At 35.8% G+C, this 72089-nt stretch overlaps 5 protein-coding genes and 3 pseudogenes across 6 annotated transcripts; 7 read left to right on the top strand and 1 right to left on the bottom strand.

The window, feature by feature from the left end:
* Window positions 1–1725: 1725 nt before the first annotated feature.
* Window positions 1726–2832, top strand: LOC103322605 (agamous-like MADS-box protein AGL81). Its single transcript, XM_008224535.1, has one exon. The coding sequence runs from the start codon at window positions 1726–1728 to the stop codon at window positions 2830–2832; it is 1107 nt and encodes a 368-aa protein (XP_008222757.1).
* Window positions 2833–11667: 8835 nt separating this feature from the next.
* Window positions 11668–13214, top strand: LOC148920319 (MADS-box transcription factor PHERES 1-like; annotated as a pseudogene).
* Window positions 13215–25915: 12701 nt separating this feature from the next.
* On the top strand, window positions 25916–26622 carry LOC148920318 (agamous-like MADS-box protein AGL80; annotated as a pseudogene).
* Window positions 26623–29833: 3211 nt separating this feature from the next.
* Window positions 29834–31039, top strand: LOC103322608 (uncharacterized). The gene has a single exon (XM_008224538.3). The coding sequence runs from the start codon at window positions 29834–29836 to the stop codon at window positions 31037–31039; it is 1206 nt and encodes a 401-aa protein (XP_008222760.3).
* Window positions 31040–36631: 5592 nt separating this feature from the next.
* LOC103322588 (Leucine-rich repeat protein kinase family protein) lies at window positions 36632–40209 on the top strand. Its single transcript, XM_008224515.2, has 2 exons — window positions 36632–39098; window positions 39345–40209. The coding sequence occupies exons 1-2, from the start codon at window positions 36839–36841 to the stop codon at window positions 39857–39859; spliced, it is 2775 nt and encodes a 924-aa protein (XP_008222737.2). The 5' UTR covers window positions 36632–36838; the 3' UTR covers window positions 39860–40209.
* A 4414-nt stretch (window positions 40210–44623) lies between these two features.
* LOC103322598 (receptor-like kinase TMK4) lies at window positions 44624–47860 on the bottom strand (annotated as a pseudogene). Its single transcript, XR_016124690.1, has 2 exons — window positions 45588–47860; window positions 44624–45201 (listed from the first exon to the last, which is right to left on the bottom strand). The product of XR_016124690.1 is annotated as a receptor-like kinase TMK4 (transcript).
* Window positions 47861–48856: 996 nt separating this feature from the next.
* On the top strand, window positions 48857–51234 carry LOC103322609 (putative glucan endo-1,3-beta-glucosidase A6). The gene is made up of 4 exons (XM_089047331.1): window positions 48857–48984; window positions 49093–50103; window positions 50384–50695; window positions 50852–51234. The coding sequence occupies exons 1-4, from the start codon at window positions 48939–48941 to the stop codon at window positions 50887–50889; spliced, it is 1407 nt and encodes a 468-aa protein (XP_088903457.1). The 5' UTR covers window positions 48857–48938; the 3' UTR covers window positions 50890–51234.
* A 2925-nt stretch (window positions 51235–54159) lies between these two features.
* Window positions 54160–69554, top strand: LOC103322589 (putative acyl-activating enzyme 16, chloroplastic). The gene is made up of 18 exons (XM_008224516.3): window positions 54160–54687; window positions 55128–55319; window positions 57395–57509; window positions 58487–58574; window positions 59029–59234; window positions 60341–60459; window positions 60885–61034; window positions 61360–61427; window positions 62088–62193; window positions 64646–64804; window positions 65107–65160; window positions 65241–65321; window positions 66253–66390; window positions 67059–67218; window positions 68237–68316; window positions 68453–68598; window positions 68995–69052; window positions 69132–69554. Exons 1-18 carry the CDS (start codon window positions 54445–54447, stop codon window positions 69222–69224), a joined length of 2256 nt encoding a protein of 751 aa, XP_008222738.2. The 5' UTR covers window positions 54160–54444; the 3' UTR covers window positions 69225–69554.
* The last annotated feature ends 2535 nt before the right edge of the window (window positions 69555–72089 follow it).

Here is a 72089-nt window from a genome sequence, read left to right as displayed (position 1 = left end):
CATCAAACGGTTTTAGCCATTTCAAAAGTACACCTAAACATGACCTAATTATGTATCTAGAATTCAGAAAATTCAAGGAAGAGAGCCTGCTTGTAATTTTTTAGGAATGTTTAGTTAGTATGAGGCATATTAATAAAATAAGGGACAAAAAATACGACTAAAATATGTGCGTTTATTTCTTAGGAAATTTTTAAAATATATATATATATATATATATATATATGGTGAACAATTTGGCCATTATATAATACTTACTATTTTTTATTGAAATTTATTAATGCATATTCCTTTTATTCAATAATATGTGAAAAAATATGTATATAATATGTGAATTTCACATGCATTAGTGAAAAATGTGTATAAAAAAAAGTACGCGTATTAAACTTGAAACTGGGTTTGACTTGCAAACCAGTGGTCTCAGGTTCGAACCCATGAGACTTTTTAAAAAAGCTTCTTCAGTTGTGCTTTGAAAATAATGAGTTGTAAAGTAAAGCAGTTACATGTCTGATAAACAATATTTTTAAAGTGTTGTTAGTATAAAAAAGCAATGTCAAAAACGTTTGGTAAATTTTAATACAAAATTGTTGTAACTGTGAATAATGACTAAAATGGACATAATGTTGTTGATAAATTTTAATACAAAACTATTGTAGCTATTGTTAATGACTAAAACGAACATGATCTTAAAAGTGTTATGTGCTAACTATGTGGTGGTGGTGGTGGTGGTATAGGTGGAGGTGGAGTTGGTCGTTGTGGTGGTGGTGGTGGTCGAGGTGGTGAAGGTGGAGGTATTGGGTGGTGGGTGGTGAAGGTGGTGATGGTAGTAGTGTAGAGGTGGAGGTGCTGGTGGTGGTGGTGATGGAGGTGGAGGTAAGGTGGTGGTGGTGAAGGCGGTGTTGGTGGTGGTGGTAGTGATGGTGGTGGTGATGATGGAGTGGTAGAGGTGGGTGGTGGTGGTGGACGAGGTGAGGCTGGTGATGGACGTGGAGGTGGCGGCGAAGGTGGTGGTGGTGGTGGTGAAGGAGGTGGTCGAGGAGGATGTGGTGGTGGTGATGGAGGTGGAGGTGACGATGTAGTGGTAGACGATGTGATTTTTAAAAATTAATGATGGTATTATGGGAATTGAAAAAATTCATTAAAAGCTAAACCTAAGGCTGCTTTTAGAAGCTGTTGTCAGGAGGCCATTGCTTTTAAAATAATCAGCATATTTTATTTTTAATAAATACCTTAAACTCATTAACTTTAAAGTGAAGTCCGATTTTTGGCGAAAAAAAGAAATTTCAAATAGGGCGTAGTGTTTATGAGAAACCCCCTTCCCCTCACAGTTTAGACTATGACTTGTATTTTATTTTTTTTTAAATGTGAAGAATATATTCGACTTGATTATGTTGTTTGACTAAGAAAATGTCAAAGATAGAAAAACAATAATGACGTTGTTTAGTAACATGCTATATATGGCTTGAGTATAAATATGACATTGAGGTGTATTGGAATGGCATAAAATGGTAATATAGTGAAAGTGAATACTCTCCCTTCTAAGGGGATATAGAACATTAAAAGTGTTTGGATAACTTACCATCTCCAATTGTATTTATTTGGAAATCCTACCTTCAATATATCTATATATACCCCCTTGGTGGGTGTAGTGTAGAGCATTAGAATTTTCGTGTATAGAAGAATTCAATAGATCGAGAGAGGTCATCCAAAATATTTATAGCTTCAACCATGGCTAGGAATAAGGTCAAACTTGCATGGATAGTGAATGATGCTGCTAGAAAATCCAGCTTTAGAAAGAGGAAGGCATGCTTGTTAAAGAAAATGAGTGAGATAAACACCTTATGCGATGTTAGCGCCTTTATCATTGTTTATGGCCCTGATAGTGACAAGCCTACCGTGTGGCCGGATCGCCCACTGGTGGAACAAGTGGTTGCAAGGTTTCAAAGCATACCGGAGCTCGAGCGGTGGAAGAAGATGATGAGCCAAGAGACTTACCTGAAGGATAGGGTAGCCAAAATGCAGGAGCAAATCAAGAATATTTTAAAAAAGAACAATGAGCTGAACGCAAATGAGATCTTGTACCAAAGTATTCAAAAAGGTAAGTCGTTGCTTGCATTTGAAGATAATGATCTAACTGACTTGGTTTTGTCATTAGAGGACAGGATGAAAGAGATTCAAAATCGAATCGATTATTTTGAGAAACCTAATCCTAGTCATCCAGTCAGAATTCCTCCTGAGGAAAGTGGAGGCCAGTCAGAAAACATGAGCCAAATTTATGGCGATTTTACTGAGTTTTTGCTATGGTACAAAGATTTGGGAAAGCAAATTGGGAACACTAATGGCCCTACCAGCAGTGTTAGAAGTGACCTAGGGGTACCTTCAACTGCATATTTTGGTAGTTTAACTCATGAAAATGAGATGGGGTTGCCCAATTGGAACTTTGGAGGCAGCAATTATGATGGAAGTGATTTAGGGTTGGCCATGCAAATTGACAACTCTGAAGGTCAAGGGTATGCTGGAAGTGGTATGGGGATGTCTATGGTGAATTATGGAGGCATTACTAGTGGAATTGAGATGGGGTTTGGGATGTTCCCTTCTAATGGGAATAATGTTGTAGGTAGCACCGAGGATACAGGATTGGGTACTGGCGGCAGCATGGCGGATAAAGGCAATGCTGGGAGTCGTATAGAATTTCCTCCTAGATTTTTGGGAGGTAACAAGGATGGAAGTGATTCAGGGCTCCCTCCTGGACTATTTGGAGGTAGGATTGCTGGAAGTGTTGGGCTTCCCTATGATGTTAGCAAAAGTGGACAAAATCTATTTTCTTCTCCTTGAATTACAATATGCATCTACTGTGTTGTTTGATTTAGATTTGCAATTTCTCCTTCATAATGAGTTAATGCTATTATCCTTTCGATTGTGCAACGTATGCAAAAATAATATATACAATTGTTATCTTTGGGCAACAACGAGGTGCCAAATTTATCCATTAACTTATGTGAACATAACAACAAATAAATCATTTTAAAAGTTCATATTCATAAAAATTCTCTAATAGGTACCATTAGCTGTTCTCTTAGGGGTGTATGAGATTTTAAACAAATTTAAAGGAGTTTAAGGGATAAATTAAGCACCGGCAAAAGTATTTGTGGAGAGTTCCGAGAATTGAAATTTCGGTGAAATATTTAGTTGATTTGGGATTATAACAAATAATTTAAGCATTGTACACATCCTACCAATGGGGTCTTGCCCAGTGGCAAAGAGTTTTAACTTGCAGACTGGTGGTCTTAGGTTCAAAATCCATGGTACCTTAGTAATATGTGTGTGAAAAACCATCATCCCCCTCCTAGTGAGAAATTATACAATGGTACAAGAGTACCACATGGCACTTACCAGTGGTGATATGCACTAATGATATGAAGACACATGGCACTGTAACTACTAAAGCGAAGCTAGTGTTTTCTTCCAAACAAAATGTTAAACACTATCACTAGCACCATCTCTCACTTTTCACCTCGATCACTAAATTAAATATATAATTTTATTAAATAAAATTCAACAATACAATTAAAACACAACATAAAAAAGCAACAACTCCTAAATGCGGTGTCCTTGGCATTATTGATAACCATAACACCGAGATCATTAAAATTAAGCATGATCTCAAGCTATGTGAATAAAACCCAAAACATCCAAAACTAAAAAATAACCGATAAAGCCTAAATAAGCACCACAACCCCCAAGTAAATCTGCGCTGTTGTCAAACCCACCACATCCATACCCCTTGAAGAAAATGTGGAATATGAGGCGAATATGAGAAACTTTTGTTCTCCGATGATCCAATTGATCATAATAGCAGACAAAAGTTCTAAACGGACAATGACGGGCAAAAACAACTAGACGTATTGTAGGAAACTCCTTCAAATGTAGGATATAATTAGATTTAGAGAAAATGAAAAATTACTTGAACTCAAAATTAGTAAAGGCTGCAAAAGTGTGTGTCTACATGAGTATCCACTACCCCAAAAAAAAAAAAAAGGCAACAGTCGCCATTATTTGGTGATATTTGGTAACTAATGCCTTCTTGATTACTTACTCGATGTTTCTCACTATGTTGCTTTATTTTACCAAATAAATCATCTGAAGGCAAAAAAATAAATCTATATATACAACAATGCTTAAATGATAATTATTTAGTAAGTTAATATGATGCTAACAAGTCGGTTGGCTCCACAAAATTATGCATTTGTGTGTACACTTTGATTTGGCTATAGGGAACAATAATATAATATATTTTTAAATATGCAGATTTTAGATATGAAGGTGTGATGAGATCATTTATCATATCTCATCCTGCATCATTTTAGTCTAATTGGTCTTTTGTCATATATATGGAACACACTGATTACAGACACAACCTTGTTAAAAGAAGAACAAAACCTAAGTCTGAGTCTCCAAAAAGTTGCAGAGTTTCAGACAAGGCATGGAGAAAAATTGTTATTTATTTTTAAACTTTCTTTCCAGTTAGATTTAAACTTTAGTTTAACATAAGTTAGTTTAAACTTATGTAACTCAATAGTTTGTCACAGGTATAAAACAAAAACAAAATAAGAATTTGGTCGATGAAGGTGTGTCGTTTGAGGACATTTGTCCTCTTTTTTTAATCAAGGTTACCACATTATGTGCCAGTATTAATCCCGTACTTGTAATCGTATGCACACGTACTGGCAAAGTTTACTTTATCTTGTTCCAAGTTAGCTGTTTGGATGGAAGATGGTCTTGTTTGACTGCGTTCTATTTTAAACGATGGTGTAATGTTTTCTTAATTAATACAATCTAAGAGCTTCCTATAAAATAAAAAATTGTCAAGAATCAAGTTTTTTTTTTTTTTTTTTTTTCAGCGTCAAGATTCAAGTCTAGGCATTAAGTAAGTACAAATTTATAAATAAACTCAATCCTAGACATGTATTTATAAAAAAAAACCCAAACACTATTTAAACATAGAAATACACCTAAAATCCATTGTCCGGCTTTATCTCTGGGTTTCATTGTCCATTATTGTCCACTGTCCTAAATGGCTCGGGTCTTTCATCTACTGTCATTTGTACCCATGATGGGTAGACAACAAGAGGAACATGCGAAGCCTTTATAAATCGTCTTACTGTTGGACAAGCTGCCGATGTGGGATTTTAGAGCTGCGTTAATTTGGAAGAGCTACTCGCTTAGCTTGTACACAAGTGATTAAATAAATAATGGAGTTTCAACCGACCGGACCTTGCCTTTTATTCAACGAGCTGCTGGCTACACCAACTAGAGACCCAAACCACATAAGCCAGATTTCCTGACAATTCCATTTTGCTGCTCAGATCATCATCTTATTGAACGAATTGTGTTTTTTTCTTCTTCTTCTTCTTTTTCAATCTTTGGCGTTAGTCCTCCTGTTTTAAACACCTGCTATTTAAAACGGAAGTACAATCAACAGAATATGATATCGACTAAAATTAAGTATCCCCCAATAACAAAAAGTAGTTTAAAATTACTTAAATGTAGAAAGATAGAGAGTTTACTAGCTTTCACATATATCCAACAAAAATGAGACGCTAACAGAAAGTATTATATTAGGTTGTCTCAAGATTATCTCCTACGTGAATCAAACTCGAGAGCACTTTAAGGGGGGAGGGAGAGAGTTTGGTCCACTTTTTTACATTATTTAAAAGAAGAACAATCTTCTTAAAATAAAATAAATAAAAAAAGGAGTGAGCTAATAGCTAATATAAGGGTCGGGGTGGAAAAATGATGACTATTGAAATTCAAATTGCCAATGAGAGAGCGCGATAACCAATCTGGCTTTTTCTCACCCTATTGTCAACTCTAATTTTTAATTTTTAATTTCCTACTAATGAATTTATGTGTGGTTTAATAAGTAAAATTGAATCTTTAAAATACAATACAAAACAAATATATTTTTAGCACCTAACGTTTAATAATGATGATTTCATAACCTAGTCAATCAAGAATTAAACTACCTTACTAAACCTTAAACACCATAATCACATAATCTACAACGTTGATTTTATAACTAAAACGAATAATAATTTTTATGATCAAAATAGAATTGCACCCTTGAATCTTGTAAAATTCAATTTTGCCTTCATAACGAGGAGGTTGTTGAGTCTTATCTCTACAGTTGTGAGACATAGAGTTTACCTAGATAAGTAAAGAACAAAGAATTCCCAACAATAGGATAGCATATCAACCATGACTAGGAAGAAGAAGAAACTTGCATGGATAACGAATGAATGATAGTGCTAGATAGAAAACTAGCTTCATAAAAAGGAAGGTAGAGGATTGTTGAAAAGAAAGAAAAGTTATTTCATTTTATTTTTTCTAACTTTTGGGGCCTAACTATAACTGATGTCATTTTTTCTTTCAAACTTCAATAAAAAGTTATTGACAGCCCAAATTTTATTTTATTTTATTTTTTTGACACAAGGGATATAATGTTTTATTAATGAGGAAGAAGAGTAATAGGTACAAAAATCAGACTATGTTCTAGAGGATTACGCGAGTACTCTACATCAAACGAAGCATAGTGGTCGTCGGTCTCCCAAGGTAGTCTACCTTCTCAACTGCAAGTGGAAAAAGAAACCTTTGGAAAAATTGATCTTTCGAAGTAGACAATCGGATGTGAGGAAAATCTTTATGGCAGATGTAACGTCAAGGCCAACCACATGCCCAAATTTTTGGAAAAATAGGGGAGGTATGCCGTTAGGACCCAGTGCCATTGTTGGGTACATCTGAAATAATGTTGTCTTCATCTCATAGTCGAAAAACGGCGCTAGCAGTTGGCAATTCATAGTATCAATGACTTGTGGCTCGATGTGCTCAACGAAAGTCGAAGTTTGCACAGTACTTTGGGATCGGAAAAGATGCTCAAAATAATCCAACACCATCTTCTCCATGCCTTTGTCATCCTCATGCCAGATCATGTGACAATCAAATTGTTTAGGGGTGGTCAAAATTCACCCAATCTGCCAAGGAGGAATTCCTAGTGGCCGAAGAATTCCTAGCGGCCGAGAATTCCTAGCGAGGGATTTCTAACGGTCGAGGAATTCTTAGCGGCCGAGAATTCCTAGCGGCCGAGAATTCCTAGAGGCTAAGAAATTCCTAGTGGCCGAGAAATCCTAGCGGCCGAGATGCCTTCTCAAAATGGTAGCCGAGGTGTTTTCTTCAAGCGACCGAGGTGCCTTCTCACAAATGCGGCCGAGGTGTTTTCTTCAAAGGCCATGGTGTCTTCTCAAAAATATGGTAGGACGTTTCCCTTTGCAAAAGTGGTAGAGCATATCCTTGCAAAATTGGTCAAACGCTTACTTTTGCAAAAGTGGCCGGGCAGTCCTTAAATACCTTGGTCGGCCACTCCTCTTGCAAAAAGCTGGGTTGGGTTGGATTTTCTCCTTAAGCACCCGGGTGCCCTCCTCTCAACACTTAGGCAAGCAAAGTTGGGCCGAGGGAGTTGAAGTTTGGCGGGAGGTATTTCTGCCGAGGGAGTTTAAGTTCGGCAGGAGGTATTTCCGTCGAGAGAGTTGAAATTCGGCGAGAGGTATGTCCGCCGAGTTTCCAATATTCGAATATTTTGAGAACTCAAAGATAGTCTAATGTGGTCCCAAGCTCAACATACAAATATTTGGAGCTCCCATACCACTCACCTTGGTGGATGGTCAACCAACTCTAGAATTCTAAAAACTCAAAGGGCACGAGGTTCCACCAAATGTCAAGATGAAATCTCGGTGGTGCAAGCACAAGCCATAAATTTGCACCCAAGATTTCCGAAGGTCAGTGTGCACATGACGGAGGCCTCACAAGAAAAGAAATCAAGAAGGTTGATGGCAATTCGGAATTTTCCAAAACAAGAGAAGATCAAGAAACCATAATATCTTTGTTGACATGATCCATGGATTTTAGGGGCTTCAAAAAGAAAGAGTTTTAAAAGAATTGACAAATGGCCAGCCCATGGGCCAACGGACGCCTTACATAAACTTCATCGAACAAAGGCATAAGACACACATCATCAAACACACAAACCTATTTTCGTTTCGCACTTTTCTTTTCTTAGACTTAGGATTTTACTTTTCAAGCACCTAATGTAACCAGTTCTTCATTTCCTTAGTGTAAGTTTAAATTCTTGCAATTTACATTACCTTGTCATTTAAATTCAAGTTTATTTCAATCGCTTACCTTTCATTGTCATCGCACTTTTATTAAGTTTAAATTCAAGTTTAATTTAGTTTATCGTTCTTATCGTTCTTATTTCTTTCTTGTTTATTTATCGCTTTGATCTATTTTATTTCACTTTAATTCTCGTCTTTACGTTATTTATTTTACGCACTTTACTTTACGCATTTATCTTTAGATTGTATTTAAGTTTAAGAACCTTTATTTTATGCATTTGTTCTTCGTTTCGTTACGTTTCACCTTCAATCTTCATCTCCACCCACTCCATATCATTCGGTTGCTCATATAAAGCCTTGACCCTGAGGTAGTGAAAGAACCTAGGCCGTGAGGAGGTTCTTTGCTCGGCCAAAATATCATTTGATTAAAGTCAGATCTCAGACGCAACATATCCATCTACTCACATTCCATTCAAACCCAAATTTTGGGCTTGGTGGTAGCACGCCCTGCACTCAAAAGAAGAATGACCAAAAGTTTCTTCCGTCGGCCGCCTTGTCCGAAAAGAGAGAAACACAAATAAATCTGGCATACAATTCCTTTGTCTTCGACCTATAGCTCTTTGATAAAAATTTAAAAAAAATAAAAAAATAAAAAAAGGGTGTTCTTATCGCAAAGTTTTAAAGGATGCCAAAAGTAGATCGGTGTAAGAAGATGATGAACCAAGAGACATACCTTAAGGATAGATTAGCTGAATTGAAAGAACAACTGACAAAAACTCATAGAAAGAACAAAATGATGGAGATGAACATCATCATGCCCCAAATTCAAGAAGGTATGCCATTGAATGAATTTGGAACTAAACTAATTGGTTTTTTACTTTTTTTTTAGGAGAAGATGAAAGAGATATGGATATTGAATGCTTTATTATTTTGTTTTAGCAAGTGGAAATTTGTTAAATGTCTCACTTACAGGGGAGACTCTGCAGAATTTTTAGCATGAGTCGAGTTATTTGCATGTTTAAATTTGAGGATTCAAGGGGCACTTTAGGAAAGAGGACTCTAGGACAGGCACATGGTTTATCACAGATTCCAAGGGGAAATCTAGGGAATTATTGTCAATATATTTACCCCAAATCTTATCACTATAGCTATTAGATATAGGCCAAGAGATTGTATAAATTACGAGTGTGCCATTTTTAGTGATGCAAAGAGCCTAATAAGTTGAGAGATTGGATAACTTGAGCCTCAAGAAATTATTTGGCTTCCAAATCAAACAAGTACCATGCACCTAGGGGTGGTTGCGGTTTAGTAACTGAGAAATTTTTGCCCAAATCGCAAACCGACCGACTATTTGCGGCAGTAAACCGCAAAAAGCGGTCGGTTACCGTGAATTAACAGTTTAAAACCACAAGTTCTTTTTGTGTTATAAAAATCCAATCTTCCACATTTTAGGCCTAATTTTGATGATTCTTTTGAAGCCTTTTTATTTCAAGCATACTTCAACCCAAAAATATAAATTCACAACCTCAACTTCTCAAGCATTCTAATTCCAAATCCTTTAAAGTTACAAACCAAAAGGAAAATGCAATGCAAAATGAATTAAAGTTACAACCCAAAGGAAAAATCCAATTCAAAGTTAATTAAAGTTACAAACTAAAAGGAAAATGCAATGCACCAATGTTACAAATTAAAGTTACAAACTCAAGTATTGATGGGGGTGAGTGGATTTGAAGGACCCCGTTGTATTGTTTGAGCATCAAAGCTATATACAAAAAGCAATTCTTATTTATTTATAAATATAGTCGCGGTTTGCGGTAACCGCAAGTTTTGAAAATCAAATCACTGCAACCGCAAATGCGGTTCGGTTTCCTGCGATTGCAGTTCCATTGCAATAAATTGTCGTTGATTTTTGCGATTTTTCAATTTTTTGGTCTAAAATGCCACCCCTACATGCACCGAGGGGTGCTTTTGTGGCCAAAATCACTTATAAGTTTTTTTGTCAAATACCACAAGAAGCTTTTTTTTTTTTTTTTTTGGTGGTCGAAAAAACTGTTTTAGACATTTTAGAAGTACTCCCAAACATGACCTAATTATGTACTTAGAATTCAGAGAGTTCAAGGAAGAGGGCCTGCTTGCAATTTTCGAATAATATATGTAGGTTGTATGAGGTATAGTTGATGAAATAAAGGGACAAAAAAAAAATGACTACAATATTTGCGTGTATTCCTTGACAAAATGTTTTAAAAACAGGATGAAAAATTTCGCCATTATATAATACTTTAATATTGTGTAGTCAATAATATGTTAAAAATACGTATATAATATGTGAATTTTATTGAAGTATGTGTATTAAACGTTAAAGGGTCTAACACAATTGAAAAAGCCTCTGAAACCTTTTTTTTTTAATTAAAGAAAAAAATTTGGAGATCGCATTGACTAAGAAAATGTCAAAGATAGAAAAATAACAATTACGTGGTTTAGTAACATGCTATATATGGCACGATTATATGGTATTGAGGTGTATTGGAATGACGCTTAACATGGTAACACAGTAAAAGTGAATACTCTCCTTTCTAAGAGGATACCGAATATTAAAAGTGTTTTGGATAACTTACCATCTCCAGTTATATTTATTTGGAAATTCTACCTTCAATATATCCATATATACCCCCTTGGTGGGTGGACTGAAGAACATCAAAATCTCAGTGTACATAATATTCAATAAATCGAGAGAGGGCATCAAAATTTCTTAGGCCATCTCCAATGGTTGAGGCTCTAAATATGGTGGATAGAGCCCCATTTAGAACTTCGATGGAATATTACGGGCTCTAAAGGTATCTTTCTCACAATGGGAGGCTCTATATCCGGGGCTCTATAAGTTTTTTTTTTATGATGTAATTTATTCTACGCATTAATTTTTGTTGTTGTCAACTTATTTTGTTTTAATGTATGTTTATGTTATATTAGTTTTTTTTTACGAGCATTTCTACCCAAAAAATTTTAATTTGGAAAATATTAAAAAGAAAAAATTTGAAAGTAAACACAATAAAATATAAAGTCCTAATGTTTCAAATTTGTACTTTAAAAAAAGAAGAGGCATATTTAAATCTAGAAACATAGAACAATTGAAGTATGTCCATGAAAGGAAAAAAATGAAAGCAAAGAGGGGGATAAAAAGAAGAAGAATGAAACAGTAAACATAAAGGGGTAAAAAAGGACTGTTGCAATAGAAAAAGTAATTTTTAATATTTTTCAATATGTAGGGCCCGCTGGTTTTTCATTCTTTTGCAGGTTCAGTTTTCAAAATGTGCGGCCCACTGGGGCTCTAAGGCTCTATACAAGTCCACAGATTTAGGATTATCTCCGACCAGTTTCATGATATAGAGCCCAAAAATCCTCCCATTGTGGATGCCTTTTTGCACTTGGGCTCTATATTTATGAGCCCCAAGGAGGTAGAGCCCAATTTAAGGCTCCCATTGGGGATGACCTTATAGCTTCAACCATGGCTAGAAATAAGGTCAAACTTGCATTGATAATGTTGATGCGAAAAAGTGGTTCGGTACTTTTGGGCACAACTTAGTGATGTCTAGGCCTTGAAATGCTCGGTCCTCGGTGGTGTGATCACAGTAAAATAAGAGTGCTTTCAGTAAGACCTAAAGCACAGTGTGAGTACTGAAGGCTCTCGATACTTAAGTAAATACGGATGTAGTTAAGAGAATCGAACAGACTCTAAGGGCAGTATGCCGAAAGTTCAGATTACCTCCATTTTGGGACTTGTGCCTTTTTATAAACCTTGGGAGGTGTGCAAGTTGTATAGAATTTTGATGTTGGACTGTTGACATTCACCATAGATGCCCCACGTGTCTAGTGGGTGATTTGTGTTTTAACCACATGGTCGGTAGGCCTGGGTGCCAAGGGCTTCCCTGCCGATGCCATATTTTGTCCACGTGTCTGACTCTCATCGATCGCTGATTTTGGTATAAACAGATAATGAATGATGCTGCTAGCACCTTCAGAAAGAGGAAGGCATGCTTGTTAAAGAAAATGAGTGAGATAAACACCTTATGTGATGTTAGCGCCTTTATAATTATTTGTGGCAGTGATACTGACGAGCCTACTGTGTGGCCGGATCGCCCATTGGTGGAACAATTGCTTGCAAGGTTTCAAAACATACCGGAGCTAGAGCGGTGGAAGAAGATGATGATCCAAGAGACTTACCTGAAGGAGAGGGCAGCCAAAATGCAAGAGCGAATCAGGAAGATTTTAAAAAAGAACAATGAGTTGAACACAAATGAGGTCTTGTACCAAATTATTCAAAAAGGTAAGTCGTTGCTTGCATTTGAAGAAAATGATCTAAGTGACTTGGTTTTTTCATTAGAGGACATGATGAAAGACATTCAAAAACGAATGGATTATTTAGAGCAACCTAATCCTAGTCTTCCACTAGGAATTCCTTCTAAGGAAAGTGGAGACCAGTCAGAAAACACGAGCCAAATTGAAGGCGATTTTACTAAGTCTTTGTTGTGGTACAAATATTTCGGGAAGCAAATTTGAAACACTAATGGCCCTACCAGTAGTGTTAGAAGTGACCTAAGGGTACCTTCAACTACATATTTTGGTAGTTTAACTGATGAAACTGAGATGGGGTTGCCCAATTGGAACTTTGGAGGCAGCAATTATGATGGAAGTGATTTAGGGTTGGCCAATAAAATTGACAATTTTGAAGGTCAAGGGTATGTTGGAAGTGATATGGGGCTGTCTCCGGTGAATTATGGAGGCATTACTGGTGGAAGTGAGATGGGTTTGGGGATGTTCCCTAAAAATGGGAGTAGTGTTGTAGGTTGCAGTTGGGATACTGGATTGGGTACTGCCGGTAGCATGGTCACAGAAGGTGGTGCCGAGAGTCGTATAGAGTTTCCTCGTGGGTGTTTTTCGGAAAGTGATGCAGAGCTGCCTCCGGAACTATTTGGAGGTAGCATTGTTGGAAGTGATGATGGGCTTCCTTATGATGTTAGCAAAAGTTGGCAGAATCTATTTTCTTCTCCCTGAATTACAATGTACATCTACCTTGTTGTTTGATCTATCTATATTTTCAAATTTTTCTTATCATGTTTAATCCATGTTTCAATTTCCCTTTGGTAATGAATTAATGCTATTTTCCTTTCGATTTTATGCAATTGTCTTGCTTCTTTTATCTTCAATTGTGCGACATCTTTGAAAAAATAATATGCGAACTTGTTATCTTTAGGCATAGATTTACAACCAATTCGTGCGAAAGTTGTCCATTAGTGCCAAAGTTGATATCTTTTTAAAACGTTCATGTTCATAAAAATTCTCTAATAATAGTAACTTAGAAATAAATAAATAATTCCCATGATTGAGGTGTATTCACTTGAGATTTATTTAAAAATAAATAAATAAATTCGATAGGGTTTAAAGGATAATTTAAGCACCTACAAAACCATTAGTGAAGAGTTTCGAGAAGAGAGTCCAGTTGAAATTTCCATGAAATATTTGGTCAATTTGGGACATTATATAATTAACTCAAACAAACCTCACCTCCTTTTCAGGTAATATATATATTTAGATTCACAGATAATGTACTAGTAAAAATATGGCAAGTGATTGAATATAAATTTTTTCTCAAATTTAAAATTTAATTAAATAAATTTTAACAATGCCACTAATACATATAGAAGATAATAAAAGAAGTAAGCACAAAACAACAACAAAAACAACAATTCAAAAAGGCAAAACTAAAGTAGACAAAAGTTGCACAAATAACTATATTACTCACATCACTAAAATTAAGCATGATATCAAGCTAAGTGAATAAAACCCAAAAACAAAAGATGTCGCCTCGCTCCTACGCCACACGCCCTTGAAAAATTAGTTTTAACACAACCATTCTCCTTTGATTGAAAAAATTCATCACCGAATTTAAGTCCTTTCATGACAATGACCTACATGGAATGTTTATCTAACGGTGAACTTTGACCAGATTTGCATTTGAGTACCTCAATTTCCAAAATGGTTCCCGTGATCCTTTAACTATAGTTTCGTTTGGACAAATGGTCATGCTGTCAATTTTGTTAACTTTTTCTGTGAAATGCAGCGGCAAAATGATATTTTTATATTAAAAAAAATGAATAAAAAATTATATCTTTAAAATAACAATAAAAGGAAATCAAATAAAAAACCAACAACAAAAAAAGTTTGGGGAGAGTAGAAATCGGATAGAGGGGGTTTTTTAATTTTTTTTAATTTTTTAATTCATATTTTAATCAATTTTGATACAAAAATGTCATTTTGCCCCTGCATTTAATAGAAAAGTTAACAAAATTGACGGCATGACCATTTGTCTAACCAAACTAAAGTTAAAGGACCACGGGAACTATTTTGAAAATTGAGGTACTCAAATACAAATCAGTCTAAATTTAGGGACTAATAAAACGATTAACCCTTTATTTAAAATAAACACACTTCACGTGAGTTTAAACTTGTTTGAAAACTTATGTCACTCGATAGTCAAGACCATAGTCTAAAATATCGATGAAATATCGAGGATATTATCGTTTTTTCAAGTCACGGATATTTCGGAACGTATCCATACACATATCGTCTAAGTCAACTTTCTTTAGTGTGCAATCATGCCACTGCCAGTAACAAAAATTCTAGCAGACTTCTTAAAAATAGAATACTTGCGCCCCCAAGTTACTGATTTCTAAACAAGCGATTGTGAATTTGGGTGAGGAATATCTCCCAAGTAAGTTCTTTTCTTACCTCAGACTGGTGAGGACTTCACAATTCTTCACAATATAAAACTGGTAGTTCTGGCCAGAACAAATGATAAGATAGTAAAATGTTTTTAGGCGAAGTGCCTTTTACAAAACTGAAAAGGGAAAATCAACTCTAGAAAGACAAAAAGAAGGTTGGACTTCCATTTCGATTGGGTAGAAAACTCCTAATCCGGCCGGACTGGGTAGGCATGTGTTGGGTGAGCTATTAACAACTTCAACTGCTAATCTTCATTGTAAATCGATACCAACGTTGAGTTTGCGAGCTCTAATCTATTTCAAGCCCTAATAGGCTTTTGAGCAGCGAGTGCGGCCTCTTTAGTCTAAAATGGCAAGTGGCTAGGCTGTGGATTCTTGAGCTAGAAGCGCACTGTGGTACATTCTGCGTGTCAGGACTCTCCATAAATTTGTTGAGGTTTTCATATTTGTAAAAACCCAGACTCTACTTGTTTTGGCTTTTGCTTAACCAAATTTGTAACGAGAGAAATCTCTTTTGAGTGACTTATTTCTCTTAAGTCTAAACTGGAAGTTCTGATTTATAGCTGGCTTCTTCTGTGGCTCGAATGAGCTTTTGGTTGCTTCAATTTGTTTGAAGGTTCTCAGAGATCAAGTGATCATTTTGAGTTTTTGTCTTTGGTTGATTTTTTGGTTGTTTGATTTTTTTGATTGTCGAGTGTGTTCTGCTCTATTCACCCTCTATTATATTTATAGGAAATGTTGGAGTAGGGTTTCTAGAAATGGGCGGCAGATTTTCTAAAAAAGATCTTTTATTTTTAAAATGCAAAGAAAAAGGTTTTTATCAATTCTGGCAAATAAGTCTTCCATAGTTAGTTCCTAAGGCAGTCACTTCCCTATATTTTCTGAAAGAAAACCTAACCCTTCTTCTTTAATTTTAACTGCCTTTGTAAGAGCTCAAACTGTGATGGTTAGTTTGATTTTCTGTCTGAGCAACTCCCTGCCTTCTACTTATCCTTTTAGAAAATATAGCCAACTTATCCATTGCAAATGATGTCTGCCGAATTTTCTGAATACAGAAAAGGATTTTGATCTTCTCCTCTGTCTATGACATGACTGGGAAATCTTCCTGTCAAAGTGCCTTCACTAACCCCCCTGTCAAATTCCTTTGTGACTAGTTCAAATTGTTGACTTTTTCAAAGTCTTTAGGTAGTCACGTGGGCTTCCTTGAGAACAGTTTCCTCGAAAAGTCTGCCAAATTGTTTCTGGGCTTTTTGAGAGAAATGGTAGGTTTTGTAGACTGGGCCCAATTCACTTTTCTTCTTTTATTGATATGCTTAATTTGTAACCGCCATTTTAATTTGGCATTTCTTTACAATTCTGTCTTTTGAAAAATACGTGGGTTTCGTGGGATTGGGCCTTTTCTTGATCTGTAATTGAAGCCCATTTTTCTGTTTTATGGCCTTTCCTTGCGAAGATGGGCTGGTTCTTTTAAATTTCTTTTGGCCCAAACAACAACGTCAACCAATCTCATATCTATACAGATTGCATGTTAACAATTACATGCAAAACTATTTTGGGGATTTATCATTTGATGACTACTTTTCACAATATACTTACTCTACACATAGAGATGATAAAGATAGTGAAAATTTTGAATCTCATAGGAACTCTATGTGGTACTAAATCACTCATGTATCTTACTATGCAATGTATAAAGTGTAAAATATTATAATAAATCATTATATATAAATGATTCTAGTGTGTTTAATCTTCTTTCATTAATTACTACATATTTTCTACACTTACGGTGTTTGTCAGCTCGCTGTATAATCAACTTCAATCAGTTAAACCCATCATGCATTGCATTTCCTTCCAATTTTTTGTGATAAACTAATAAATAATTGACTAAATAAATATCCTCCAAAATTTAAATAAAAATTTCTAAGTTTTTCTTAAAGTTTCCGTAGTTTTTATTCAATTTTTATCAATATCGACAATATCCGTATATTTTCATTGAAATTTTCGTGTTTTTGGACTACCAATATTTCTGATACCAGAGATATTTTAGACCTTGGTCAAGACTCAAGTCTAAGCTACTTGTTCCAAAAACAAAGTTTTTTTTTCTTCCATTATTTGTAAATGGTACCAAAACTTTGTCGTTTTATGTGGGCATTAGATCAGGATGGGATTGGGAATAGCCTTGCTAGGCCTAGAGTTGTTTGTCTTAGGCCCAAACTCTCCACACACACAAAAAAGTTGATCGTTGTGGTAACAGCCGTAGAGGCCCAATATTACTGTCTTAGCCCAAATCGCATAAGCCAGATTTCCTGACAAAAACTCCATTTTTCTTTTGGTAAATACTGAATTGAGCATATGCTTTTATTTCTTAGACTGTTTAGTTTCGAAAAGGTTCATTCTTTTATGATGTCTGCCTTAATTTCTTTTATAGGGTCACATAAATTATTCATAGAGTTGTGTGCATCCTCTCAGTAACAAAAAGTACTTTAAAATTAGAGATATTCATTTAAAAACCTATTAGCGTGTTAAAATTTATAAGAACCAATTAGAAAATAACAAGTGGCTAGTTTTGAGTTTTTCACTCTAAATAAACTATATAATGATTTTTGTATATTATGTCATGCGAAAATAATTTTATTAGTGAAATCCTATTAAAAGTACATAGATCAAGAAAGATAAAAGGGTTTACTGGCTTTCACATATATCCAACAAGAATATGAGACAAGACCATAACAAAGCTACACTCAAGATAAAACACATTGTTCCCAGTTCTAATTAACTTAAGTAAAATAAGGAACACAAAAATTGATTAGACAGAAAACCCCAATTTGGGGTAAAAACTGAGGAGCTTAGCTCACGACTAGTCCATGGAGTATGCAGGCTGGGCGACGGCACTGAACCCCTAGAAAAAGGGGGCTCCTTTAAAAATTTGAAAACAATAATAATAGCAGTAAAAACCGAGGCCTCCTAAACCTGCTATGGCTGTGCCATGGTTTGACTATAGTGATCATATATTTCAGTCAGCCCCAGACACCATGACCACCTCTTCTTTTGAGTGTCCTTTTTGTGAGGTTACCTTGTCTCTCTCGCTCCGTAAGTGTTGGATGCCATGGAACTATGGAGCTATGCTTTTCTGTTACAGAATTAATGCCTATATGCAGGGAAAGAAGGTACCAAATTTTTTTTTACAAATTTATAAATAAACCCAATCCTAGACATGTATTTATAAAAAAATCCAAGCACTATTTAAACATAGAAACACACCCAAAATTAACTCCAAAGTCAACTTTTTGGGTGTGTTTATAAATGGGTTTTGAGTGTGTGTAATGATGGGTTTTGGGTGTGTTTATAAAGTGTTTTGGGTGTTGGATTTTTTTATAATTTCAGCCTCCATTTTGGGTGTTTTAGTGAAACTTTTTTTTTATTAATTTGCTATTCAATTTCTACAACCCACTACAAGAGATGCCAAGAGAAAAAAGAGAGATATAGAGAGTAGGGTGTATGCAAAGATGACCATTCATGGTGGTGATCAAAATTAGGCTCGGTGCTTTGAGTCCTTTGATGCACCACACTCCTCTGCTGTTGATCTGATGCTTTCTGTCCAAACTCCAAACCTTCTCTCTCTCATATACATGCACGCACTACAACATCTCTAGGGTAAAGGACGTGCTTGTTGTCCTTCTGGTATTTGTTGCCTTAAATTGTTAGTTTGGTGGGGGTGAGAGGCTGGGGAGATAATTGGCGTTGGAAAAGGGAGGGGTAGGGGAAGGGGGAGCGGTCCGTCTCCATTTTCCATGTCTCTCTATGTCCGTTCTCTAATTTTTTGACAAATCTCTACCTACTAAACTCCAATATAACACTGTTAAGTTCTAATAAAATAAAATAATAATAATAATAAGTAAAAACTAAAATAGCAAAACAAAAACACTCACTTGCCACCACAACCCACCCCACTCCTCATCGGCTCCTGATCCCGCCCCACTTCTCCACCAGCAAACAATCCCAATATTCTTTCTCTTTCTTTCTCTCCCACACACTGCACCCTCCCCTGAATTTGGTCCTTTTTTCCTAGGATAAATGATGAGTCGATTTTATATTATATATTTAACCTCATTCTTAGTATATTTTGGTTAATACTTTAGAAGAATTTTGATACTTTGAATTATATTTCCAATATAGGACTTTAGAATTCCTCTGGAGCAAAACATAATCAAATGGACGAATTTTGGAGTAATTCCAGTTGGAGGACGTACGCGAGTCACTTAGCTTGATCGTATCAAAATATCAGACTTTTCCTGGCGATGATTTCTGGCGAATAAATGAAGGAAGCATCGTCTTTGGAATAGTGACGTTTTGGGCTTTTATTGCGTTTTGGAGCCAAGATGACCTCGGATGGGTGGCAGAAGTGTTGAATATTTTTATCTTTAAAACGAGCTATCTTGGGCCAGATTTGGAGGAGATTTGAGACTAAAACGTGGCTGGGCAGATTATGGGCAGATTCTCCTAATCTAATTTGGACTTTATTTCCTAGTCTTATTTTATTTTAACTTAGTTTCCTTGTGGGGATTGGGTAGCTAGGTTTTAGGAGGTATTTAAGCTCATTTTCACAGCAATTTAGAGAATCTCCTTTTTGACTTCTTTTTGGCTTTTGGAGCAATTGCTAGGGTTTTGGGTTTTCGCTACTTTCAGGTGTTTTCATTCTTATTCATTCGAATGATATTTTCTTGGATTTCAAGTATGATTATGTGTAACTAATTCCTTTTGCTAGGGCGAGGCCGTAAGTCTTAGCATGAATATATAGTTTTATTAATTTGCTTATAAATGGATGCATGTTTGCTTTGAATTATTAATCACTGTGTTTAAAACTATCTATCTATTTTAATGATGATCACCATTAGGATATGTATACAAGTAATTTGATGCAATTTCTGTTGGAACATTACCGAAATTGAGGAGGGCTTCTTGTGATTAGTAATTGTAAGTTCACTTAAGGCGAACATCACGCTCTTAAGGGTACATGGTTTTTCAAAGGGTTCTCACAAAGCTTAATGAGTCTTGCATGTTTATATTTGATCTGAACATCACAGAAGGATTGCATTTTAGATATACGTTTTCGCTTGAACATCACAAGGAAAATATGCATTAGGAAAACCTAATCTTCAAAGCATATATGTGGAAATTCATAAGTAATTGATAGATTGCATAGGATTGCGACGGTGTTGGCTAAACCCTAGTTTTCTCTAAATTGTTAGTCTTTAAAAAGAAATTGTTTTCTTCTTTGCTGTTATTATTTCCCAACTTTCAGATTTCTTTTACTGTTAGTTTAATCTTTTCAAATTCATAAACTTCAAATCTTTGATAAATTCTATTTTAGTTATTAATTAAGAGTTAGTTTAATTACAGATTAGTCAAACAATCTTTGGGGACAACGACCTTGCATGAGCATCTATACTACAATAGTCTTGTATTCTTGCAAGTATTTTCAGTGATTTTAACCCTGTTTGCGCAGGTATTAAAAATCATATCAAGAAATTAATAGGGTTAAAATCACTGAAAATACTTACAAGAATATAAGGCTATTGTAGTATAGATGCTCATGCAAGATCGTTGTCCCCAAAGATTGTTTGACTAATCTGTAATTAAACTAACTCTTAATTAATAACTAAAATAGAATTTATCAAAGATTTGAAGTTTATGAATTTGAAAAGATTAAACTAACAGTAAAAGAAATGTAAAAGTTGGGAAATAATAACAAAAGAAGAAAAACGATTTCTTTTTAAAGATTAACAATTTAGAGAAAACTAGGGTTTAGCCAACACCGTCGCAATCCTATGCAATCTATCAATTACTTATGAATTTCCACATATATGCTTTGAAGATTAGGTTTTCCTAATGCATATTTTCCTTGTGATGTTCAGCAAAACGTATATCTAACATGCAATCCGTCTGTGATGTTCATATCAAATATAAACATGCAAGACTCATTAAGCTTTGTAAAACCCTTTGAAAACCATGCAACCCTTAAGAGCGTGATGTTCGCTTTAAGTGAACTTACAATTACTAATCACAAGAAGCCCTCTCAATTTCGGGTGATGTTCCAACGAAATTGCATCAAATTAATTGTCTACATATCCTAATGGTGATCGATCATTAAAATAGATAGATAGTTTTAAACACAGTGATTAATAATTCAAAACAAACATGCATCCATTTATAAGCAAATTAATAAAACTATATATTCATGCTAAGACTTACGGTCTCGCCCTAGCAAAAGGAATTAGTTACACATAATCATAATTGAAATCCAAGAAAATATCATTCGAATGAATAAGAATGAAAACACCTGAAAGTAGCGAAAACCCAAAACCCTAGCAATTGCTCCAAAAGCCAAAAAGAAGTCAAAAAGGAGATTCTCTAAATTGCTGTGAAAATGAGCTTAAATACCTCCTAAAACCTAGCTACCCAATCCCCACAAGGAAACTAAGTTAAAATAAAATAAGACTAGAAATAAAGTCCAAATTGAATTAGGAGAATCTGCCCATAATCTGCCCAGCCACGTTTTAGTCTCAAATCTCCTCCAAATCTGGCCCAAGATAGCTTGTTTTGAAGATAAAAATATTCCGAACACTTCTCCAGAAGGCCACGAACCCATCCGAGGTCATCTTGGGCTCCAAAAACGCAATAAAAGCCCAAAATGTCACTATTCCAGCACAGCGCACTGCTCCTTCATTTATTCGTAAGGAAATCATCACTTGGTGGAAAAGTCTGATATTTTGATATGATCAAGCTAAGTGACTCGCGTACGTCCTCCAACTGGAATTACTCCAAAATTCGTCCATTTGGTTATGTTTTGCTCCAGAGGAAGTCAAAAGTCCTATGTTGAAATATAATTCAAAGTATCAAAATTCTTCCAAAGTATTAATTAAAATATACTAAGAATGAGGTTAAATATATAATATAAAATCGACTCATCAATAAACTAGTCAGAATCTCAAATGGTTTGTGTTAGTATGAAAATTGTATTGTCATTTCCTAAACTTTAGCATAGGTTGGTAATTAATGTGTGAATATTGTTTACTGGACGTTTTGGTGCTACACATTCAATCCCAGATCTTCGAAGCATGACTTGATTAATATGAGAAACTTGTTTTCAGGTAAATCATGACATAATCATGCATTCACAATAGGATTCCTAGTTGAAGTTATTTTCAATGTCATTTTGATTTAAGTTAAAATATCAGTGTTTCCTATAGTGACATGCACTGTGCTCATCTCCTAATTAACTTGTTTTAGGAGATAATTGTTTCTTCATAAAAGTGGTTGTTTGATGTCATCACTTAAAGTCCATATTGAATCAAAACTAATATCCATAATTGAATAGTATTTGGTCTCCTGTTTTGATGTCTTTCACTAGAGTCCATGTTGGATTAAATTTGAGAGTCATAATTGAAGAGTGTTTGTGGACTCTTTGGTTTCCGACTAACTAGGAGAGTGAGTTTTGAATAAAAGAAGTGTGCCTCTCCTTTGAGAATAGACAGCTTTTAACATATATGGTTTTGAGCATATTGAATTTTCAAGAGAAAGTTGTTGTGCATATTTTTTAGATTAGTCATCAAGTGCTCCATGTTTACTTGGTGATTTATCAAATCCTTTCATCATTCATATTGCATTCATATGCATGTCGGTGACTCATACGGTTGAGGGCACTAAGACCGTGGTGGCGGTTTTCCTCCGGCGAGTTTGAAGCAATCGTGACCAGTATTGCGTTCAACATAACGAATGTCGAAGATCATCCCGTGACAAAAGTTGAGTTACGAAGAAGTCGGAGAACATTATCTAGAATGTGTCTAGGATTAGTGTGTGAGTACTTCTTGTAATCATCATTATATAGTAAAAAATTTTTGGACTGAGGAGTCCCGTGAATTTTTTCCATATGTGGGGTTTTACCACATAAAATAATTCTATGCATGTTCCTTTATTTTTATGCTCAGCACGTTTTAGGATTGATAAGCCATATCAATCATGCTACCGAAGTTTAATTTTTGTTTATTGATTATTATCTTTAATTGACCTATTCACCCCATTCTAGGCATTCTTAGTCATCCTACAGGTAATTTTAGTTTGAATTTCCATTCAATTCTAATTGGGTTAGATCAAATAGGCAACAACAATTACCAGAAGAAAAAATATATCATGTGCAGCCACTTGCAACACGAAGTACAATATGGGACCAAAATGAGGGAGGGGAAGTGAGAGAGAAAAGCGAAAAGAGAAAGGGGTAGAGAGAGGCAAGGACGAGGTGCTCATGGGAAGATTGGTTGGGGGTTTGATGGCTGCTAGGTAGCTTCGCTGGCAGTGAAAAGCGGAGGTGCACATGGCAGATGAGATGGGGTTGGGTGGGTTGTGGTGGCTGCGATTATTGCCTGCTATATTTTTTTGTTTTTCTATTTTAGTTTTTAGTTTTATTATTTTTATTTTATGTTATTAGAACTTAATGTAGTTATATAAGAGTTTAGTAGGTAGACACTTGTTAAAAAATTAGAGAAGGGATTTGGAGGGACATGGAAAATGGGGATAGCAATTGCACGGTATAACTAGATTAACTTTCTGTTTTCTTCTTTTTTTCTTTTTTAAACTATGTTTTTTATAATTAGTTTTAGTTATAGTGCATTGAAAAAAATGCCCTTAAATTTAACTTAAATTTTAAAGGAGTTAGCCGTAGGTGGTGGATTGCAATACTTTACAAAGTTCACATGGTTAAAAATTAAAAATTAAAAGTTTATGTGGTAATGGCACACATACCTAAAAGTTTAGATAGTATTTATGCAAATTTTCCTTATTAAAAATAAACAATTAACCTTGTTCATATTCAATAATTTTCAAGTTATTTAAAAGAAGAAAATCTTTTTTTACAAAAAAGATAGGTGGGAGCTAATAGCTATTGCAAGGATGGGGCGGGAAAATGATGGCTAGTGAAAATCAAATTGGCAATTAGAGTATGATAGCAGGTTTGATCTTGTCTCACCCCTATTGTCATCTCTAATTTTAACTTCCTAATTTCTTACCAATGAATTTATGTGTGGTTTAATACGTAACATTGAATCTTTAAAAGTACAACTAGTTTACATAGTGAACAAATATATTTCGAACACTAGCATATAATTAGGGGTGGCATTTTAGATTGAAAAACAGCAAAAATCAACCGACAATTTACCGCAATTAAACCGCAATCGAGGTAAACCGAACCGCATTTGCGGTTGAGGTTATGTATTTGATTTTAAAACTTGCGGTTACCACAAATCGCAAAGTATAGCCGCACGGCTATACTCTATAATTACTTAAGAATGCTATTGCATTTTATTGTCTATAGCCTTATGTCTGTAGCCGTTAGATGCGAACCCTAAACCCTTCTCTCCTTATGCGATCTCACTCTCTCAACTCTCTGATTCTCATTCGTCTCTCTCTCTCTCTCTCTCTCTCTCTCTCTCTCTCTCTCTCTCTCTCAAAATCGGCTTCTCTCTCACAGACCAGAATCAAACTCATCTCCTCCTTTCTCTCTCGATCTCAATTTTATTTCTTCTCTCTCAACTCAACCTCCACCACGCTCACTCAACTCAAGCTCTCTCTCTGTCTCTCTCTGTGTCTCAAGCTCAACTCAAACCTGTTGGCCACCACTGTCAATAGCCGCTCTCAGCCGCTCCCAAACTCTGATTTGGAGGTAAATTATGGTGTTCCTAATTTCTAAAATTGATTGTTTCAAAGATAGGGTTTCGAAATTTAGGTTTTAATTGGGAATTTCTAGTGTCAAATTTGATTTTTGCAGGGATTGTTGCTGAAGTGAATTAACTCTTTGGAGATTTCTGTTTTGAGCTTGGAGCATTTGGTTTTGAATTAAGTTCTATTTTTTTGTATGTTAATGTTTTGAGCTTGATTTGGAATCTATTAATGTTAATTTTAGAATCTGTTAATGTTTTGAGCTTGGTTTTGAATCTGTTAATGTTAATTCTGGAATATGTCTGCTTCTTATTATAATAAAATGTACTAAACTATGTTGTTTTATTTGTAGATAGCATTGGTGCTCAAACACCACAACGGGGTTCTTCAAATCCACTCACCACCAATACTTGAGTTTGTAACTTTAGTTTGTAACATTGGTGCATTGCATTTTCCTTTTAGTTTGTAACTTTAATTAACTTTGAATTGGATTTTTCTTTTTGTTGTAACTTTAATTCATTTTGCTTTGCATTTTCCTTTTGGTTTGTAACTTTAAAGGATTTGGAATCGAAATGCTTGAGAAGTTTAACTTTAATTGGAATGCTTGGAATTGTAACTTTAATTTTCTTTAGGTTGTGAATGCTTGAGAAGTTCAGGAGATTGTGAATTTATATATACTTGAGAAGTTGAGGTTGTGTATTTATTTATTTAGGTTGTAAATTTATATTTTTATGAATGCTTGAAAACTTGCGGTTTTAAACCGCTAATTCGTGGTCGGTTTGCAGTTTCAAAAATTACCATACCACAAATAGTCGGTCGGTTTGCGGTTTGGGCAAAAATTCGTGGTTATCAAACTGCAACCAGCCCTACATATAATAGTAACAAATTACGTAACTTAGTCAGACAAGAGATTAAATTCTTTTACTTAATAATAAACGCTCTAATTTTAACTTCCTAATTTCTTACCAATGAATTTATGTGTGCTTTAATACGTAACATTGAACCTTTAAAAGTACAACTGGTTTACGTATTGAACAAATATATTTCCAACACTAGCATATAATAATAACAAATTGCGTAACTTAGTCAGACAAGAGATTAAATTCTTTTACTTAATAATAAACGCCATAATTACAAAATCTATAACATAAATTTTATAACTAAAATGCATAACAATGAGGTTGTTCAGCCTTCTTCATATTTCTATATAATTTCCTTAGTGTCGGTACAAAGAAATCTCATCAATAGAATACAATATAAACCATGACTAGGAAGAAGGTCAAACTAGCGTGGATAACGAATGATAGTGCTAGGAAAACCAACTTTAGAAAAAGGAAGGAAGGCTTGTTAAAAAAAATTGAGTGAGTTGGGCATCTTTTGTGACGTGAATGGCTTTGCCATTATTTATGGCCCAGACGACAAGGAGCCGGTTGTGTGGCCTTCAAACCCAATTGCGGAAGAATTGCTCGCAAGGTTTCAGAGGATACCAGAAGTAGATTGGTGCATGAAGATGATGAACCAAGAGACATACCTTAAGGATAGATTAGCTAAACTAAAAGAACAACTAACAAAACTCATAGAAAGAACAAAGAGATAGAGATGAACATCATCATGTCCCAAATTCAAGAAGGTAAGCCATTGAATGAATTTGGAACTAGTGAACTAACTGGTTTTGTTTTGTTTTGTTTTTGGAGATGAAAGAGATCTGGAAACGGATCGAGTACCTCGGGCATGAAACAAATCTTCCATTAGGTGCTTTTTCTCCTAATGGGGATGGGGAAAACACCACTGTCCCTGATGAATGGAAACCCTACAGCGTCTTAGTATAATTATTTTAGCAAAGAAAAGGAGAAGCAAAGTAGAACATGTCTGTTGTTAGTGTCGGCAGCAGCAATGTTATGGGTAACATGGAGTTGCCACCACATGCATCTTGTGGCAACACTTTCATGATTTTGGAGAATGTTTTTTGAGAATATTTTCAAAAAATGAAAACGAGAAAACGAATTTGCATTTTCAGGATTCAAGAATACATCTGATAGATTAATTGGAAAACATATTCAAAAAATAAAAACAGTGAAAACGTATTGGATAGTATAATTTGATAATAGGGTTATTTGTAGCAATGGTCTATTAACTATACTCGGAGTAACATTTTGGTCACTCAACTCAAATATTAGTTGCAGATGTCACTCAATTGGGTGTTGTGTTACACCATTAGTCTCTACCATCAAGTCTCTCTAACTCTCTCTCTCTCTCCAAAAAACTTAGAATTATCTTTAATAATAAGTGAAAATGATAAATAAAAATGTTGAATTTTGTTGGTTAATTAATAAACTGAACAAGTATATGCATCTAAGAATAATAATTATTATCCATCCAAATTATTATTTTTCAAAATAAATACAGATTATCCCTCAACCCATCCCATCCCCAAATCCACGACAATCCATCTCTCTCTCTCTCTCTGTCTCTCGTCATCTTACGTACAGAAACACCAAAAACTTTAACATCATCATACAATCACAAGAAATCCCATAAGAGTGCACATCATTGAATATGCTCATTGATCATGGCCACTTCCTCGTATTCGGATTTTTCAGCAATGGGCAGTAGGGGAGAGAGAGAGAGAGAGAGAGAGAGAGAGAGAGAGGAGGAGGAGGGATGTGGTGCCTTGTGTGGGTTTTACTTTAGGGAAGGAGAAAGAGGCGAGAGGTGAGGGAAAGAGCAGATGGATTTGGATTGCATTTGTTTTCAGAAAACGCCCAGAACGATATTTTATCCTTTTTCAACTTTTGTACACAATTAAGGAAAACGATTTAAGCTTGTTTCTCAAAACAAGTAACCAAACACGTTTTTAAGTGGAAACAGAAAACAAAAACAGAAAATGGCCCTTGAAAATGTAAACGAACAGGCCTTATTTCATTTCATTTTTTCTAACTTTTGGGTCCTAACTATAACTGATTTCATTTTTCTTTCAAACTTCAATAAAAAGTTAAGAAAGTATTGACGGCCTAAAAGTTCTTACATTCTCTCACTAAGACAAACATCATTAGATATAACTAAGAACTAAAGTATCGATAGTATCGACGAAATATCGAGGATATTATCGTTTTTTCGGGTATGTGATATTTTGTAACATATCCATACACATATTGTATAAGTATCAATAATATCGAAAAATATCGACGTCGATAATTTCTCACACTTCAACAATTTGGCCAAAATATCGCTATAATATCGATAATATCAATAATATCAAGATTATGAAGACAATGAAAAATTTGAAGATTCACTTACACTAACACCCCCTAAAGTTTCTTGTGTTTTCACAAAATCCCTTCAGGTCTAAAAAATTATATGAACACCCATTGAGGTTTCAGTTTGTTTTCACAAAACCCTTTTTTGTTTATTGTTTGTCCAAAGATTGATGATTTCATTGAAGAAAAAAAAACTTACGCAAATGACAAAATTAACCTTAATGAAGTATATGCAAGGCCAACTTTGTCATTTGGAGAATATTATCAATTTTGGATGAAAAATCAATAAAAATGAGGTTTAAAACCTCATGGGGGTTCTTGTAATTTCTAAAACCTCAAAAAGAATTGTGAAAAAGCCGAAAACCTTAGGAGGTGTTACTGTAAATAACTCAAATTTGAACCTTATAGGAACTCTATGCGGTACTAAGTCACTCATATATATTTATCACGCAATGTATGAAGTATAAAATATTGTAGTAAATCATTATAAATAAATTATTATAGTGTGTTTAATCTTCTTTCATGGTTTTCATTCAATTTTATCGATATTAATAATGTCCCGATATTTCCATCGAAATTTCCGTATGTTTAAATCACCGATATTTCTAGAACCATCAATATTTGAAACCTTGGATATAACCATGAATAATTCAATTATGCACCGATAAAGATAATTAACCATGATGGCCGAAATAAGTTTATATCAAACATGACCAACCCATAGAACAAATAAAGGAGTATAATATATTAGTCAAGCTTGTCTCAAAGACTATTGTAATCGGTCCTCCGAAAGATTTGAGTAAACTCTCCACTACTCTTACCACCTATGGGTTATTCATGGTTATTCAGGTCTAATAGCAATATACAACATGTTAGAAAAAAAAAAATACAATAACATAATCACAATGGGAAAACTGAAACTTTCATTGCATAACCTCATTATAAAAAATAAACAATTAACCTTGTGCATATTCAATCATTTTAAATTATTTAAAAGAAGAAAAATATATATATTTTTAAAAGTAAAAAGAGCTAGAAATGGGTCGTGTTGTGTCATGATCATTTACATGTCAAGAATACTCAACCCAAACCCGACCCGTTTAATAAATGTGTCATGTCGGATTTACCCACTAATTTCCCATGCGGGTTTCGAGTCATGTATTGGACCCACTAAGTGGTAGCAACTAAAAGGACTGAAAAAAAAGAGGATAAATTTTTAAAAAAATGAAGAATAAACAGAGAAACGAGTTAGCAGATTGGCGGGTTACAAGCGTATTTTAGAGGGTTGGAGGGATACATAAGTATTTTAGCGGGTTGGTGGGTTGACTCGAAATCCACCCGTTTATTAAACGGGTCATGGTGGGTTGACCTAAAAATTTAATCGTGCAGGTTTCAAGTCGTGTATCGGGTCATATCGAAAATTGCCACCCTAGTAATAGCTACTGTCAGGATGGGGCGGGAAAATGACGTCTATTGAAAATCAAATTGGCAATGAGCGTATGATAGCCAATCTGATCTTGTCTTACCCATATTTTCATCTCTAATTTTAATTTCCTAATTTCTTACCAACGAATTTATGTGTGGTTTAATACGTAACATTGAATCTTTAAAAGTACAACTGGTTTACGTATAGAACAAATATATTTCCAACACTAGCATATAATAGTAACAAATTGTGTAACTTAGTCAGACAAGAGATTAAATTCTTTTACTTAATAGTAAACGCCATAATTACAAAATCTATAACATAGATTTTATAACTAAAATGCATAACAATTTGGATGACCAAAATGGAATTGCACCCTTGATTTCTATAAAATCCAATTTATCTTTACAATGAGGTTGTTGAGTCTTCTTCATATTCCTATATAATTTCCTTGGTGTAGGTACAAAGAAATCCCATCAATAGAATAGCATATCAACCATGACTAGGAAGAAGGTCAAACTAGCATGGATAACGAATGATAGTGCTAGGAAAACCAGCTTCAGAAAAAGGAAGGAAGGCCTGTTGAAAAAATTGAGTGAGTTGAGCATCTTGTGTGACGTGAGTGGCTTTGCCATTATTTATGGCCCAGACGACAAGGAGCCGGTTGTGTGGCCTTCACGCCCAATTGCGGAAGAATTGCTCGCAAGGTTTCAGAGGATACCAGAAGTAGATCGGTGCAAGAAGATGATGAACCAAGAGACATACCTTAATGATAGGTTAGCTAAATTGAAAGAACAACTGACAAAAACTCACAGAAAGAACAAAGAGATGGAGATGAACATCATCATGTCCCAAATTCAAGAAGGTAAACCATTGAATGAATTTGGAGCTTGTGAACTGACTTGTTTGGTTTTGTTTTTGGAGGAGAAGATAAAAGAGATCTGGAAACGGATCAAGTACCTCGGGCATGAGGCAAATCTTCCCTTAGGTGCTTTTTCCCCTCATGAGGGTGGGGATGCGGAAAACACCACTGTCCCCGATGAATGGAACCCTACAGAGTCTTCGTACAATTATTTTAGCAAAGAAAAGGGAAGCAAAGTCAGAACATGTCTGTTGTTACTTAGCAACAATGTTATGGGTAACATGGGTTTGCCACCACATGCATCTTTTGGCAGCACTTCTGGTATTAATGTTTCTAAAGAGATGAGGCTGCTTAGAGAGAACTTTGGAATGAGTAGATCAAGTGATATAGGGTTTATGTTTGGAAATATTAAGGGTGACATGAGCAATGTTGGAAGTGATTTCGGCACGTCCTTTGGGAGATTTGGCGACAAAAAATATAGAAATGATATAGATTGGTCTTATGAGAATTTGGGAGCGAGCAATGATGGAAGTGGCATAGGGTTGCCTCATGTGAATAATGGGTTACTGCAAACTCATTATGGGAATGTTAATGGAAGTAGCAGTAGTAATGTGAGAAATGATGCGGGGGACATTGGAGGGATTAATGGAGGATATGATAATATAGAGGAACATATACCTCAACCTAGTAACATAACAGGGGGTTTTGGAAGCAATGTTGGGGTGCCTTATGGAGCTGGTAGTGATACGGGACTTCCAAATGGGTTATCTAGAGAGAGTAATGCCGGAAGTGATGCTGGGGTTCTCTATGATATTAGCAAAACCCGGAAACGATCATTCTGATCTCTCCTTGAATTGCTACCTTTGATCATAAAAGGAAGTACAAAAAAATGCAATGTACTTCTCTAGTGTTTCCTTATGTTGTTTTTGGTTATTTTTCCTTTCTCCTCATCATGTTTGACACATGTGCCAATGTCTCCTTTTTAATAAAATAATGTATTTTCTTATCATAACTTTATTTATTAGTCTTGTTTCTTTTCAAGTGCTAACGTTCACATACATACATGAATGCTTTAACACACTTGCTAAAGAATTTGATTTCATGTAGCACTGAGAATGGTGGGCCGCACAAGTTTATGCCCGAGGTGTTGAGACTATATCCTATAAGGGCTAAAATATCGATAATATTTACGAAATATCGAAGATATTATAGTTTGTTCGAGTATAAGATATTTTAGAACATATTCATACACATATTATATAAGTATCGATAATATCGGAAAATATTGACGTCAATAATTTTTCTCACACTTCAGCAGGCTAAAATATCACTATAATATCGATAAAATCGAGATGATGAAGACAGTGAAAAATTTGAAGAGTTATTTACACTAACACCCCATAAGGTTTCTTGTGTTTTCACAAAACCCCCTCAAGTCTCAATAATTACAAGAATGCCCCCTCAGGTTTCAGTCTGTTTTCACAAAATCCTTTTTGTTGATTGTTTGTCCAAAAATTGATGATCTCATTGAAAAAAAAAAACTAATGTAAATGACAAAATTAACCTTAATGAAGTATATGCAATCTAACCTTATGTTGGGTTTGAGCCATTTTCAGGGGAGATGCTGCCGGTTTTCCAGTAGAAGTCTAACCCTAAGGTAGTTTGGAATTTGGGGGCAAGAAGGGTAATTTGGTAATATGGGCCCGACACCTGCAAGATGTCAGACAAGTTTAAGGTTCATCACGAGTTCCAAAGGGGAATCAAGGCGAGTCTTGTCGGAAGGTGCTTTTTTTAGGAAAGATCCTTACACCCACAAGCTCTAAGGATATAAAGGAGTAGAGATCGAGGGTTTGGAAAGATAGAATAGCAAGTCTGGCAAGGGGCTTATTTCTAGATGTTATGGATGAGTTCCTCATTCTGATATTCAGACGATAAATAAGAGGGGTTTGAAGAGACACCTAGGGGAAATAAAAGGCCTTGAAAAAAAAAATCACGACGACAACGTTACAATACATGCGGGAAGAAAAATGTCACGTCACTACCAGTGATTTGATTTTTGGGCTGGGTTTGATTATTTAGCCCACTTTATTGCACATTGGTGGCCCCAATAATCAAGAGAATGCCCAAATGTATTTCAACCCCAATGCAATACTCCGTTGTAAAAAAAAAAGCCCAAATGGGGTATGCAAAAATCTGTCACACAATTACAAAGTGCCTACACGAGCTTTGATATGCGTGCCACGCCAAGCAAATACATAACCTACAGATAACGTGCAACACCAAGCAAAACCCCTTATTTTCTAATGCCAAACCACCTGACAAGTTTAAGCGGTCCCAAGCCATGTAAATAAATGGGGCTTGTTGAGTGGGTTGTGGTGTGGATAGGTATGAGTGTCCAATAAGGCTCGTTAATAGTTCAAAATATGGAGGTTTTGGGCTGCATAGGAGAACCAAAACTCAAGCTCACTTCTTGAGCCCAATCATATGGGTAAGCAAAGAGAGAGAAAAGAGATCCTAGCACCTCTTTAAAATCAAACTAAAACCAAACCTACAAGTTATAATCAAACCAAACCCACGTGCACGTTGATACACGGGCTGCTGAAAGTGAAGCACCTTTTAGACCATCACCTTTACCTATTTTGATCTCTACAAGCTCATGTAAGAAACGTGAAAAGAAAAGGAGAGGGAGCATTGCCAAGGATGGAAGGTGTTGCAAAGGCCAGCTGCAAGGTGACTTTGGAGCTCCAAAACAATTTGTCCTAATGTGCTTGGATTAAGCAAGTTTCACTTAAAAGGGTGAATTGGAGGAAGCGAATGGAAAAGGGAGAAGAAGACTTGGCAAAATTTGGGAGAACCAACTATGGTTTTCTGGAAATAAGGGGCTTCGAGCACCTATAAAATGAGGCATCTGCTACTCATCAACTCGACCATCGCGAGCAAGCAAGTAACTTCTCTAGCTACTAGAATACCCTCAAGCTTCCCCTTCAATTTGGGTTTTCTCCTTGAAATTCCCATTCCAAACACCACCAAGCTTTTTTATTTCCAACTGAAATAGCCCAATCTCTCTCTCTCTCTCTCTCTCTCTCTCTCTCTGCTAAACTTGTGGAGGCTTAGCTCACACACCATAAGCTACTCAGGCCAAGCCCAAGATTGTGATTCTCTATAGTCATCAAATCCTTTTGGTGAGAGAAACCAAAGTGCTCTGTAAGAACACATAAGCTTTCGAAGTGCTTTTCGGGTCTGATTCTGTAACTCAAGCAAATAGACAACATCACCCACTCTTTGTTCACAGTAGCCTCGGCCCATTTGGAGTTGCCATAACAAAAAAGCCCCTACACCCCCCAACCATTCCCCTTTCTCCCTCATCAACAAATTTCATTCTAGATTCCCTTTTGGATTTGTCACCACCCCAAGCCTCAAATCTTTCCCCACCCTCAGGTGTCACAGACCCAAAACTCTCCCCATCCCAATAAATCGACCCCTAAATACCCGTGATCCAATTACCCAGCTCCTGCTTCCCTCCATGTGATTCTTTTTGTTGTTTTTCTTTCTGTTTATACTGGTTTATTCAAGACTAGAATCGGGATGAGAACAGATCCAAAGCAATCTAGTTCGGTTTTTTAGCCTAGTTGACATTTTTGGTCAACACGGTTTTTTTTTTTTTTTGGACTCTACTCAACTCAGTTCATTGATTCAAATGCCCACCCCTAGGTGAAAGAGAAAAGTTCGACATGTGAGTGAGAGCATCTCCAATAGTATTAGAAATTAAACTCTTCTAATTAAAGTTTGTTGACTTATGCTACAATTTGAAGTTTATTTGCTATTTGAATAATTTTTACTCCAACAAACTCTTCAATTCAATTAATGCAATGTCGTGAAAAAGAATAAAAAAATATGAAAACATATGAAGAATGTCTGTATATTTATTATCTGAAAAGAAAATATGCATGTTTTTAACATTTTCAAGGTAGGTTTTGTTTTTTCAAAGTAAAATTAAATATTTTGAAGAGCCAAAGTCAACTTACCAATCTTGAAAAGAGAGAAAGATTGCAGCTTTGATGACTGAGTTTAACAAGGTTATTGAAGAGATTTTTTATGATATAACTCACATATTTAAGCATCTCAAAGTGACTGAAGAGGTCACTGAAGTTACTCTGAGGATATGAAAATCAAAAGATGAAAAGACTGAAATTAATTTAGATATTTGTAAACAAATACTTAATCGTTTTATTAGTCTTTGAACTTAGACCTTATTTACATTTGAGTTCTTCAATTTCTAAAATCATTCCCGTGGTCCTTCAACTTCAATTTCGTTAAGACAAATGGTCTTATCATCAATTTTGTTAACTTTTCTAATAAATGAAAGGGTAAAATGGTATTTTTGTATTAAATTGATTAAAATATGAATAAAAAATTAACTCTATCCTGATTTCTACTCCCCCCAAACTTGATTTTTTTTTTGGTTGGTTTTTTATTTGATTTTCTTTTATTGTTATTTTAAAGATATATATTTTATTATTTTTTGTTTTAATATAAAAATACTATTTTACCCCTGCATTTAACAGAAAAAATTAACAAAATTGATATGACCGTTTGTCATAACCAAAGTGAAGTTAAAGGACTATGGAAACAATTATAGAAATTAAAGAACTCAAATACAAATCGAATTTAAATTCAGAAACTAATTAAAACGATTAACCCTTTAAACAAAATTGAAATAATATTAGTGCTACCAGTCGCTGTGGCAATGTAACAAAGGTCCAGAGACGCGTTGGCCATGGCCTGCGACGTCTATATGGTCGTGAATCGGCTCGGCCGGTTCAGCGCTCATCGGTTGGAAGAAGAACGTTGACTGATGATGAAACGAGAGAAATGGCGTTAATTAACGGAAACCTCCGAAAGAATAAACCAACTGCGGGAAGTACATGGTGTCAAGTCCACGCGTTATCTGCTAAGGACCAACTGTCATTTGCGGGACCCATTGCCAATTCAAATCCAGAGTATCATTTTGCGTCTGTGGGCCTCACCTTATTCACATGTATGGCCCACATCAAACTTTTGTTTTTCTTTTTCCATTCAAAAGAAACCATTGCTGGGGAAATATGAATGTTGTTAATTGATTATGTTTCGGAGTACATTGCTTTTTATAGAATAATAAGAGAGTGATTTATAAGGTACTAGTAAGAAAAATTAAACGCTTACTAGGATGAAATTTTAACCAAATCATTAGATATTTCTTATTCATTAAAGGGGAAATTAGATTTCGTATGATTTTTTTTATTAAAAAAAATGACGAATTATTAATCGATTCAACGTAAATTTAATGATTTTTAAGCAATACATCTTACTTAATGTTCTTCAATTAAAAAAAAATCCACACTAATAAGGATTTGTAGATAAAGTGGTTAAAATGAGTTATCCATGCACATAAGGTCTTGTGTTTGAATTTCTTCTTCTCTAATATCATTTGTGTCGAAAAAAAGAACAACTCACACTAGTAAATGTAGAATAGCAATTTAGTCTATGAACAACACAATTAGTTAGCCTAACACAATTGACTTCTAAAAATTATGGCAAAACTGCAAACATAGAAGATGAGAGAAAAATGCCTCCTAGCATCTAGTGCCTTTGCCATGTACATTAGGTAAATTAGCCTACAATTCCTTTCTATTTTTTTAAAGCATTAATTTATAATTTACTAAATCATTACTTGTAGTTGTAATTTAAATTGTTCTTTAAAACGGTTGTTTTATTCAAAAGGTTAATTGTTTAGGATTTTGCTTTAGTTTACTACTAAATTCAAACCACAAAAATAACACATATACCATCTATAAATCATTGAATAGAAAAAATATGCTATGTCCCCAAATAAAAAAAGAGGAGAAAAGCATAATGATCATAAGAATGTATGTTTTTTTTTTTTTTTTTGGCTAATGGAGCCTAATTCAGTTGAAAAGGGTCTTGACTTGCACATCAAAAGTCTCAAGTTCGAATTCACACAGCATCATAATTTTGTGTCTGTGAGAAATCACCATCTCTTGTAGTTTAGATTATTGCTTGTACTTAAACAAAAAGTTGTACAAACAAAAGAATTGATGAGATTATTAATTTATTAACACAAACTATTTTGATGTGATAATTATAATTTTATCTGACAACTAATTACCTAGTTATATAAAGTTCAATCACATTACAAGTCCAATTCATTAAATAAGGGTTCAGTTAACTAATTAGATAATCAAAACAATTTTATTTCTATTTATTGCATTAACCTCTAATTTCAAATTTCAATATCAAAATTATAAATGATTAATCAAAATAGTAAGTTCTCCATGTTTTTCCCAAATATTTTAAGATCATAACAGCTCATCACTACCGTATATAGTATCCAACTTAACAAAATCTCAGAGAAAAATAAAAAGATTTAAAAAAGAAACTATGGAAAAAGAAAAGAAAAGAAAGAAAACCCTATGGTTTCAAGAGCCGTGAGCAGAACTCTGTCAGCCTAGCACAGCCCATTCCCCAACAGAGCAGCACCCTTCCCCAGCTTGCCTTTTGTTTGTACAAAACCCCATTCACTCACAAAACCGGAGGAAAAAACCAAATCCATCTCTCTCTCTCTCTCTCTCTCAAACCCAGAAATGGGTCAGCTGAAAACCCTACAAGCTCTCTGCCTAATACTTTCTCTTCTCCTCTTGACCACCACAACCACCACAGCAGACGACTCAGATGTGATGTCGAAGCTTGCAGAAAGCCTCAAGAACGCACCCAAAGACTGGTCAACAGGCAAAACCTACTGCTACTGGGAGGGCATCAAATGTGTCGAAAACAGAGTCACCTCCATCAACTTAGCCTCCAAGTCTCTCTCTGGCTCTCTCCCTTCAAATCTCAACTCTCTCACTCAGCTCACCACCCTCTCACTCCAAAGCAACTCTCTTTCTGGCCTCTTTCCTTCTTTAGCCAACCTCTCTTTTCTCCAAGAAATCTACCTTGACACCAACAATTTCACTTCCATTCCTTCTGGATGTTTTCAAGGCCTATCAAGCTTGCAGGTTTTGAGCATGAGCCAAAACATCAATCTTGATCCATGGGTTTTCCCCATTGAGCTCACTCAAGCTTCAAGCTTGGTCACTTTAGCTGCAGGTAATGCAAATTTATATGGGTCTTTGACTGATATCTTTGATTCCTTTCCAAACTTGCAAAATCTGAGGCTTTCTTACAATAATTTTTCTGGGTTTTTGCCCAAAAGCTTTTCTGGATCTGGGATTCAAAACCTCTGGCTTAACAATCAGCAATTTGGGTTATCTGGTACGATTGAAGTTTTATCAAACATGACCCAGTTAAACCAGGTTTGGCTCCATAAGAACCAATTCACTGGTCCGATCCCAGACATCTCAAAGTGTAAAACTTTGTTTGATCTTCAGCTTCGTGATAACCTGTTAACTGGCATTGTGCCAGCCACATTGATGTCCTCAACTGCCATACAAAATGTTTCTTTGGACAATAACAAGCTGCAGGGTCCTCTGCCTGTGTTTGGGTCCAATGTGAAAGCCTCATTTGATGGTACTAATAGCTTCTGCCTAACCAAACGAGGACCTTGTGATCCGCAGGTCAACACTCTGCTTGAGGTTGCAGGGGCTTTGGGGTACCCAATTTTGCTTGCTGGGTCTTGGGAAGGAAACAATGCTTGCGATAGATGGAGCTTCATTGTTTGTGATACGCAAGGAAAGGTTATCACTGTGAATTTTGAGAAGAAGCATTTCACTGGGATCATTTCGCCTGCATTTGCCAATTTGACATCTTTGAAAAATTTGGTGTTGAAGAATAACAATTTGACCGGGTCAATACCGGCTAGCTTGTTAACCTTGCAGCAGCTTCAGCTTCTTGATGTTTCCAATAACAATCTTTTTGGGGAAATTCCGAAATTCCCAGATACGGTGAAGTTAATTACAACAGGCAATGTCTTGATTGGGACTACTCCGAGCTCTGGAGGTGGAGGAGGAGGAACTCCATCCGGGTCTGGTTCGAATGGAACTACACCCAATGGGACTCCGGCTCCGGCATCGGGTCGTTCTTCAGTGTCTCCTGGTATGATTGCTGGCATAGTTATTGCTGTTGTAATATTCTTTGTGGTGGTATTGTTTGTCTCCATCAAATGTTATGCTAGTAAAAAGCATGGGAAATTTGGAAGGGTCGATAACCCAATGAATGGGATCGAAATTGCTAAGAGTGATGTGATGAGTAGTGCAAATGGGTATAATGGAGTTCAAAGCGATTTGCATAGCCAGAGTAGTGGTGATCTTCATGTTTTTGAGGGTGGAAATGTTGCAATTTCGATCCACGTTCTTAGAGATGTGACAAACAATTTTAGTGAGGATAACATTTTGGGTAGAGGAGGGTTTGGAGTTGTTTATAAAGGTGAATTGCATGATGGTACTAAAATTGCTGTTAAGAGGATGGAATCTGTGGCAGTGGGAACTAAAGGGTTGAATGAGTTTCAGGCAGAAATTGCAGTCCTCACTAAGGTCAGGCATAGGCATCTGGTTGCTCTTTTAGGATACTGTATCAATGGCAATGAGAGGCTATTGGTATATGAGTACATGCCACAAGGGACATTAACACAGCATTTGTTTGATTGGCGTGAGATTGGAGTACCTCCACTTACTTGGAAGCAGAGAGTAACAATAGCATTGGATGTGGCAAGAGGAGTGGAATATCTGCACAGCTTAGCTCAACAAAGTTTCATTCACAGAGACTTGAAACCATCTAACATACTTCTTGGGGATGACATGAGGGCAAAGGTTGCTGACTTTGGTTTGGTTAAAAATGCCCCCGACGGAAAGTATTCTGTTGAGACACGGTTGGCAGGGACATTTGGGTATCTTGCACCAGAATATGCAGGTAAGAAAATTTCTAGACTCATCCCTTAATTGAAAGAATAATGCAATTTCCTAAGCTTCGAGTATACAGATTTTCAAGCTAATCCTATACATGTATGTTGCAAAACTGCAATTTAAAATGCCTATTCAATTACATAGGACCCACTGTAATCCCTTGTAAAATTTTTGATATGGATTCAGTTTGCTTTATGATATATATGTCGTGATGCTAGAATGTTCATTTTTGGATCTATGTTTCTATGATCAGCTACTGGCAGAGTGACGACAAAAGTAGATGTGTATGCATTCGGAGTAGTGTTAATGGAGCTGATGAGTGGCAGAAAAGCCCTAGATGATACCATGCCAGATGAAAGGTCTCATTTGGTATCATGGTTCCGCAGAGTCCTTGTCAACAAAGAAAACATTCCAAAGGCTATCGACCAAACTCTTGACCCTGATGAGGAGACAATGGGGAGCATATACAAAGTTGCTGAGCTGGCAGGACACTGCACTGCTCGTGAGCCATACCAGAGACCAGACATGGGACATGCAGTCAACATCTTGGGTCCTCTTGTTGAGCACTGGAAACCTACCACCAATGAAGAAGAAGAAAATTCTGGCATTGACCTGCACATGAGCCTTCCTCAAGCATTGCAAAGATGGCAAGCCAATGAAGGTACTTCCAGGATGTTTGATGATCTGTCCTACTCTCAAACTCAATCAAGCATCCCTTCGAAACCTTCTGGATTTGCTGATTCATTCGATTCGATGGATTGTCGATGATATAAAAGCTAGAGATCAATTCACTTTTAAAAACCAAGAAAAAGAGACCCAAAAATGTCGGGTTGAGGAAGATACGATCGAGTAAAAAAGCAGGTAATGCATCAAGCAGTTTTGATCCAAGCGGATCACCCGTGTATCGAAGATTCTTGTATTTATTCTTTTTTCATGTTGTTTTTACGATCCTTATGTTACTAATGAGCTTGCATGTAACCTGTAAAAACTTTATGTTGTTGATTCTTTGATAGCTAACAGATTGAGTTGGTGATCATGAGAAAGAAAAATGAAAGAAACTAAAGAAAGTTTGTTGTATAATATTCTATTACCTACTCATTAAAGGCAATTTTTTCTAATGATATTCTTTTACTTTGAATAATGCTTGTTGGCTGGACTGTTGCCAATTTGCTCTGCTCTTATGACAAATCATTATGTTTGATGTGTTTGAATGATTCTCCAGGCTGTGTAACAACAGGACCGCTTAGGATTCAAGTTATTATTTTGCAAGATTTAATGACAGAAAAAAGAAACAAAGATTTTGGTTGTTAAAGGGTTAGGTTGATATGCGTGTGAGAGAGGGAGAGAGTTGTGCATGTTAGTATAGTTGATGTGCATGTTTGTAGATGTATTGTTTTAAATATTTATAAGGGAATTCGGTGGTGGTGTTGAAGCTGTACGTAATTGCACATGGGGAAGAGAAGAGAGGATTTGGAAGGAAACATGTTAGGTGGCTTGAAAAGTGGACCTTTTGTTTTGAAGATGACTTTTGTAGTGCTGCACATGTTGTAGGGACCTTAATATAAGCATATATTTCCTTTCAATTGATATCGGCCAGCCTTTATTTTTTCCTTCATGTGAATTGATTGTTAATTTAGCGACGTAAGAAAGAGGAGACAGAGACCAAGAAACCAATAATCTGATGGATTGTGTTATGTGGAATGATATAATGACAAGGATTTTATGGTTGAATGTCAAAGCCACAGCAGGACATGGATAAGCATATATCCTGGTTTGGGCCTCTTTGAGCTGTCATGTATAAAGTAAATTGCAGTTTGTTGCAATCATAGGCCAGACAAGGTGCTTTAACTTTGGCTAACACATGCATAGGAGAGCATATGTTTTTTTTTTTTTTAAACAAAAAATAAAAATAAAAAATTTGGATAAGATTTTTATTTTATTTTTTATACAAGTGATATTGGGAGAGGAGGTTTCTCACACACTGTCAATGTAATGAGGTTGAACTTGAGACCATTGATTCGCAAGTCAAGATCATTTCCAATGTGCTAGAACTCGGCAGCTTTTTTTCATTAAAATCAAGTGGAAGACTAAATTTTGATTATTACCTCGTGATTAGGGATATTATTTTGGATACATACATAGGTACAAAATTGTTGGCATACGCACATTTATATGAGAGCATCCACAATGATGCTCTTTATTTCTTAGCTAAAAATATAAGAAAGCTATTTTAGGAGCTCTCTACAAAATTTCAACTCCAATCATACTTCTTAATTTGGAGAGTCATAAATGCTATAACTCTTTTTTGATTGGTTTATCTCTATTAAAAAATAAAATAAAAATAGTTAGCATTAAATAAAGGTTTGAAATACTCATTAAATAAAACAACATTAAATTATAGGGAGCTACTAGGACTCCTTTCTCTATCCTCATATTTAGGAGCTCCTACATGACTCCCTATTTTAGGAGGTGGATAGGGAGCATTGTTGGAGTTGCATTTTTACAATTCCTATTTGTCTAAGGAGGTGGTTTAGAAAACCCATTGTGGATGCTCTGAAGGGGTTTATGTTGAGGGTGTCTTGAGGAGTTCAATCTTGCCGTTCAATAATAACTCTGCAGTTCAATAACAACAATTTTCTACCAATGAGGTATAGTTGGATTGGCTCAAGCCTTTGGTGTACTCCTACTAAGTGGTCTTGAGTTCAAGTTTTCATAGTATCTGCGTGTGAGTTTTTCCCCTTCCCTTTCTAAATTCGGCAAAAAATAAAAAAACAAAAAAAAACAGAAGTTTTCTTTTGTTACAACGGTTTTCTTGGTGAAAAAGTCTATACTCCGTAATAAATTACTAAGTTATGAAAATGAAAATACTGACATCTGGTTCAAACCTCACCACCACTAAACGTGCCATGATATTCGGTGTTTGTGATTCAATTGCTTACTAGCTTCGCTCCTCGACAGCTATTTTGGCGTTGGCAACTTGGCAGTGCTTTGCATTTCTGAGTTGCCAAAAAGAAAAGTTGAGTCTCCTACATTTTTTTCCAAAGAAGAAACCCCCATGAACACGTTAGTTGCTATTGCTAAGCTAAATTTGCCCGTCAAAGCTTAAATGGATTCCATTATACTTTGGTACCATGTGAAACGCACCAAAAGACATTTTGCCAGCAAAGTCACGCTCTTTAGATAGCAGCCGTTGTTAACTTTAGTCTTTATTGAGGTCAAGAACAACAACCTTAGTCTTTTCCCACTATTAAACATGACCTTGTGTTTAATTTTCTTCCTTTTTCTCTGCAATTTTCGAAAGAGAGGTGGAGACATATGTATAATTTTGACAAAAATTCAGTTTTGGTTTATGTAGTTTGTCGGAGTTTTTACTTTGGTTTTCATTGTTTCATTTATGGCGATTTGACCCTTATAATTTGATATATCCATCGCATTTCAAGGACATGTCCAAATTTCCGTCCAATTTCATGACCGAAAAAGAACATTTCCCTCACATGGAGGGATATTTTTGGACGAAATTGGTTATTTAGCCAGCATATAAAGAGATATTTAGAGCACAACCAATATAACATTCCAATTACCTAGCAATTTTAATTGAGCATGGTTATTTAGGTCACATTTATGCAAGGATTAAAATATCGGCCGTGCAGATAATATAATTTACGGATATTTCGGGGGATATATCGTTATTGTTTTAGGTATCGAAAAAAATCAACAAAAATGACATATATAGGCATTCAAACACATAATTTTTGTGTAAAACTTTCATAGATGTTATGTACATTATCAATGAATGTATTGAACAAATAAAACTCAAAATTTACTAATAATAAGATATACATATGATGAAATATAAGTGGTATGTAATGCTTAATGAAAAGTTTGAAAATAAAATGTTAATTAGAATGAATAAACCATGCATAAATCCATAGTTTGTTTAAATATTGTATTACAATTTAGATAAGTGTTCATCTACATAAATGAAGAGCTCCAATGAGGTTCAAACAATGAGGAACAATCATCTAGATTCATACAATAGTCATACCAAGTCATGTAACATTTATAAGTCATGTTTGAACATGGTGCACATAGGTCTCTCTTGAGCTCCCTATTGTCCTCCCATATATGGGATAGTTAGGATTAACCAACTAGTTGGTCCATAATTTTTTTTTGTCATCTTGAGCTCCATAACTAGTTCCACTATAATTAGACATGACATAAACATAGACATCATAAGATTCATTTGAGTTAGTACTAGGTCTAGTTCCTATGTTCATAGATCCAAAACTGATCGCCATGTCCTCTTGGATGGATCAGAGGTATGTGGGCAGTGGACTGTGCATAGATTCATCATATTAATAAATTATAGGGTTTTGGGCAAGGATTAACTATTTTTGGGTTTCAATTTGCTTCAATTGCCTTCAAAACTTATGAATTTTTTTTGGGTTATGTTATGGTTATTGGGAAATATCGGGGATATCGACAAAATATCTAAAATATCGCACTTATCGGGGATATATCGTCGAGTATCCTTAGTATCGATGTCGATATTGAAAGATATATCATATATCATCGGCCAATATTTCAATCCTTGCATGTATGTCGAAAATACCCACAACATTCATTCATTTTCTCAGTTAAAACAAGTCAAGCTTTTATCTCAACATCTGGAAAGAGTACGCCTTTATTTCACTAGCATAATCTCATAGTAGTTCAAAAATAGTATTTATCTAGACATAGCATAACAAAGTTATCTCTCCCAATAGTATGTTCAATCCTTCAAAAGATAACAAAGAATCTCCCAACAATAAACACAGGAAACCAGTTCAGTAATAATAAAGTCAACACCAATAGCATCAATTCAATTGAAGAACTTTCCAGTAAGAGAAAGAGTCTCATTCTCCAAGAGCAAGTAGGATCACCTTCTTTTTCATCATTTTGGCCATATCAAAAGCAAGAGATCAATTTGATAGAATGGCAAGAGGACATCCATGTCATTACCAAAGTATATAAAAAGACACAACCGTCCTACCATTGAACAAATCACCCTTCTATAAAATGTGTAATTTCCGAAGGACTATGCCCTAGTTATGCTTATAAGTGTTTTTCAAAGCGTTTTTATTGGAAGCACTACAAAATTTATATTAAAAATTGAAGTGATGTTTTCTTTAAAATGACTTGGTAGTGCTTTCTGATGCTTCTTTGAAAGTGTTTTTATAACCTACAATCACTTTTAAGTTTTTCTGCCAAAATCTTTTAAAGACGCTTTTAATTGCTAGAAAATTACCAAAAGCAATTTCAAGCATGCTGTAACTCGTTTTCTCTTTCGTTTTTTAAGAAAAGGTTACATCTTAGCTTTCTACCTGGTTTCGTTTGTTACACCGGATTAGCATTTCGATTGGAGTATTTTATTCTAATCCTTAAGAAGAAAGGTTGGCTACTATTAAATTTGTTAAGTGAGAATTTAGTTGCTGTTTCAAAATGTCCACCAGTAGGGAGCCAGGGTCCTACTTGGTATTTTAACTGATAGACTTGTAGGGGAAACCATTAGGGACCCCAGAAATTTTCTTGCTTTCCAAATGTGGAAGAGGCTCACATATGAGGGGAAGTGATAGAATATAAAATAATTGTTGGTCCAAAATCCTAACAACTTAAACTTCTGGGAATTCTGGTAAGCCAAGAGACTTCAACATCAGAAGCATCTTCATTGGCTTGCCATTCCAATCCTTGAGGAAGGCTCATGTGCCGATCAATGCGATACTTTTCTTCTTCTTCATGACTGGTAGGCTTCCAATTCCTAACCAGAGGAGCCAGGATGTTGACCACATAGCTCATCTCTGGTCTTTGGAATGGATTATGAGCAGTGCAATGTCCTGCTAGCTCAGCAACTTTGTATATACACTCCATTGTCTCCTCATCATGGTTCTTAAGAGTTTCGTCAATAGCCTTTGGAATGTTTTCCTTCTTAATAAGGAATCTGCGGAACCATGTAACCAAGAGAGACCTTTCATCTGGAATTGTATGATCTAAGGCCTTCTTCCCACTCAAAAGTTGCATCAACACCACTCCAAATGCATAAACATCTACTCTTGTCGTCACTCGTCCGGTAGCTGATTATAGAGACAGATTCAGAGACATCAGTTGTCTAGCATAACTACATTACTGCCTTAGTGTTCATAAATTATTGAGAGGTAATAGAAGGGGATTTAATTTTACCACATGTGTGCTATACTTTTTGAAGGATGAATTAAACCAAATTATGACAATTAGACAATAGTAGCATCAATTCCAAGTGAACTCAACTGTCTGTTTTTCCTTCCTTTTTTGGAGTTCTAAGAACTTGTGAAAATATGCATAAGATTAGCTTGCACTTATGCAACATGCATAAGATTAGCTTTGAAAATCTGATATCCTTGAAGTTTTTAGGTAATGCTCCTTGATTCTCTCAATTAAGACATGAACATATAAAAAAAATAAGTGTGTTTTTATTCTTCACCTGTATATTCTGGTGCAAGATAACCGAACGTCCCTGCCACCCGAGTCTCAACAGAATTCGCATCAGGGGCATGTTTTACCAAGCCAAAGTCGGCCACCTTGGCCCTCATGTCATCCCCTAGAAGACTGTTAGAGGGTTTTAGTCTCTATGAATGAAACTTTGTGGAGCTAAGCCATGCAGATATTCAACTCCTCTTGCCACATCCAATGCTATTGTGATTCTCTGCCTCCAAGTAAGAGGAGGTACGCCGTTCTCACGCCAATTATACAAGTGCTGTGTTAATGTTCCTTGTGGCATGTACTCGTACACCAAAAGCCTCTCATTTCCATTGATGCAGTATCCTAAAAGAGAAACTAGATGCCTATGCTTGACCTTAGCTAGGAATGCAATTTCTGTCTCGAACTCATTCATTCTTTCAGTGCTCACTGCCACACATTCCATCCTTTTAACAGCAATTCTAGTCCCATCATGCAATTCACCTTTGTAAACAACTCCAAATCCTCCTCTCGCCAATATATTATCCTCACCAAAATTGTTTGTCACTTTTCGAAGAACTTCGATCGAAATTGCAACATTTCCACCCTCAGAAAGATGAAGGCCAGTTTTATCACTTGGGATTCCATTGCACCCATTTTCACTATCCACTATCCTTACAATATGCTTTTTATTTCCATAACATTTGATGGACACAAAAAAAAGCACCAAAATGAAAATAACAATAGCAATAACTATACCAGCAATCATACCAGGAGACACTGAAGAACCACCCGATGCCGGAGCTGGACTCCCATTGGGTGTAGTTCCATTCGAACCAGACCCGGATGGAGTTCCTCCTCCTCCACCTCCAGAGCCGGAGTGTCCCAATCAAGACATTGCCTGTTGTAATTAACTTCACCGTATCTGGGAATTTCGGAATTTCCCCAAAAAGATTGTTATTGGAAACATCAAGAAGCTGAAGCTGCGGCAAGGTTAACAAGCTAGCCGGTATCGACCCGGTCAAATTGTTATTCTTCAACACCAAATTTTTCAAAGATTTCAAATTCGCAAAAGCAGGCGAAATGATCCCAGTGAAATGCATGTTCTCAAAATTCACAGTGATAACCTTTCCTTGCGTATCACAAACAATGAAGCTCCATCCATCGCAAGCATTGTTTCCTTCCCAAGACTCAGCAAGCAAAATTGGGTACCCCAAAGCCCCTGCAACCTCAAGCAGAGTGTTGACCTGCGGATCACAAGGTCCTGGTTTGGTTTGGCAGAAGCTATTAGTACCATCAAATGTGGCTCTCACATTGGACCCAAACACAGGCAGAGGACCCTGCAGCTTGTTATAGTCCAAAGAAACGTTTTGCAAGGCAGTTGAGGACATCAATGTGGCTGGCACAATGCCAGTTAACAGGTTATCACGAAGCTGAAGATCAAACAAAGTTTCACACTTTGAGATGTCTGGGATTGGACCAGTGAATTGGTTCTTATGGAGACCAAACCTGGTTTAACTGGATCATGTTTGATAAAACTTCAATCGTACCAGATAACCCAAATCGCTGATTGTTAAGCCAGAGGTTTTGAATACCAGATCCAGAAAAGCTTTTGGGCAAAAACCCAGAAAATGTATTGTAAGAAAGCCTCAGATTTTGCAAGTTTGGAAAGGAATCAAAGATATCAGGCAAAGACCCATATAAATTTGCATTACCTGCAGCTAAAGTGACCAAGCTTGAAGCTTGAGTGAGCTCAATGGGGAAAACCCATGGATCAAGATTGATGTTTTGGCTCATGCTCAAAACCTGCAAGCTTGAGAGGCCTTGAAAACATCCAGAAGGAACGGAAGTGAAATTGTTGGTGTCAAGATAGATTTCTTGGAGAAAAGAGAGGTTGGCTAAAGAAGGAAAGAGGCCAGAAAGAGAGTTGCTTTGGAGTGAGAGGGTGGTGAGCTGAGTGAGAGAGTTGAGATTTGAAGGGAGAGAGCCTGAGAGAGACTTGGAGGCTAAGTTGATGGAGGTGACTCTGTTTTCGACACATTTGATGCCCTCCCAGTCGCAGTAGGTTTCGCCTGTTGACCAGTCTTTGGGTGCGTTCTTGAGGCTTTCTGCAAGCTTCGACATCACATATGAGTCGTCTGCCGCTGTGCTGCTGCTGAGGAAGAGTACACAGAGTGCTAGAAAGAAAGCTAGCCTGGTTTGCAGCAGCAGAACCATTTTTGGGTTAGAGTGAGTGAGAGATGCGTCCGGTTTCTTTGGTTAATTAGGTGATAACGTGTGGACTTAACACCAAATACTTCGACCATTATCCATTTTCGTTGCTAGTTCTTTAACTTCACTTTCGGATGCCTCCATTCTGGCGGTTGGAAGCTTCCCTGAACAAACACCATTGGCGCCAGTTTAGGCATAGTCACCTCTTGCCAAAACTTTAAATTTTGTTTTTTTGTTTTTTTTTGTTTGGGGGTCGGAAACTTAAAATATTACTTTAAGCTAGCTTCTTCAACAGGAAAACATTTTCTAACGCCAGTTTCAGTCTGTAGAATTGAGTTAGTCTAATTTCCAAATTTTGTCCTAAGTAAAAGCAGAAGATGAATTTAGTGATAAATTAAGGTAAATGATTTTCCCACTCCCCTTTTATCCACCTACACTCTCTCTGTTTAGAAAAATGAAATTTAAGTAGATAAAAAGAGAGTGAGAAAATCAGTCCCCTAAATTAAACGTTATTTTTCAATCTATTGAGTCCAAAATAGAGTCTAACTTAAAGTAACCTTCAGTCACTAACGTACTTTGGCAGATGATGCTAAAATCTGTAAAAGAGATAAGCTTCCTAAGAACCTTGACACTGGCTGAAGGCACTCCAATGCACGAGGTAATCGTTAATTCGCACAAGTATATATGTAAAATTAATTCCCTAATCCACACTTGTGCTAAACTTAAGGTTAACTTAGCTTTGTATGTGATCCAATTTGAAACGATTTGTATGCATATGAAAGAAAGAGAAAATTAATGGAACCCAAGAAGGCTCCATACGCCTATATGCTTTTATATCACAATCTTTGCCTTTTACTTTATGAATCAATACCACTTATTTCTATGCTTTGCTCGTTTCTTTGACCACATATTAAACAATAGAAATCAGGATTTCTTTTGCACACGCTCACAAAAGATCACTCAGGTAATAATTTGCCAAATTAGAACTTCTTGCATGGACATTTAAATTATCTAATCTCAGCTCTATTTGAACATACTCACACCTTGTGCATTCTGTCTCCCCTTTGGGGTCTCAAGATATATATATATATATACATGTGAGAGAGCTCTATGCTTCAAAAACATATATCCCATCTCTGTAACGATCAAAGCAGCAAGAGATCAAATGGGACCTCTGGTTTTCTTTCTCTTCCCTCTCCTTGGTCTTTCATGTAAGTTTGTGAGGCCATATAGTTAAAATCATCCCTTTGCTACTTGGTATATTTATGCATCCCCTTTTTCATGTCTCCACTAACTCCTTTTTTGTTTCCACTTGACAGTTGCAGAGATCTCAAGCAAAATTGGCATAAACTATGGGCAGCTTGGCAACAATTTGCCATCCCCAAACAGCTCCATTGAGCTCATCAAATCCATGAATGCAGGGCGTGTGAAGCTCTACGACGCCAACCCGGAAATCTTAAACCTCCTGTCTGGCACCAATCTGCAAGTCTCAATTATGGTCCCAAACAGTGAAATCTCAATCATTGCATCAAACCAAGCCAAAGCCGATGAATGGGTTCGAAACAATGTCCTTCCCTATTACCCCCAGACCATGATCCGGTACCTCCTTGTAGGCAATGAAGTCCTTAGCTACAACTCCTCGGACCAAGATCGCCAAATGTGGCTTGATCTTGTCCCTGCCATGACTAAAATTAAGTCCTCCCTCAAAGCGCAAAATATCACAAACATCAAAGTAGGTACCCCATTAGCCATTGATGTGTTACAATCAACATTCCCACCATCAAACAGCATGTTTAGGCCCGATATCTCCAATTCGGTCATGGCCCCAATGCTAAGATTTTTGAACCGGACCAACTCCTTTATGTTCATTGATGTGTATCCTTATTTTCCATGGTCTTCAAACACCACGAACATTAGTCTAGACTTTGCATTATTTAGAGGAAACAACAATACCGACTGCTACACTGACCCGGGAAGTGGGTTGATCTACACTAACCTCCTAGACCAAATGCTTGACTCATTGATCCATGCCATGGCCACGCTAGGGTACCCGAACATCCGGCTTTTGATCACGGAGACCGGCTGGCCTAATTCTGGTGACATCGAACAGCCTGGTGCTAATATACATAATGCAGCCACATATAACCGAAATTTGATACATAGAATGGTCGCTAAGCCACCTCTTGGGACACCAGCTAGGCCTGGTGTAGTCATACCTACGTTCATATTTTCATTGTTTGATGAAAATCAAAAGACAGGGCCAGGGACAGAGAGGCATTGGGGCTTGTTGCATGCTGATGGAACTCCCATTTATGACATTGACTTGGCAGGCAAGCTCCAAAAATATGTTCATTTATCGCATGATTTTACTTACAAATTTCATATAATTTCTATTTATATTGAAGTAAAATTATTTGTACCATCTTAATTGACTGTTGAGTGTAAAATCTGTCTCTCTAATATATAAATCAAACATATTTAATTAGAAAGATGATACACTAGATAGTCAATTGAGATGATACAAATAACAAAACTCGTTCTTTCGCTAAACCTGCATTTTTGGAATTTTGGTATTTTTATTAACATCGATATTTAATACCTTGATTACAGGAAAACGGCGATTGGAGGACTACGAGCCCTTGCCGGAAGCGAATAATAACAGTCCTTACAAGGGCAGCGTGTGGTGTGTGGTTGCTAAGGGTGTAAATAATGATGAGTTGGGTTCGGCGTTAACCAATTTGTGCAATAGTGGTGCAGGGAATGGTACGTGTGATGCGCTTTCACCAGGGAAGGAGTGCTATGAACCAGTCTCAGAGATTTTGCATGCGAGCTATGCCTTCAGTTCCTACTGGGCCAAGTTTAGGAGCCATGGAGCTACTTGCTATTTCAATGGGCTGGCAGAGCAAACCACTGTGGACCCCAGTAAGTTTTCTTTCTCTGCAATTAATGGAATGGAAGGTGTTCTTTACCCATGCGCTCAGGGATTAACAGCATTTACCAATGCTCTCATCCTAAGTGACTAATTAGTCCTCTCGATTTTCTCTTCCGGATTCTTACTTTGATATATAATTTAAGCAGGTCATGGATCTTGCAAGTTCCCTAGTGTGACTCTTTGAGGATGACCAGAAATATACGGTTCTCAGCAAAATAACAGCATCAGGCCAAGACATATACTTTTATGGACACCTCTGGATGATATAGGAGCCGTGTTCAACCACTTTGTCATTCACAGTTTCGTCATACTTTTAGGGAGGCTACTAACAATGTGGTGCATTTTGTACCAGATCGAAAAAGAAAGAAAAAAAGAAAAAACAATGTGATGCATTTTTAGCCTGTTTTGCGCTCTCTATTTGTGAGGTCACTCTAGTATAATTTGAAGGATGTAACTAGCATGATCTCTAAGATGGCATATAGATATAAATAAATAAAAAATAAAAAATAAAAAGCCAATTAGCCCTTTAGTATGTATTATTAATTTTTTTTTTTTGTTGCTCTTGCACATAAAAAAAAAAAAAAGTGGTTGCCATGGGGATGCTGGCTCCCCCTCTAAGGCCATCCCCAATGGTTGGGGCTTTAAAAGAGGTTGATAGAGCCTCATTTAGGGTTCATGGAATCTTTGAGGCTCTAAAAGAATCACTTTCACAATGTACTATATTTGATATAATTTGATATTTTGTTATTTTTAAAATAAATAAAAATGATTTGCTTTAATGTATATTATAGTATGTTAGGGTTTTTTTTTTTTTTTTTGTGTGAACATTTAAAAAAAAATCAAAATCAAAATCAAAATCAAAATTTGGACAAGATTTGAAAATTTTTTCTATGAAAAAAAACTAGATTGTTGCCTTGAAAAAAAACAAAGCCTCATCCGTAGTCAAAAAACACAAAAACAAACCCTATCTAGCCCATCCCCTCTCATTGGTCACATTAAATAAAATATAAAACAAAGAGAAGCTAATCATTGGTCAAGAAGAGAGTATCATGAGCTGCAGTAACAAGGCAAGTCACCAACAACACATTTATGGGTTGGCAGCTTTTTCTTTATGTAGGCCCTATTCGGTTTTAGGGGCTTCAACCGTGAGCATAAATCTTGTATAGCTCCGATGGGGCTCAATCATTTAAGGCCTCAAAACTTGAACTAGGGGATGACTTTTTTGCTTTAGTTGCTATATCTTGCAACCCAAGGGTGGTGCAGCCCACTTTATAGCCCCCATTGGAGATGACCTAACTCAAGTGACCAAAAGTCCATTTTGGGGAAAGTGTGGTCCCTGGAGGTACCTCCCAAACTCAGTTTTTTTAATTGGAGGGCCATTCATAACTCTCCTTCTTGTAAAACTAATTTAGTCAAGGGGAAAATAGTATATGATGACTCTTGCCCCATTTGTAATGTAAATTCTGAAAAGTTAATTCATGCAGTTTTGGAGTTGTCCTGGTGCTCAAAAAGTCTGGAAGAAAGTGAGATTTGTGGAGGTTTTTAAAGGGTTGTCCGCCATCTCCAACGCAAGGGGCTAAACCTAAAATTTGGGATTTTAGCCTAAAAACTCTCCCCAACGCAAGTATAGGTAGGCTAAATTATTACCTAGCTGGTTTTTCAGGCAGAATTTGGGACCATTTAGCAGTCCAGGCAATAATTTTTGTGGGGCCCAAACTAAATCCGCTTGAAGGAGCAGGCACATCAAGACAAAAAGTCATCCACTTTCACTTATTAAAACTGGACACATGGCATGTGCTCGTATTGACCATTTGCATCCAATGGTTGTATTTGAACTTGCTCCTTTTGTTATTTTTAATTATTATTTTAAAGTGAAATAATTTTATGTTTGTTTTTTTTATTACTATGCTCCTGTGCTCATTTTCAAGTGAAATAATTTTATGGTTGTATTTGAACTTGCTCCTTTTGGTTATTTTTACTGTGCTTCTGCACTCATTCTCATTTTAAGTGAAATAATTTTATATTTTGGATTTTTTAAGTTAAAATTCTCGAAAAAAATCAATTCAACGAAGGTTGAAACAAAAATAATGTCAAAAAAATTAACGAGAAAAAAAATGTTTGAGTTCGGACAATACGTGAATAGTTGTATTTTGAAATGGGAGAAATTTGGTTTTAGCCCCATTTGGGTTGGAGATGGCATTACGGTGATTTCTTTGAGGCTGCTACTGTTTTTCTTTCAAAATTTGAATTGCATGTATACATCTGCCGGAGTATTAGGCAAAACAGAAACAAGGTTGTGTTTGAAGCCTACTCTCAAACAGAGGAGATGATTTTTTATAGAACATTGCAGCTGGCTGAGGAGTATGGAGGAGGGCTAATGAGAAGGGAGCCTAATATAGTTGTTGAGAAAACATCCAAATGGTCTCCCCCTCCTGTTGGTAAATTTAAACTCAATATAGATGCTCCTTATATTCCCGGTGTTGGTGGAATTGGTGCTGTCATTAGAAATGACAAAGGTGAAGTAATGATGACGCTTCCCCTTGACAACGCCACCTCCCAAAAGCATGCCAAGATTAAGGCAACTTCAATTCAAGTTGAATTTCACTCGGGATGCTGGATTCTCTTTATTGGATAAACAAAAATCAATGACTAATAAAAATGATTACATATATATCAACAACATATAAACACCAACGAAATTGAATTTATAACAAACTCTAATTTGAAATACAATAAATAATAAATAAATGAATTAACTTGGATTTGAGATAAAGGTTTGCAGATTTGATACAATGTCCTAACCTTCCAAGATTCAACTATCTGTATTCTAAGCCCTAGTACTGAGACTTAGAATCTGGCGAACTTTGATTGTTTTCCTATAAGACAATTTGAAGCCCTAAATGCGCTAAACACTATGCCCAAATCGAATTTAAAGCCCAAATGACTTTTACTTGGCCCAACTTTCATTTACTAAGTGTGAGACTTCCACAGTTATAGAGAGCTCACTCTTTCTTCTTTCTACCAATGTGAGACAAATGTCCTTGAATTTCATTCAAACTTCCAACACTCTTCTATCATATGTTTGAATCTGATTCACAAGTAGTGATTAATAACTTGATTATTGATGAGGAGTCATCTTTTGCGTCGTATGCGCATCTCATTGATGATGTTAAGAGGACTATGCAATAGTTTGAGAATATTTCAGTTTTTTTCATTCCAAGGGGTAGTAATCTGGTTGCTCGTGTGTTAGCTAAACATGCTTTAACTGCATCACTATTGTAACCTGGGTTGAAGAGCCTTTGGTTGGAGCCTTTCCTACTAGATGATACTGTTGTACCTCTTGATTTGGTTAATGAATTCCAATTTGCACAAAAAATAAAAATAAAAACTTGTCTACTTTTCAAAATTTCAAGTGATTGCCCTTAAAACATTAACGTTTGTGGTCCGCGCGGCGGGTTTCACTTGATGCACTTGTTTTTTGGTAGAAGCAATTGATGCACTTTGGTCAACTTTCTCTAGTTCTTCTCACTACTTAAACTTGGTTATTGAAATGGGCGAATACTTCAAAGATCCCAATCTATATCACAATTTATATATCTGGTCGGCTGAAGATCCCAATCAATACACTTTGTCAAACAGTATGAACTCTTGTCTTTGTTTTTCTCGCTTCCTATCTCTGTCCTTCTGGCTATATCCATAATCTGCAGAAAGTCAAACCCACAGTTACAAAAACAGAGCCATGTTAGGAGCTGTGGTAAACCCAATTTCCACAGTTTCTTCTTCTGCTTCTGCAAATCAAATGGCCACCATTTCCTTTAGGAACAACTTGGTCTTGGTTAGCTCTTCTCATTGTGGGCATGCCCTTCAATTCCTCTTTTCTAACTATAAATTCAGAACCAGGCAAGTCTTTCTTGGAACATGGAATGCAAGGCGAGGTGGGTTCCCTCTGAATCGTGGGTTCCGAGTGTTTTGCCAATCAAAGGTGATTCTTGAACACCCTTGTGAGAATTTCGATGAATTTATTACTTTGATTGGTCTTTTTTTGATTTGTATTGTCATTTTTCTGCTCTTTTTAATATGTTTTGGTTCGTAATGTTGCCTGCCAAATGTTACTAATTCTATCAGTGTTGGTGACAATAGAAGTACGGAATAAGAGATGGCATGAGATGGCATGAGATGGCATTCCCCTGAAATAGAAGTTGGGGTTTAGATCATTCATAGACATTTAAAATGTGAGGTTTAGTTTATGCCATCAGGTGCTTGGTATTAGAGAAATTGAACATGTTCATATCAGATGCTTTGCAGATTAATTTTTAAGTACGGAATAAGACAACGTATATGCTCTGATGATCCAAAGTATATGGATTGAAACAGAGATAGAGGGAACTGACATATATTTGTATTCAAAATATTCTGTTACAGACAGAGGAAATGCAGATAAGAAGGTATTCACCATTTCTAGAAAGTGCGTTCCTAGACAGGAATGGTGCCTTTGTGTCCGGTGAGTGGCATGCAGTGCCGGACATTTGGAGATCTTCAGCTGAGAGATATGGTGATCGCGTAGCATTGACTGATCCATACCATGATCCACCTTCAAGTATGACTTATAAACAGGTTAGTTTTCTTTTCAGCTTTTAATTCTCCCCTTCATATTTGTTTTATCACGACTATTTTTTCCTTTTTCTTTTTTAAATGCTGAATCCCATTGCCTCCATATTCAAGTGTCTGAACTTTGAAGGAATTCCTCGGGTCCCAAAGCATCAATCCTTGCACTTGTAAATTCTCCAGTGTCAATAAAGAAAATGGCTTGGGGATTAGTTTCTTCCTTCAGAAGGGGATGGGGGGTTTATTCATTGAGAGGATTACCTCCTGGTTCTTCTGCTAGGAGCTTACTTCCTGTTCCAGAACCCTGCATGGGCCTGCAATGGATCAAAAAACTGTTATTCCTCATTTTTGTTTCTTTACTCCTTTGTATATTAGTGAAGATTGTGCCTTAGGATTTAGGAATACTAATACACATTTTAGCATTTTCAGTTTGTTAGTGTGTAATATGGAGTTTGGGATCAATTTTAAGTTAACACAAATTAGAAAATGGTGATAATTTGAAGGGTTTGACTGTGCAGATGACATAAATGTTAACTTAACAGGGTGGCTAATTTCTTAGTGTTGTTGTACACTTGATTACTGTCAAGTTTGTGGGTTGAAGTAGGATCTGTGAGCAAGAATGAAACTGCATATTGAACTTGATGAAGGTACTGGATATTGTACTTAGCTTAGCTACCATATATTATTTAGTTTCAAAGACATGGTATTTGAGTCTTGAAAGTAGAGTTTGATGATGAACTTAAGAAAATAGGTGTGGATTGTTGTTTCAGTCTTACAGGTATGCTGGAAATTAATACGGAAAAGAGATTCTTGTTCATCTGATAATTTTAAAAAGAATGGGGAAGTCCAAGTTAGAAGAAAAAATTACTTTATGCAGGTGTCTGTCTAGATCATGGCTGTGGTTAGAGATGCCTTCTCAAAAGGAGCATAGTTTCTTGAAGATTCTGCTTAATTCTTCTATATCGAAAGATTTTCAAAAAGAATGAAAGGAGACGAGTTGGAAGAAAATATTTCTTAACACAGATTTCTTTGGAGATTATGATTCTGGTTAGAACTGCCTTCTCAAAAGGAGTATAGTTGCTTGAAGATTTTTCTGAATTTTTTCTTCACTATATCGAAATATTTACAGACACATGATTAGGCTACTAAATATTTTCTAAGTTCTAAATCTGATGTGAGTTGACCAAATTCAGGAACTGTGAAAGTTGATACTATCAAAACTACTGAAATCCCTATAAACAGACTTGCAATATAGTTAATAGAAAAATTAATGGACGTACTGCCTATGTTCTGAAATTTTGGAAATTATAAATAAATTGACCTTTAATTTAAATAACACTTAACTACTGGGCAGCTTACTAATTAAAGGAAATCTGATGTTGAAAATTGATATCTCTTAGAAAAGGCTCTCAATGTTCCTAAGTTGGGATGATAGTGATACCAAATTTAGATAGAAATTCTATGATGATTTTCTTAGTGGAATGCGAAGGCAAGGGAGGGCCGTGGTTTACCAGGTAAGCAACACGTGGGTCATTAGACATGTTGAGGAGCGTGCTGTTTCTTTATTACTTTAAATGCATCACTTTGCAGTTCTCTCACACTTAACCTGAAATTTTGAAAAGAAATTGTTCGGGATCTTTTTGAAAATTCTGGCTATAAACTCATGTATCATGGGTCAATGGCATGGCTTTAGGATGATAATTCATTAACTACTTCAAGTTTTAAAATCCTGTTTTTTTTGTACTTTCCTTGGTTTACTCTTTTTTTTTAATGTAGTTTTGCTTCAATATTTAAAGTCTTAACTGCATGTTTTAACAAGAAGGAAAATGTTTCTGTTAGCTTATATTTGATTTTATGGATTATGCTATACTTTTTGCATGGATTTGATATGTCCTCATCTCTCAGTGATAAGTATTGAGGGTCGACCAACTTAGTTCATTTTATCAATTTACTCGTCTATCAAATAATTTTAGTGATTTCGTTTACCTATAAGATTATTTCTATGCTTACTTTTTATAAATCCAATGAGCATCTGTCTTCCAGTGTTAATAAGAAGATAAAATACTGCTACTTTGAAATTGCAGCTAGAAGAGGGAATTTTGGATTTTTGTGAAGGCCTGAGAGTTGTTGGAGTAAAGCCTGAAGAAAAAATTGCACTTTTTGCTGATAATTCATGCCGTTGGCTTGTTGCAGATCAGGGTACATTTTTACCATTTTTGGCCTATAAATGTGATTAAAACAATCTTTCTATTCCATCATGTATTCTTCTCCATATTAGATTTATGGCTTTTATAGTTCCTTGGTTTATGCCCTTTGTAGTAGTAACTGCTCTCAAGTTCATCCAGCTCTTCCTTTTTGATAAGGCTTTGAGGTTAAATTATGTGCAAGCAGTTGAAGGGGTGCAGTAGTTCTTTTTTGTGAAAACATATGTCACCTATCAGAGTAACCTAAAGGAGTCTTTCTGTAAGTTTACAGCAGCTTTAGTTAGAACTGTAACACAGAGGAATCTGATCAATTGGGATATGATTGGACTTATTTGATGTTAGATGTGTGAGTATGATTGCGGAATTAATTTCTTACTTTTCCAGTGTAGTCCGCTTGTGAATTATGGTTGTAGGTTTTTATTTGGCTTGATTTCATTTATGTTCAGATCACTTTGGAACTAATAGGGGGTCAGAGCGGAAAAGCGAGGAAAGTGTTGTTGGGATATCAGCCCTTTATGCTCAATCTAATCTATTTCTCTAGTGTACTAAATGCATAGGATTTTTGTTTTAAGTTTGTTGTTAAGATTTCACTCATTGCTTAAAATGGTATTATGGGAATAATTTTCGTTGTCATCGGTTCATCCAAAATTTGAGTTGTCACTTCCTTCTGTCCATTGACATCTTGAATTGTGCTCTTTGTTATGAGAGGTGTCTTAGTTTTAAGATTTTGGTTGTTGTATTTTGGTGGATTTCTTGTTCACTATTTGTACTTTATGGTTTTTTTATAATAAAATTGTGGTTTCTTATAAAAGAGTATGAAAGTTGACAATGCTTAGCAGCTCAATCGTATTCTAGGGAAACATGAAAGCAGTATAAACTACTACACATGATACTTAATTTTATATTTTTGTTTATTAATATATTTCATTAGTGAATGGTAATTCTCATTCTCATGTTTTGTTTTTCATTTAGGTATAATGGCCACTGGAGCAATCAATGTGGTAAGAGGTTCAAGGTCCTCAGTTGAAGAGTTATTACAAATATATGATCACTCTGAGAGGTTTGGGAAAAACTCTCCCTTTAGTTTTATGTTTTGCTTATTCAAGTCAATTTCCACCATCGTTGTCTCAATCATATAAGATATCTTATGTTTTATAATATGCATCTTTTAATTCACTTCCAATCTTAATGTCTAACATGGCTTGTCTCATTGAGTTCTATTTTGCTACTCATTGTCATGTGTAGTTTTTTATTATTATTTTAATTCCTAATGTTGAAGTAGTTACTTTTTGACAATCAATGCATTCTATGAGGTTAGTAGGAGCTTTTTTTCTTTTTTTCGTTTCCTTTTAACTCAAAAATGGCTTTGAGATCATTAAAAACCACTTGGGAGCTACAAAAACATGCATATCATGTGCTGATGTACATTTATGTATTTGTGAACACATGCTTCCTTCTCTTTATCCTTTATGAAACCATGAAACTATCTTAAGTTTACTTCATCGCTACTACAGTGTTGCACTTGCTGTGGACAGTCCTGAATTATTCAATCGGATTGCAGAAGCGTTTGGTTCCAAGGTTGTCATGAAATTTGTAATCCTGCTTTGGGGGGACAAGTCAAGTCTGGCCAGTGAAGGGAAGATCCCTGTTTTTAACTACGGGGAGATTCTAGATTTGGGAAGAGAGAGTCGTAATAGTGCTCCTGATTTTAATGATGCACGTATGTCATCCATCAGTCTACCTTCCTGAACTTCGGTTTCAAACTCCAGTACCCCCTTTTTCAACTTTATGTTTTCCATTCACTTCGTATCATAAAGCATGCATTGCACAAAACATAAGTTTTTTGATGTAAACATGGTTGAAAATGTTGATGTTGGTAGAAATATGGGAAGTCCAGATTTATAGAAATATAAATGAAAAGTTTTAAAACATGGAAATGTTAAATGAAACTTTAGAACATGCTAAGCGGGCCAATGATTCACCGATAAATATTGTAAACTTTATAATATTGGAATATGATAATCATATTCATATCACATGTAAAGAGAAAATAGTTGTGCCATTGACACGTATGACAGTAAACTTGAATATTATTAATGTAAAAAACATCTGTAATTTATTGATTTTTAATCTTTGACAGATGATTAACATTTGTTAACACTTAAGATACCTAATTGCACAGTAATTAGAAACTTAACACTAGAGATAAGTGATAATGACCTTCAAGAGTTTACCAAAACCGAAGGCATAGAAAAGTAGGATATAAGTCCTAAAGCTTGATTTGGCATATACAGGGTTGTATTCTCTTACTGAAAATTGATATGTTTGGTTGCCCAAATATTGATCCACATATTTAAATAAGAATCTGCTTGATGAATGATTGAGATTAACAGTCTAGAAGCATAATATGTCACTGTCTGACAAGAGAACATTTCCTTATATGTACACGTATATATGTATATAAAGATAGATCATTGCAAATTCACTTGATGTTTAGACTTCTTCTCTATATTTCATATACAAAAGGGAAAAAAAGAGCAAAATTTGCTTGGTGTATTTCATGTTTATTACGTATCAATAGCGGTAACCAGACAGAGATATGGCCGGTATGGAAGATTTTTTTTTTGGGCTAAAAGTGTAATGGAAGATTGATTATAGTGTGATCAGACTTTGGGAATGCAAATGTTGTTTGGCATACTTGATAGCTGTATTTCTTTAATAAAAATTACCGTGATGTTAATTCTAGTTTCGATGCACTACTATCAGTTACAGAATATTCTTCTCTTTTGGTAAATGGGCTGTAATTGACACGTAGCTTAATTTCAGGGCAACAGTATGTGCATGAAGCCATCAACTCAGATGATATTGCTACACTAGTATATACAAGTGGAACAACTGGGAACCCAAAAGGTGTCATGCTTACTCATCGAAATCTGTTGCATCAGGTTTGTATGTTGAATAACTTTGGTATTATTGACAATGCAGTAATATCTAGAATAAAACAAAACCTGAAAAAAAAAAACTCATTAGGGAACCCTCCCTCAAACCTTACATCATATCAAATGCCAAATTTACATAATTAATCTCTTATAGGATGTCTCCATATAATTTGCAAACCTTGTGGGTAATATGGAACTTCTATCTCACCATGAGTTCATTAACTTATGATGTATGACTTAATGACTGACAATGCCTTTGGCCTCTGAGGGTTCCCACTACTGCCTTGCTTTGCTATTGCAGACTATTTACTGCATTTTGGAATACCCTCCCAAGTTTCATTTATTTATTTATTTTATAATTGAAGCCAATGAATGTCTTTCCCGCAATTCTTAACTCGGTTTTGAGGCCATTTAGTTTGTTCTTTTCACAGATAAAAAACCTCTGGGATGTTGTACCTGCTGAAGTTGGGGACAGATTTCTCAGCATGCTTCCACCTTGGCATGCTTATGAACGAGCTTGTGAGTATTTCATATTTACGTGTGGAATCGAGCAAGTATACACAACTGTGAGGAACTTGAAGGTATTACTATTTTGAATTGATGCTGATTTTCATGGATGTTAAGTTGCTCTGTTTGCTTTACTATATTATTATTATACTCTGAGGAAATGTTATTTCCAGAGCAAGTACATGAATGGGTGGTTGTGGATGTGGCTTGCATGTTGCTCCAATTCTAACAACTTTTTCTTTGGAAATAACTTTACCTTAACTTTTTCCTGTAGTCTGAAAAATTACAAGAATATTGTCAGTGTGATGTAAAGTGGGAAAAAACTAATTATTTCACATCCAATTATATGATATGCTTCTTTGGTTTTATGATGTTCTAATTGAATATATTATTTGATAGGATGATTTGCGACATTATCAACCAAATTACATAATTTCAGTTCCTTTAGTGTATGAGACACTTTACAGGTATGTCCTTTTCTTGGGAATTATGGCACTGCAGATGTCTGCTTTTTATTCATGAAAAAGTGTTCTGGACAACTGTCTTTTTTTCTTTGTATGAACATGTGTCCTTTTCTTTACCTTGTTCTGTGCTCTTTGTTTTGTTTTTTAACGTTCGTCACAGAATGTGTCTCACACATTTGTTACAGACAAAAGCATTTGTGATCTCTCAAGTGGTTACAACGTTCACATATCATCAACTTTAAAAATACAGTAGAAAAATTATTCATTTCTTGTGTGTTAAAGATAGTTTTTCATTAGGGTTACTGTTAAAACCTCTCTGTTTTTTGTAATTATTATTTTATTTTTGTTTCTAAAGGTGGGTATAAATAGAGCCTTGAATGACTAGGTTTAGCTTCTCTAACTTTAACTTTTCAGCATTTTAGCATATTAAACGACATGATATCGCTTATCTAGACAACAACAAAAATTTCATTCTGAGCAAGGCTGAGGAGTTTTTCGGTTGTGTTTTCTTATTATTATAGATGAATTTGCTTCTCTAATTGACACGATCTTGCTTATCTAGACCCTTTTTTTTTTGGTTGGTACAGTAAACTATTTCCTTCTCATAGCTTCTTCCTTTCTTTTCTTTAATATTTTTGTTTGTCATCTACATTTCCTTTGCAGTGGGATTCAGAAACAGATATCTACGAGCTCTGCAGCTCGTAAGTTTATTGCACTTACATTCATAAGGATCAGTTTAGCATACATGGAGTTTAAGAGGATTTATGAGGTACAAGACTCAGCATTTTTTGTGTTTAGATCCAGCTATTTTCTATTCTCATTGGCCATACTAAACAGATAATATGAACACTGTGGGAAGTGGGAACACATTTTCTACACCCAATAAGATATTTAAACATGGATTCTATCAATGCAAAGAGATGGAAATAACCTAGACCAAGAAGTTGGAAAGAGCACACAGCTAATTACACATTAATTAGGTTGTGAATGACGCCATTCTGGAGGAAGCTCCTTTGTTGGATAAGGTAAAACTTGGGCCATGCATGGGGCCAAGAAATCCCGTCAAGCCCAGACAAGCTTGAGGGTAATAAGCCTGAAAGGGCTAGCAAGCCTTCTTGGGCTCCATGATCGAAAGGAGATCATTGGAGCCAGACCATGACTGGTTAAAATTCCCTTCAAGCTGTTAGTGACCCATTAAATTCAGGTCACTCCACCAAATAACCACCCGCACTCCCAAGCCAAACGGCTAGTTGGCGAGGGAGACAGGACGTTTGAGTTCAACTCAACCTCTAGACTCACGCCACATAACCATCAATGGTTGAGAACAATCCAGACTACTTGGAACAGTATAAACAACCAAGGCCTTCAACTATTTGAGGTACATGATCTAAAGTTACAAAACTTAGTACTCTGGAATCTCTCAAGTCTAACTTAAGCATTGGAAGTTCTTTGATTTCAGGTCATAGTGGTCATGTTACTTAACTCGTGAAAGTCAGCTATAAATTGGCCAATTTGAATAATTGTGACTATGAGTCATGAATTTTCTTTGAATGTGATATTTACATCTTCCGTCACTCAAATTGATAGGGAATCAGTTTGTCACAATTTCAACCAAATCTTCTAAATTTAAAATTATGATGCTTCACTTGAAGAACCCACTTAAATTAATTTTGCCTACTATAACAACTTGGACATCATGTGCCTACCTACAAGATGGATAATGTTACTGGCATCTACAACACAAAGACATTGTGTGCGTTCATGGCATCATGTAGTTGACTGCAATGACAGGGCTAAACACTTTTCGGCATCAAAACAGAGCAGATATATATTTTAAATTTGTGGGTAGGATTATCAATAGCCAAGTTTGAATCACGATGTAATACTTTGGGTCCCACATCAGCTATGCGGTGGAGAGATTTAGACTTTTCGAGTACCTTAAGTGAGGCATAAGATTCCAAATGTCAACTCAGATAGCAGTTTTGGAGGATGCTTTTGAACTGAAACTCCAATACCACGTTGAGAAAAAGAAGAAGGGAGAATAGAGAATAGAACACATTAATTATAACTCTAAAGGGGTTCAAAAAGAATACTAATCACACCTGTAAACAAACTAGGAAACCACTCCAGAATCCTAATCAAGGATGAAAATATCGGCCGATATATCCCTTTTTTTAGGTGTCGATACAGATGCAGGGGGGTAAGCCTATTTCTTCCCCCTTATCGGCAATGTATCCCCGATAACCCCCGATATCCTCGATATTTACCGATAATTCCCGATACCAGACAAATAACCCAGAAATCTGGCTTCTGTCTTGAAAGTAATCATAGGTCCCAGCCACTGAATCAATGTCAAAAACCAAGCTCTAATACTTAGTAGCTTCTCCTTTCTTCTCTCCTCAGTCATTTCGGCTGTCTTTGGCTCTTCCTTTCCTCTCTCTGGTTGCTCGGTTTCTTGTGTGTTTGATTTTATTTTTCACCTAATCTTCTATCCCTCATTTCCTTTATCATTAAGTCTAACTCTTGTAATATAATGTTGGGTTATGTATTAATCGGTTCGGTTGGGTTATGTTTGAATAATGTTGTCTTTGTTGTGTTAAGTCTAATTGTATTTATTTTTAGGATTTTCATCGCACATTATATACACATAGATTTCATCATATGCATATCTTATACCTAGTATATTTTGAATTTTATTTGTTCAATGCATTCATTGATAATGTGCTTAATATCTATGCAAGTTTCACTTCAAAATTCCGTGTTTTTAAGCCAATATCTGTCTTTTTTGTCGATTTTCCCAGATACCGACATCGATATATCCCCCGAAATATCCGTAAATTGAAGGCCCAATAATATCTGTATCACCAATATTTTCATCCTTGATCCTAATTAGAATATACGTTCACTCTCCGAAAACATCAATAACTAAATCAGCTATGCTGCCTGGAAAATGTGTGACTCACCAGTTAAATTGGTATTTTGTAATAAATCTACTGCTTCATATTTTTGTTTGACTGTCCTATAAAAAATTAACATAAAAACTTGGTTTGACTAATGTATTTGAATCTTCTGGTAAATCTTTCGCTATCATCTTGTATCAAACTGATTTACAACTGGTTTCGAACTTGATTATTGATCTTATTATGTCTAATGTGTTGTTTGTTGACAATTAGTTTTCCTTTCGATCTTATTGTATCCGATTCTTTCAATTTGGTTGATAGGGCACATATTTGACAAGGAACCAGGAGCAACCATCATATCTTGCTTCGGTATATGATTGGTTATGGGCAAGAATTGTAGCTGCAATCTTATGGCCTTTGCATATGTTGGGAAAGAAACTAGTCTATAGTAAAATTCACTCAGCTATCGGAATATCAAAGGTTGTCTTATTTCTAAATCATTTCTTGTAGTCACCTTCTTTTTATTGGAATTAACATTGTAAAAAGTGGGTATTTTGTCTTTCACATATCACCGGAATATCAGTGGTCATCATATTTTTAGATTATTTATTTTACTCAGTTAGTTTCTACATTTTGTTTCTCATTTGCAAAAGTCTCTATGCTTTCTGAGGAAAATTTGTATTCTCTTGTTGCTTTTTCTGGATCCTTTTAAGCATATACCGTTCATAAACTAGCAATTTTGCTGTTGACTGGAATGACGGGGTTTCCTTCACATCCTTCAGGCTGGCGTTAGTGGAGGAGGCAGTTTGCCGCCACATGTTGATAAGTTTTTTGAGGTCAGACTCTCGGACATATTTTTCTGGCCAGAGAAAAGTTTTAGACAATCAGCTCACATATTACTGTTGTACACTTGCAGGCAATTGGTGTGAAAGTGCAGAATGGATATGGTTTAACAGAGACTTCTCCTGTTGTTGCTGCTCGTAGGCCAAACTGTAATGTAAGAAATACAATCTAATTCACATTAAAATGTACAAGATCTACTTTTTGGTTGATGGCACCTATGATAATGCATGTGATAACAGAAAATAGAATAAAATAAACAAGTACCATTCAGAAAAATTTATCGTTGCTTTGTAGGAGTTAAATTCAAAGTTGTATTGACAAAAATATTCTAAGAACTATAATGATAATCAATAGGATCACTTGGAGTCCCCTAATTTGTTCTCAGTGCTTGTAAATGTCAAAAAAAGAAAAAGTGATTGTAAGTGATGAAAGGCGCAATATTTTATATATTGTGGTGCAAGGCTTGGAATTCCCAATGTGGGATTCAATTCTGAGTATGCTCCCTCAAGTGTAGCCTGACTGAACCAAACACATGGACAGATTATATTGGGTGAATAAGCATATGTCACCAGTAAGTTTGGCGCTCAGTTTGCCTGCTTTGATACCATATAGAATTATAGTACCTAACCCAAAACCAATGAGCAATGGGTGGAAAGACCAAAGATCTATATATTTTATGCATGGCTCTGAATTTCTGGGTAAGATAGTTTGTTCTCAAACAGAATCAGTTTTGAATATGACAAGTTCACAAATCTTGGCGGTTATCTTGTTACCATAAACAATCACTGACTTGCTTCCTTTGTTGCTAGAATTAATCCTATTCCTAATAGAGAGTTATTTACCATATCTTAATTTAATTTTTTAGCTTATATAAATTATTTTCCAAAATATTCAATTGTGTTTTAGTTGGTTGAATAAGTCTTTCAAAATTGGAATTACTAGTTCCGTATCATAAACTCTAACCACTTCTAAGACGTCAATTTATTTCCCTTTTGTTTGTTTTCATGTGGTTTTTTGTTTGTCTACTTTGTTCTGTGTACACAGTGGTACATTGTATGACAATGTCAATGATATTTTTTTTTAAGGTTCTTGGTTCAGTTGGGCCTCCAATTCGACATACAGAGTTCAAAGTTGTAGAATCTGAAACCGGTGAAGTTCTCTTACCAGGTTCAACTGGCATTGTAAAAGTTAGGGGCCCAGAAGTGATGAAAGGATACTATAAGGTGACATTAATTTTAGTTAATCAAAATGTGCTTTCTAAATTTTGAATTATTCAGATATATGCTAAAAAATTTGTAGTCATTTTGTATAAATAAGTTCCATGGATTTAAAATGCTGCAAACTTGGTAATGATAAAACTTTGGGTATTATAATACTGTGAAGAAAAGTAATTAAAGCTTATCTTGTGCATTCTTCTCGAGATGCTCTGTTATATCTAAATTGCGTGAGTGTCTGGAACCAGGGAAATCTTCGTAAGACATAACATAGACATTCTTAACGGAGCCTCATAACCAGGAATCTTGTATGTTCTTCTTTAAGAGTCTTTGTCCCCACAGAAAAGGTTTTCTGAACTCCTTTGTAATATCACCAGTAGTCTTCTAGTATTCGTTAGGGAGCAACCCAAATTAATTTTTTTTACTACGTGAGGTACTGAACTGGTTTAGCATGGTAAGTGTCTGTCTTGAACCAAATATTTGCAGGCAAGCATAATACATATATGATGTCCTCAAGATGTCAAATGCCCTTTCTCTTCTAATTCTTAGTCTTCTTCTGAACAATGTCTGATTTTTTGCACTTTTGAATTTTATTTTTAATATTATAATCAGAATTCACAAAACTTTTTCCGTACCTAAGATGTCAAGTGACCTTTTTGCATTCACACTTCACCTAGAATCCAGGGGCTACAGAGCAAGTACTAGATGAGGATGGTTGGCTGAATACTGGAGATATTGGTTGGATTGCTCCTCACCACTCAACAGGGCGAAGCCGTCGTTGTGGAGGTGTTGTTGTCCTGGAAGGACGTGCAAAGGATACTATAGTTCTTTCAACAGGTATGCTAAATTCTTAATCTTCTTCTGCTGCACTGTCATGGATCTTCTTGCTAGGAAGTGAATACTTGAAATAGAAACCCTAAATTTCATTTGATTTTTTTATATTGAAAAAGAAACCTTCATTAATAGAAATCAAGCAATACAACCTGTGGACAATAAACCCACCTCAAAGTACAGAATCAAAAGAAAATAGTGGAATTCCTATCCTGTCTTATCCGTATACCCACTAAATCATAGCTTATTGCTGCCTTCCCATCTAATAGGATTGCAGACAGATATCTATAAAAATATTATTAATTGATGCCCATAAGAATGACAACAACTTTACGCTATCGTGCAGTTCCTCCACCTCTGCCTCCTTTCATTCAAAATTCTTCTGTTCTTGTCATTCACCCAAATTACCGCTAAAACTCTGCACCTGAATAATACTCTAACCCTCTTCCCACCTCCAAAAACCTAGGAGGTTGAACACCCCACCTGGAATTACCCAAGCCAATTTCACTTACTTGAAAATTGCCCGCTTCCCTGAAATTGCCCACATGCCTTTTACCTTCCATGCCATTTGGTTTAACTTTCAGCATTTTCTTTTTCTTGGGCTTGTGACACTCATACTTTGTATAGATCTTTTATATGTATGTGGTGTGTAGTGCCCGTTTTATATTGATGGACATCCTACATGGAAATTTGTGTTTCTTCAAGAACGGGTTATTAAAGTTGCGAGCTCCCCTCTATCTGTTTATTCATTTACATTTCAAATTAAGAGCTTTAGTTGCTTGCTCATGCTGATCTCAAATTTACTTGGCTTCACTATTCCCAAAAGTTTTGAGTTGTTTGGATGTGGGTCAGGGCATCTATGGTTTCCATATTCTAAAATCTAAAAACGGTCATTTAGTGAGAGGTATTTTAGTTTATGCCAATCTTATAACTTAGTACTCATTTTCATTTCTTTTTTGTTTCTTCTTAATACCCTACTTGGTATTTTTGGTTGTTCTTTGACACAAGTTGCTTGAAAAATTAGGTGAAAACGTTGAACCAGTAGAGCTTGAGGAGGCTGCCATGAGAAGTAGTCTCATTCAACAAATTGTCGTGGTTGGCCAGGTTGAGTTTCAGCAGCTTTCTTTTGTTCTTTTCCTTTTTCTGTATTGGACTTTCCAGAACTGTAGTTATCTATATTCTGCCACTTTTAAGAGGCCACGTACTGATTTTATGCATTTGGTGGCATTCCTGTATGTAGGATCAACGGCGACTTGGGCCAATAATTGTTCCAAACAAAGAAGAGGTTTTACTTGCAGCCAAAAAGCTGTCTATTGTAGATGTTAATGCCTCAGACCTCAGAAAGGATAAAAAGACAAGCCTGCTATATGAAGAATTAAGAAAATGGTAAATTTTATTTTTCAATTATTTCGGATATAATGGATGTACTGTGTGACTGTGCATGTCAAACCTTGGCTCAAAGTGCAATTTATTGTGCTTACTAGAATTAATTACTCAATCATAGGTTATCTTTGAAATAAAAATATGTTTCTTCTTATATACTCATGCAAATAATTGTCATAATTAAAAAACAATCAAACCCCCTCGTATCGTCGAGCTTCATAAAGAAGAAACATAAAGCCATACTATTTCAACAATCATAGAAACTTAAGAAACCAAAAAGGACTAAGGCCTATGGCCATCGGAGGCCATCCAAATCCAGTAAGGAACAATAGCAGACCTTGTAGGCTATTGCACTCTGATGTTTTCTTTTCCTGATAGTTTTCCTTTAATTTCATGCAGGACTTCAGGGTGTTCATTTCAAATTGGACCAATCTTGATTGTGGATGAGCCTTTTACGGTAAAATATCATTGCAAGCATTGTCATTCCAGTTACAGATGTGACTGGCTGGCTGATTAATTGTACCTTTTTATTGCAGATTGATAGTGGTTTTATGACTCCAACTATGAAAATACGAAGGGATAGAGTCGTGGCACAGTACAAGGAGCAAATAGAAAATCTGTATAAGTAAACTTCTTATCTAGGAATATGCAGAAGCACTTTGAAGTGCATGCACTTTTTATGAAATAAGTTTAGCAAGCCCATGGTATGTAGCCTTTCCAATAAACTTTTGAGTACTTGTTTATGTAAGTTCCTTGCTATCTCTTCAAACCTCGTTCATTAATTAGAATCTGTAGATTTGCATATCTGTATATGAAAAGCAGCATATATCCTAGGTACAAGGAACAGTAGCCAGTGCAAGGCTTTCAACTTCCATTGTTTATTTTAGTTCCTGGCTGTAATCTTGTATACTTTTATATGTAATATTTGTAATAATTTAATGGAATTTGTACAGTGTATATTTGGTCTTTGTATTCTGTAACAGTAACAGACAAGAATGCTTATGTGTGCATTTCTTACTTCATACCTGCAAGGGAGGTAACTGTGTGCGGCAGCAGTTGCGTACCCTACTCAGCACATGATGGAAATCATGCCTAAGGCTGTAAATCGGCTTGATAGCTCAAATTCGTCTCGTTCTCGTGCTCAGTTTGCTGTGGCTCATTCGAGTTCAAATGTAAGAGAAGTCAAGCTTGAATAAAAAGATTAGGCTAGGCTCATCAACAAATTTGGCATGATCGAGTCGTTAAGCTTGTGAATAACTCAGTATTAAACTGTAAAAATGGTTCGGAAGGAGGACAACTCAATAATATTACCTTCTTACCCAATTGGCATTGCTTGTAAAAGGTTATTTATTTATTTATTTGATTTTCAGCTAGCAGTCTAGTATCACCAAAGGGTTAGAGATCGATATGTCAAACCTAAGCATTTTGTTTACTTTTCAAAGTTGTTTTTGGTTCACTTTACTTGCAGATAATCCAGGGTATTAATATTGTCTCAATTCAATTTTGTTTACTTCATATTTTTCTTCCTGAGATGAGGTAGGTAAGCCCTTTCTTAAACAGATGTTGCCAGAGGGAGACGTCCGATAGATTAATCAATTTTGTTTACTTCGTATTTTTCTTCCTGACTATTTTTGTTTTTGTTTTACCCACTGCTACTAATTTTCGTGATGTTTATATGACTTTTAAAACAAATGGTGTTTCCCAAAAACAAATTTCTGTTTTATGGACTCACGACGATTTTGAATTTGTTTTGGGTAGAACTGCCCCTGATTTTTATTCAGGACGCATGTTAGTTGATTTTATGAGCCTCGGTAAGGCTCCATGCCCCCCTAGTTGTATTTCTTGATTTTCAATCAATGATTCCTCACTTTGTCAACAACATTCATCATTAAATCAATGAGAACAATTTGTATGTAATTGGTAGCATCATGTAGTTTGAGTTTTCTTTCCATTATGCTTGTAATTGTAGGATTCATTTTGGGTGTTGTTTGGGTGAAAATAGCAGCACTCTTCATTTTAATACAAATTGTGAATAAGGATATTCTAATATTGTGGGAAGAGGATTCGAACTCTAGTGCATAGTGGGAAATACATCCGCTCTAGCCAACTTGGACAAGCCCATATATGCTAAATTCTTGTGTATTTAGTTCTACAAAAGAGTGTAAATTAAATTTTCCAATTAATTTAAAAATCCAAAAAATATACCAAAATGTTTCATGCCCATTAGTATGGTTCGTCAATGGGCCGGGCCGGGCTTTAAAGAGGAGAGAGAAAATATCGGGCCAGATTTTTTAGAAAATTAAAGCCCAAGCCCGACCCATGAGCTGGGCTTGAAAAAGCACATCGTGTCGGGCCGGGACTAAACGGGCCTATTTTATTGAAAAAAATCATAAACTTAATCATAAGGGCATTTTAGTCCAAATTTGAGATTAAACTCACTTAATTCCAATATTTTCACATCAAACCAAATTCATAAAACACCCAATAAAGTCACACAACTTAATAAGATTTTCCACAAAAATTATAAAACCAAGTATTATTTTTGAGGTTATTACATAATTAGACCGTAATACGTTTTAAGAAATAATTTATAAAAATAATAAGTATCAAACAAATATTTTTTTTAAAGGATGGTATGAATAAATATGCAAATATTTGGTGATGTGTTCAAGAAAAACATGATTATATTTGGTGGTACGATTATGTTTTGTGATATTATTATATTTGGTGATGTGATATGTTGTTTGTCTTATTTATATATATATATATATATATATATAATTGTTGAATTAATAATTGACACAAATTAATGTGCTAATCATCCAATTATAAACTAGGAATGAGTAAAGAAAAGTAAATGAAATTAAACAAATTATATATGTGATTTAGGCGATAAAATCCTAAACCTAAACTCTTATTTATACATAATTATATATGTATGCGCCTAACGGGCCGGGCTTTTGTGGGCGGGCAGGCGGACTTTCTTGGGCTTAATCGGGCCGGGCCGAGCACATCCAAGCCCAAGCCTAGCCCGCCCAAGATGGGCGGGCCATCTCAAAGCCCATAATGGGCCGGCCGGCCCCATCGCCCATGAGCCCGGGCCAATGATGAGGCCTACCCATTAGCCAGCCCTTTTTTTTTTTTTTTGGTCAATTGAATTTCATAGAAACCTCGTAAACAGAGACAACGAAAAACAAAGGGAAAGTAATCAACCATAAACGAAACCAATGTGGAAATAGGGTCACAGAGAACACACTAGGAACACAGACACAGCAAACCTGTTTCCCACAGAAAAATCAAAAAGTTGCCAACACACCAACTAGAGACGGTGGTGTTCTCTCGACCCAACACTTAGGTTACACCGCTCGCGATCCTATCTTAGCAGCCAAGTGAGCCACACGATTTACACTCAGAGCCCACTTCCAACACACCGCCGGCCCATTAGTCATACCCCTCTTGGTTGCACCAAGCTTTGGGTTCAAGAAGCTTTCTTC

The sequence above is a fragment of the Prunus mume genome, linkage group LG2 (assembly GCF_029339155.1).
Source record: "Prunus mume cultivar Tortuosa linkage group LG2, ASM2933915v1, whole genome shotgun sequence".
Taxonomy (NCBI): Eukaryota; Viridiplantae; Streptophyta; class Magnoliopsida; order Rosales; family Rosaceae; genus Prunus; species Prunus mume.
This window is presented reverse-complemented; position numbering and strand designations above follow the sequence as displayed.

Excerpts from the sequence above, each read along its gene's own strand:
- LOC103322605 (XM_008224535.1), top strand. The coding sequence starts at position 1,726 with ATGGCTAGGAATAAGGTCAAACTTGCATGGATAGTGAATGATGCTGCT.
- LOC103322608 (XM_008224538.3), top strand. The coding sequence starts at position 29,834 with ATGACTAGGAAGAAGGTCAAACTAGCATGGATAACGAATGATAGTGCT.
- LOC103322588 (XM_008224515.2), top strand. The coding sequence starts at position 36,839 with ATGGGTCAGCTGAAAACCCTACAAGCTCTCTGCCTAATACTTTCTCTT. Across the intron at positions 39,099-39,344 it reads TCTTGCACCAGAATATGCAG|CTACTGGCAGAGTGACGACA; the intron begins GTAAGAAAATTT and ends TTCTATGATCAG.
- LOC103322609 (XM_089047331.1), top strand. The coding sequence starts at position 48,939 with ATGGGACCTCTGGTTTTCTTTCTCTTCCCTCTCCTTGGTCTTTCAT. Across the intron at positions 48,985-49,092 it reads CCCTCTCCTTGGTCTTTCAT|TTGCAGAGATCTCAAGCAAA; the intron begins GTAAGTTTGTGA and ends TCCACTTGACAG. Across the intron at positions 50,696-50,851 it reads GCAAACCACTGTGGACCCCA|GTCATGGATCTTGCAAGTTC; the intron begins GTAAGTTTTCTT and ends TAATTTAAGCAG.
- LOC103322589 (XM_008224516.3), top strand. The coding sequence starts at position 54,445 with ATGTTAGGAGCTGTGGTAAACCCAATTTCCACAGTTTCTTCTTCTGCT. Across the intron at positions 64,805-65,106 it reads CAGCTATCGGAATATCAAAG|GCTGGCGTTAGTGGAGGAGG; the intron begins GTTGTCTTATTT and ends CACATCCTTCAG. Across the intron at positions 68,317-68,452 it reads AAATTGTCGTGGTTGGCCAG|GATCAACGGCGACTTGGGCC; the intron begins GTTGAGTTTCAG and ends TCCTGTATGTAG.